General features: G+C 36.0%; 1 protein-coding gene across 1 annotated transcript; it reads right to left on the reverse strand.

Moving 5' to 3' along the window:
- Window positions 1–4,089: 4,089 nt before the first annotated feature.
- On the reverse strand, window positions 4,090–45,529 carry LOC142352930 (cathepsin G-like). Its single transcript, XM_075405087.1, has 3 exons — window positions 45,127–45,529; window positions 12,442–12,538; window positions 4,090–4,390 (listed from the first exon to the last, which is right to left on the reverse strand). The coding sequence occupies exons 1-3, from the start codon at window positions 45,398–45,400 to the stop codon at window positions 4,090–4,092; spliced, it is 672 nt and encodes a 223-aa protein (XP_075261202.1). The 5' UTR covers window positions 45,401–45,529.
- Between the last annotated feature and the right edge of the window lie 26,560 nt (window positions 45,530–72,089).

The following is a 72,089-nucleotide window of genomic DNA, read 5'->3' on the forward strand; positions in this document are numbered from 1 at the left end:
GTTGTGGTTTGGTTGACTTCATATAGTTTTTTTTGATTATTTGTTATTGTTCTTGTTAAATCCATTTGTCAACTAATGTTTTGAATGGCTTTTCTGGTTCTCTTGGCGTTTGTTTATGATTTGCATGTTTTTTCAAGGATGCTGTTTTTAATTCGTTATCCAAACATCTAATGAATGTTTGATTCATTACGCTGTTTCTATAATCTTCTGTATATAGTGAATATGCTGTTTTTACAAGTGTCTCTATTCTCAGTGCGAGTGATCGTAATGAATCATTTGTGTGTTTTTGTAGTTGTTGTAACACTATTTTTGCTTGTTGTTTTGATTCCTCTGAATTGAACATGTCTGAGATTTCTTTACAGAATGTTTCCCAATCCAATTTGGTTTCAATTGGAAGAGTCGAATACCACTTTTGAGCTGGTCCTTGTAGTGTATGTAATATTAAAGCTGCTCTTTTTACTTTCCATTGATGATATCGTGGTTTGTTTAATGGTTCTATGCCGCTACTGAAAATCATTGCTGCAACTATACTGTTTAAATATTCTTCAACAGCATATGCTGAATCTGTACCGTCAAATGGTCGTATTGTTGTTGGTACTGAACCACTACTAATGTTTTGTTCTATTTGTGGCTCTTCGTATATACTCATTGATGTTAATAGTTTATAAAATGGTAAGGGAGGTTCTGTTACTGTTGTTTCTCTTTCTTCTGTTGTGATTGAACTTGATCTTCTAGTACGAATTTCTTGTTGTCTATAGTGTTTTGTATATTATTATTATTTGATTTTCTGTCATTGTTTGAGTTTCCGTTTTCTGATCTAAGACTGTTTTGTCTATTAATGTTATCTAACGTTCTTTCAAGTTTGCCGAATACCATTTCGAGTGCTTCTTCTTGTTTTCTTTCTATGTTATCGTTAATTTGTCTAAATTTGTTTTCTAAATTATCAATAAGCTTATTCGTATGATTTGTTAATTTTTCTGTTATTTTCTCTTTGAGATCTTGATAATTGTACATTTGTTATTCCCAGAATAGTTCATTTTGTGCACGATTATCGTTCAATGAACTAATATATGTGTTATTTCTGTTATAATAATATTGTGTTGGGTTCTGATATTTTCGTCTAACTTTTTGATTTATTGACGGTGGTAGCAAGTTTCCGTTTCTTCCATCTCTGTCTTCTGAATCAGATATATCTGTTTTGTCTATTATATTCTGTTGATTTCCAAATAAATCTGATGTTAACTGTTTATTTGGTTTTCTTAATGATTTTTGTTTTGATTGTAAATCTGTATTCATTTGAACATCTTTTGGTGTCGATGTTGATGTTAGACTTCTCGACAAGTTAAATGATGAAGAACCTGCTTGTCCTTGGTCTTCAATTTTTACATAGTTTTCTAATCCTTCTATGTAGTTGATGCTATCTGAGCATACTTTTAATGTGCTCTCAAAGTGTTTTGAATAGTATTCACTGTTCCAAATGTTTTTAAGTTCGTCACATAATTTTTCAATTTGTTCGTGAAATGTTTTTCCAAACTGTATTTGTTTTTCATTGATGTGTTCAAAATTATCTAACCAAAATAGGAATGTGATTTCTGAGATAATTTTTATCATGTCTGATGTTGCTGTTTTTAGTTCTTGTATTAGTTCCATGATTTTTGTTAACCAATTGTTCTAATTCAATATGTCATTTCTTAGTTTGTCGTTTACTGATTGTATTGGTTTCTTTTGATCGTTTAAGTATACGGTTGTTTTTCGTAGTATTTCGTAAGTTGTAGATGGTATTGCTGTTACTTTTGTTCTATCTTGCGAATCTTCATATCGTTTTAAGAATGTTTTGAACATATTAGGCAGTGTTGTTTCATTTTGGAAATTATAGAATGTTTTTCTATTTCCTGTTTCATCTGTTAAGATAAATGTATAATGTTTATTAAGTTGATCTCTATCCAGTAGCATTACTGGTAGATAGTGTGCCAAGTGATTTCTATGGATGTTAATTTGTTGCATATGTTTTTTTTCTTTGAAGAGGTTATTCTTCAAATTTATTATTATTCTGTAAATAATTTCGCGGTTTTCTTGCGGGCAATCGCTAGCAAATGTAAATGGTGTTAAGAAATGGTTTGTTGTTGATTGTGGTTGATGGTTGGTATCCATCTTTTGTTTTTATTGTTTACTAAATATTATTGTTAATTTTATTACGTTATGGAGATTTGAAGTTATTTTCTTTGGTTTAGTTCGGAACTGGTCGCACCAGATAAGACGTGTTATGTGCTTACCTTTTTATAAGCTACTTCTGGAACTGTCTTCTGGTTGTCTCAAGAATATAGGATACTCTTAAGGCTTACCTGACTAACTAAAGTTCTAGATCTCTAGTCTGCTACTCTTCTATCTGAGCTTCAGTAGACAGTGCACAGGCTGAAATGCTAAAGTCTAACGTATATCTCAATACTAAACAAGAGCGGAGTAGAGAGAGAAAAAAATTCTTCATTATTATATCAGGTCTGTGACTGGTACCGACTAACGGGGGTAAGTGAAAAGGGATAAAGGGAAAAGAGATAAACATTTAAGGAAAGGTATTTTCCCTTTTTCAACCAATCAGGGTTGAGTATTTCAGTCTTTATTTTATTTAAATAAATAAAGTCTTCAAGTCTTTTGTTGGAAGTCAATATTGACTCCAAAATGAGATTTATGCTGCTTTCCTTCCGAAATCCATCTCACCGTGCAATTGCCGGGATCGTGAAGCTCTACCCTACCATTTAAAAAAACATCTTCAACATTTCCGGCTTATTCTGTCCGGCTTTTTAAGTAATTGCGAAAGCAGAATACAAATATTTGTGTGAACATTTGTTTTCTCATTTGATAGTTAACTATTAAGAGACAAAACTCGCGAGAAACAAGTTTCAAGCTGATCGAACTTGTTTTTATAGGAAGTACAAACAACGAAGTAAAGATTAAACTACACCCAATGAAATCACGAAAATACTTGCAATGGCCTGAGATTATGGAGGCCTAATTGTTCTTGGTATTTTTGCATTAAATGCAAAAATTGTAGCCAAGGACGCTAGTTGAGATTTATTCTAGTTGCGAAAAATTTTCAACTGAAATTGTCCGATACTCGCCGATTTCCTAATTTGATTAGGTGCTCAATCTATCAAACGTGATGCGCGGCAAACTGCGACAAATGCGAGCGAGTACATACATCAGCCGAACATATTTTTAGTAAGTAAGGCTTTACGATGTTGCTGATAATTCTTGAACGTTTTTTGACACATTTTTAGGTGTTTGTTGATCTCGGAACAGCAGCTGCCACCTTTTTCTCGCGTTTATATTACTGATTTACTTAAATTTAATACATTCGTCCTGGATAGAGCAACGGAAAAGTGGTCAACGAGGAGAACACAAAAAAATCCGAATAGGAAAACTTTTATGGTCAGATTTTTAATCGCCAGTTTTCCATTAGTTTAAAACATGTTTTGGTTTTTGCTGAAAAAATTTTTGGTTGTACAGGCGGCAAAAAATATCCTTGAGCTTCAGAGACTTCTGACAAAAGCTTCTATATTTTTTGCATCAGATGTGATCCTTAAAATTAATTTACGTGCTTTTCGATATAGGTTTAGTAATCGTTCTCTGATCCTAGGAATTTCTGCAAAATTTTTTGTAAAAAAGGTGGTAACTAGCGATGACAAACTTAATATTTCAATAAAAATTCTCGCAAAATTTTGCGTTGAGTGCGTTTCGAAGCGTAGATCTAACATAATTTTGTTTTTCTAAGCGTAGATTTCATATAGATTTTTGTTTCTATATCCAAGATCTTGCATAAATTCAATGCTGACACCTCTGTCTGTTATAATCGAATCTCCTTAATGGATGGCACCGCATCTACCAATGTGCCACTGTTCCTTAATTTGCTTATGAACCGCATTCTTTATAAATAGGACTGTATTATAATCAAATATAATTATGTAAGATCAAAGCTCTGCCTACGTAGATCTTACTTAAAATCACTGCATTCAAAGCCAATTTTTGCGTTTCATGGCTTTGACAAGTAGGGCCGGATTTTTATTCTACCAAATAACTAATATCTTAAAGCTGTTAATTTTTTGTGCGCTGGAAACTTTCAATTTGTTTTGGAAGAATTCCACAGTTTGATTTGTCGGTCTTCTCCTTGAGAATGGTCTCTTGTAAGGTTTTTGCCCTTTCACCTGACTTCGTAACTCCCATTCCAATGAAAGTGTATTTTCCATCAACAGCCAAGTTATTTTTCGTGCACATTTCGAGAGCAGTCGCTTCCATATTTGTCGTCTCTCTTTCTAATTTGACAAGAGAAATGTCGTTACGAAAAACGAATTTCTCATCCTTCTCAAATCTCCCAGAGAACTTTTTACTTTTGAAACTGAAAAAAATGAGTAAGTGTAAGAGTTAAGTTCAAAATTTTAAAGATTCGAAAGAATTTGAGATAGGAGAATGAGTTTGCCACAAAATTACGACATTTCTTCAATTGCAGTGTTAACTATCATAGTAAAGTTTGGCAACAATTTAATTTCATGAAAAGTATTTTTTGAGAGAGAGAGCATCTTGTTTTTCTAATTCATAGCGCTATTGTAGCTCAGAATATAAATACAAAAACTATTATGCCCTAAACACTGTTCATTAGAATTTCTTCATTTCTTCCTTTTATCTAAATGGGGATTCTAAAAATAAACCGATTACATTTGGAGAAATAATGAATTCAATTTTTAAGGAACTATAGGTATTGCAATTATTTTCTGAGCTTCAACAACGCAATGCCATTATAAACATGTCGTTCTCAAGAGAAATTAAACAAAGTTTAATAACCCACCTCAAGTTTTTGGTAACTTTTAATTCCATTTTTGCTTTTAAATCTTTACTCAAATAATCAAATCAATATTTAGACACCCAGGTATCTCATTGAAATAAACCAATTACAAGAAATGTTAATCTTCCTTGCTCATAACTGAAAATGCCATTATTTATACATAAGTTGTAACATAAGTCCAATCCCAAATTGACCAGAAGAAAAACAAATTTAATACCATATAACACTATATATGGTTTTTACGCACACTTGCTAAGCATAGAATGACAAAAAAAAAATCTGACAAAGATTCCACAAGACCACCTAAAGTTCCAAAGCAACTTTTCGGTGCACGAATAGTCAAAATTCAATAGTTGACTTTTATGGTACCTTTCTTCTCATAAAAAGCAATTCATGGTTACAAATTTTCCATAAAAATTGCTCTTATTAAAATTACCCATACATTATGGTACCTAAAATTTTGACTTATTTGAACAAGGCAAGGCATCGTTCGCCTCATAATTTTTCCCACTATGATATTTAAGAATTCTGATAAGTTTTTTACAATTTACAAATTTTTTATCAGAGTTAGAAGTTCTTACAAGCTAACCACCCGACTTAAAATGCCTTATCAGTAAATCATTTGAATTACAAGAAACCTATACGACATATCTCATCATCCCATAAGAGTTTATTTTTCGACAGAAAGATTCTTCTAATTGAAATTTCAAAATTTGAGAGGATGAACCTTCTGCAAAAATTGAAATATTATATAAGAAAAGTAAGGTTATGTTTGAAAGCGCAACAGGAATTCGCCATGTGATTAAGCAAAATGGATAATTATATCTAGTATCTGCGGTTAAGAAAATCAATAGATGAACCTAAAAAATAGGCAGCTGGTGCCAAAGTGAAAAACAATTGAATAAAAAGAGAAGATGAAACGGTATTTCAATTTGATTTGATTACTAAGTTAATTGCATTATGGTAAGAGACAAAGAACACTTTTGGTTTAGCTGAATTAATTGAAAAATGAAATTTAAAGTTCAAGTTTCCCTTTAAAATGTTGCGTGAAACTATATTTATGTATAGACAAGAAACAGTCGCGTCAACACCCGCGACTATTTCTTGTCTACATTGAGCCTTAAACAAAAAGCATGCTCTAGCAAAAAACAGCCAAGTCTTTTAACCATCAAGATGTAAGTTCTTAAAAGTAAACCAACGTTTGTACAAAGTTTTATTAAATAAAATTTTATAAAATAACCATCCCTTCTCGACCCGGGAGATCAAAAAAGAGCAGAAAAATCGGATACTTTTTGCATAACCAGAGATTGAAAATTGGATTGAGTTTAAATGCAAGATATTGTCTTCAAGATAGAGCTTTTTTATGATTCTTTTTTATGATGGCGATGCGAAAGCGGACTTAATTGTTTCAAGAATTTTTTTTTCAGCTTTAGGGTCTTCACTAGACACGAAGGGTCGATCACACTTACAACCAGTATAGTGTTGTCTCCCCTGCTCTCTACTTTCAATATACCGTGTGTCACAAAACGTTGCCTTGCTTAGTCGAGATCAAAATTAACTCTCCCGAAACTGGAAGGCAATCACTTCAAGAACAAAATTCTTGTTTTCATGTCAATACTCCTACATTATTTGCACTCTCTTCTCCTTCGGAGTTCAAATTGAAAATTGAATTTAAAATATTTTCTAATTCAAAGTTGAGTTTGCGCTGCCATCTGATGAGTCAGACTACACAAAAAGCCCAGGTCTAGAGCTCCACTTATGAAAAGACTTTAAAAGTCTAGTGGGGAGGGGATTCATTTTTAATATTCACAGGTTCAATATTGACTATTGGAAATTAAAACTGCAAAATGTACAGTATTTGTAGTGTAGATAGACTCACGTTAATCTTTTTTTTTGGACTAAAAATTTGTTAGCGATAAGAGAGTTTCACTACAACTGTCCCAATAAAAGAAAATTGATATTAACAAAATTACCAGAATCACTTTTTTGAAAGAGAACTTCAAGCGGTGGACATAACGCCGCACAGGATTACCCCAACCGTCACTGGAAAATCGGTTCTACCTGTATATATCTTATTCGTTTTTCTTATTTTTGTACATTGAAAAAAAATCAATATTGCGAAAAATAGATTCTTTCAACAAACCGGCCAAAATTTCAGGAAATTGAGCCAGCCGCATCCGCAAAAGTCTCCGAGATATAACCGCGGAATTGACATACAAGATGTGTACCGTATTTTTCGCGCTATGTAACACAATTGTGCTCAATTCAGGGTTACATTTTTTGCACTCAACGTATCAGGTTCAGCGATGAGTTAACCAAATTTTTGCACAGAATTTATATATCAGCAGTTGTGTCTAATTTTAAAAGTGGTTTGAAGCTTTTTAATTGATAGCAGGTAAAAAGAACAAAAATGCTTTAAAGCCTAAAAATATACCATAGGTCCCAAATTTACCGCAATGTTTTCATTTGATTTGAATTGAAGATCTGCAAATGGGATTGATATCATCAATCTCTTCCGAAGCTTTTTTGTCTATTCTGTGCGTTTTTCAGAAAAAATTCAGATATACTGGATAAGATTTGCTATTATTTTGATACGGTAAAAAAAATAATTTTGTGTTGAAACGGCGTGAAGGATCTTCTGGAGATTCGAATAAATAAAAGAAGAAAAGAGAGCACTAAATTGAATGCTAAAAAAATTTTACGGGTGTCTTCCATTTTTCTGAAAATACCTCTATTCTTTTTGCGTCTTCTTACAGGTGTCTATCATTTCAATCCCTCCGTTCTGTGTCTGTTTACGAATGTTGCGCTTTATTTCCCAAACAATCCCTTCGTTCTGCTTCTTTACTATTCTCCATCAATTCTTCTCTGAAAAATTCATCCATTCAGCGTCATTTTGCAGGTGTCTATCTATATGTGAAAAGGTATCTATCTGAAAATACCTATCTTTTTGGTCTTTTTGAAGGTGTCTATCAGTTCTCTCTGAAAAATCTCTCTCTTCTGCATCTTTTAACAGGTGTTTGTTCGTATATTCATTTCTTTCACACTGACATTTACAATTCTGCGTCTTTCTGGTACACTTAAAGGAACTCAAAAATTTTAAAGAGGAAATAAACGGCAAAAAAAATTAAGGAGAAAAATTTTGTTAATAATGGCTCTTGGCGTTCCAGGGAATCCGATAGCAAATAGTCTCGTCCTCTTCTTTTTCCTTGTCTGGTTTTCCTTATCTCCCAGTTTTTTTCTCCGGGAAATGCAACAGACTACTCTAAATATATTTTACAATTCTCGAAAACAAATTCCTTGGAGATTGGTCCCGTAAGTTTTCCAGGTCTACGTGGCAGAAGGCCCAGGATCCAAGCAAGATTTCAAAAAACAATTTCATTGGTTCTTAGTCGAGGAACATCATTTTTATCGAATAATATCACATTCGCAATATTTCGAAAATCAATTTTAATTTTTCCCCCGAAAAATATATCCATTCAGCTTCTTTTTTGGTGTGTCTTGTTATGTGTCTGTTGATAATCGTGGATTGCAATATATCTGTTTTTTTCTGAGAACATCCCTCGATTGTTCCTAAATGAATATTGAGACGTTTAAACTGTTCAAAATTCTTAAAGAACAAAATTGTATAAAGGACAAGCTGATGAAAGTGTTTTTGTAATCATTTCATAGACACTAGGTTCAAAAACTTAAAAGACGGGTTTGATTTCTAATTGAGATTTTATGCTTAATATGAGTTGTTTGGCTTTTTTATCTCGCTGAATGTTCCTTTGGGATGTTCCCAGGTGATGTCATTTGTTTGCTTTGGATTGTCAATTGGGTCTGTGTTGATTCCTTTTTGGTAGTGTTTTGCCGATTGCCGAACCACAAAACAAACATCTTTTGTATCAATTCATCCGCATTGGTGATCAAATTGGTATATTTATCTCAGCCCTTTTTAGTATTGTAAAAATCACTTTCTCATGTCCAATTTCTAAAGCTTTAAATCACTTTTTTATGCTAAAAAGTGCGCACTAAATCAGGCTTGATTGCAGTTTAGAGATATATTCAATAGGAAAAAAAGATAGTTTTACTGAGAAAAATTGTACCACTAGACTTGTCACCTAATTTCAAAATTAAAAGTATATCAATTTCGCAAAAACTTGTGTCCTATTATTGCTGATTTTCTGCTTCTATTTTTTGCACGAATTTTACTGCGGCGGAATTTTTGGGGTACTTTTGCATCGTAATATTCGGCCTGTTACTGCGAGCTGAAATCAAGGTTGAAATTCAAGCGTTTTTATCACCCTTGTACAAGGTAAAAGTAGCTATCAAAAGTCCCCAAAAAATACCAAATTTTTTGTTTATCAAAAAACTTTGAGGCGCTATTCATCCACGCTGCTTCGTCGGGGGTGGAGTTTACATCGACTGTCGATCTGATACCCCAATTGACAGTCGACACAAACTCCACCTTTAAGAAACATTTTAACTTCCACACCGTTCCAGAGGAAGAGCACGTATGTCCAGACTTTCGTGCTTGCATTTTTTCCACACCGTGTAATTTTGAGCATACAAAACCCCTGGTGCGTTCATTTTGATCACGACATAGACTTCCGGCCTGGGGAGTCAACGTTTAAACATGCTTTTCTCATCCCGGGCCGACCTGTCAAGGCTAATAAACGCAAAATAGTGTAAGATTGGCAGTGAAGGCGTTGAAATTATGGAAGATCTACGCTTGAGCTTAGATCTTGCACAATTTCGCGTTTCTAAGCGTAGATCTTAAATAACTTTGCGTTGATTTTAGCATAGATCTTACATATTTTTGTGTTGAATTTAGCCTATATATTTTCTTAACAAAAATTTTACTTAAAATCTTCGCTTGAAAACGCAAATATATGAGCAAATCACGCTTAGCAACGTGATGATACAGTCGGGTTTATGAGGATAGTGGTACCTTAGGAAACTAAGGTACTGTGGCACTGTGGTAGAATAAGCGCCAAGTACGGGGTTCGAGTCTCACAGGCAAAGTCTAGGGGTCCAATTCATACAAAATCAATCCTAAATCCCACGCAAAAATACCTAAGATCTACGTATGCTTAAACACGCGAAACTATGTAAGATAAACCGTTACTAGCGTTGACATTGTAGAAAACTCGACGAGTTTTCTTTTCTTATTTTTGCGTTGAATGCGTTTAGTTTTGAGTCGAAAGTTCAAAGTTTTCGGCGCAAAATTGTGTAAAAAGGAGCGGTTGAATTCCAATTATCTTACATTGTATTTCAAATTATTTTTGCATCTGTTTAATTTTTAGAACTAAGAGTTCCAATCCCCATTGTATTTTCAGAATAATTGCTCTTGTCGAATGTACACTATCTCGAAGTGGGGGTAATTTCCCGGTCTGAAATTTCAAGCATAACAGGGAGCATAAGCCCAGCTTCATTGTTCAAACTGTAACAGTCAGGAGAAATTTTTGCCGGTTTTTCTGCTAACTCAAAACAATTATAAGATTTTATAGCAAACATTCCAACATTACAAGACGCCAAGATTTTCAAAAAAATATTAACTGCTATTGGCAAACTTTTCTTGCAATTAGCTACCAAAAATTCAAGCAAAAATTGTAATCATTTTTGAGGCAAAACCGTAAATTTAATAATCATGAACTGTTGTCTTTTTATAACCAAATTACGATTGACCCAAAGTCTGGTCATACCAAAAACGTGGTCGACCCTGACTCTTTTCATAAGTCAACCCATTTCCAATTCAGAGCTAGCTTGGTCGACAAAGTTTTTTCAAATGTCTCTTTCACAAAATAAATGGTGCATTACTTAGAGTCATATAAATCAATGACCACCACAAGGAGTAAAACAAAAACTGATTTGCTTGGACCTTCAACCCCGATACATTTTAGTCAACAAATAATCGACCACGACACTTATCGTTCAACGCATGGTCAACCAACTTTTGTCTAACCCATGTTCAACCCCTACCCCCTACCCATAAGACCGACCGCAAGTTTTTTCACGTCCAATATCGGTTAACTTCCATCTTCTCTTAAATCGACACCTCGACAAGGTTATGACCCGTGTTAATATTTACCCCAAAAAATATATATAATTAGGGGGCTAATTGGGGGATTTTAAGCCAATTCCCATCAAAACCCTAACATAATTTTGGGGGGTAAGAGGGTTAAATCGATGCAAGAATGGGTGTAATGGGGGTATTGGAGGGAAAGATGCAAGGTTAGGGGGCAATGGAGGTTGAACGATGCAAGAGCAGGGGGCAGGAGATTCATTACACTCTCACTCTTGCGTCGGCTTCGTTTTAACCCCACCCATTACCCCCATTCTTGCGTCGTTTTACCCCCATAATCCCTCCATCCACAGTTGTATCGGTTTACCAATCATTACATCCTACTTTTGCATCATTTTACCCCCTTGGCAACCCTCTCTTATGTTGTTTTACCTCCATGATCGCAGAGTGGCAGCCTTGTACCCACAACTTCTGTCTAATAGTTCCCACTTACTCCCCATTAGCCGCTAACCTTACATCGTTCCCCCCCCACCTAAATTCAACCCCCTAATCTTGCAGTTTTTTTGGGGGGGAGGGCAATTTTTAGGGGGATAAAAACTAAAAATTCCTCCATTACCCCGCATTACGCCCATTTTCACCCAATACCCTCCTAACCTTACATCGTTTTACACCCCTAAATTACCCTCTAATCTTACATAATTTTGAGGGTAATTTTTTGGGGATAAAATTTTAAATTTCCCTTCATTACAATCCACTAGCCCCCTAATCTTTATTCGTTTTACCCCCTAAAATTACCCAGCTACTCTTAGATCTTGTTGGGGTAATTTTTTGTTGGGGGGGGGGGGTAAAATCTTACGATCCCCCCTACCCTACTCCCCATTACCCCTATACTCACAATGTTTTACCCCGCTAAATTTATCCCCTAATCTCACAAATTTTTTGAGGGAGAGGGGAATGTTTCGGGGGATCTAATTACCCCCCGCTATCCCCATTACCCTCCAATACCCCTTTAATCGTTTTACACCTCATAGACAATTATGCCCTTCCCGGGTTGAGGTCGTGGAAGTATGAACCAGACGATCCAGACACAAAACACCCATGACTCGACAGTCCAGACAATAATTGGAGTATGAATCGAAACTCCGGGAAATTGTGCGAAATTGTGCGAAATAGCGCGAACAATCAGAAATTGTTCGACAGTGGTTCGACAAACCAGACAGTGCGAAACTGCGCGACAGTCAGTCAATAGACCAGACACTAAGAGAATTATTAACACACTTGGACACGCAGACACGCATGACACACCACACACACATAAACAATTCACCCACACACACACACACACGCACACAAGACCGGGTCATTGTTCTGAAATACCAGATATATGATTCGACTTACCGGGTCATTAACTTCTTCCGGGTCCGTGTATTTAACGACCCGGAATGACACCCCCCCCCCAGACGACGTTTTGTCGAGTCATAATTCTACCACCTCGCCCCGGGTTACATTTACATCAGTTTGGGATAATCATGGTGCGGTAATTTCGACACGGGTTATAGAGATAAATTTCACAGAATAATTTATCAATAGTCAAAGCAGTTACCCGTGTGCGTCCGTGTGTCTATAAACCCGGATAGCCGTCTTTGACCGAAGTCCAGGATCCTCTTGACGGAAGTCACCGAAATAGGCCGTGAGAACCCCTAAATCCAAAATTCACATATAGATAACATTTCGTCAAAGTGGACAGATTCATTTGGCTGGTTATGATCAAAAATGAAAGCTGCGGTGCTCAGATTAGCCATACTGAAACATTTGCGAACATATGACCAAAAAAAAAACAAGCAGAAAACATAAGACATATAACCATAATTAAGCCAGAGCGATCAAAAATTTGGATGATACATCGATAGCAGTTGTCATTTATTCTAGTTTTGGCCCGTACTTAACGCTAATTCAATATAAGTACTGGGCAAGTCTAATTTCAAGGCTAGCTATCAGTACTGATTCAGAGCTATGATCATAACACATTTAAGACTCGTCAGACTTGGCAAAGACTTGGCAAGTCTGTGGTATGGGTGTACAACTGAGGGAATCAATTGTGGCGCTAAATCCATTAATTTTATTTTGGACTAAATTTAGTTCAATTTCAGTCAATTCGTTGTTAATTTTATTCAATCCTAATTTTGAAGATCAAACCTTCCTGTTCATACTTCAAAATTATTTACTCAAGAGTTATGATTTAATGTCTGTTCATGTCGTCTACTATTCTATGTTGCTTGATCAAATTGATGATCAAATTTAAGTAAAATTTCGGTATTCATTCTCGCTAATCTCAATTCAGTTGAACCTCCTTCATTCGAATTTCGCTCTACGGAACGCTCAATTCTAGATAGCTGTATTAGGTAATAGTTCGCTAAGCGAAATATTAGTTAAAAAGCAAACGCTGCATTCGCAAGGAGATTACCATTGAAAAGTGGTGTTCAAATAGAATTAATTTCAAAAGTAAAATTTGTTGGTGTAATCGCACCGCGAAAGCATTCAAAATTCAGACCCATCTATTTAGGTAATTCGCCTAGCAAAACACTCTCAATTACGGAAATCATTTTCTGTGTGACATGGCGCAGTCAGTCCGCGAATCTCGCAAGACACCACTTTCAATCGAATTCTTTTGGGGAGCGTGCTACATCAGAACCCCCAATACGATGGGAGAAGTGGCAAATCCAGGTAAAGTTAGCAATTCTCGCACGAGAGAACATAACGATGGAGATGGATTCCCAACTACAAATGAAGCCGACCCACGTTCGACCGCCACCAGAATCAAAATACGAAATGGCTATTGAGGACGCCATCAAACAAACCGAACAGTCAAATTCGTAATAATCAGTTGAAACTCCAATGGGAATTGAAATGTCAAAAACTTACAGAAGCAGGCATATTGTGTGGTGACAGGCCGTGGAAACTATGTGACCAGAAGTGTGGCTATATTCTTCAACTCAGCATTGGAACAGATGGACGACGTCTCTTGACGCAGAAATTTCGTCATGACAATATTTACGATCTCTCAACTACAAAACTCTTGGAAATGATGGAAATAGCCTTCATTCAACCCCGGAATATCACTTTTGATTGCTATGTCTTCTTTTCGAAAAAACAAAAGAAGTGTGAGACGGTGAAGCAATTCCACAGTGTCCTCAATGAGTTGACAGAAAACTGTGACTTCGAAAACCGCGAGGAAGTGATCATTGGAGACATCTTCATCACCAATATGCTTGACGATGATATACAACGAGAAATCCTTCGAGATACAGTGGAACGTGAAAAAGCTCTACGTATTGCAGTCAACATGGAGATGGTTCATCAAAACCCGCAACGAATATCTTACAACAACAACAACTTCAACAGCAGCAGCGCAATTAATGCAATACAACAATTCAGTAGATATCGCGGAGATAAATTCAATAGTGCTGGTTTATGTAGAGGCTGTGGCCAGCATTGGACATCAACACATCGTCAGGTTTCCCCTGCTTTGGGTAAGAAGTGTAATCATTATGGTTTGCTCAATCATTTTGCAAAGGTATGTCGGAAAAATTTGAATAATCCAAAAAATTGTCGACAAGATACTCGCATCAATAACGCAGAAAATTCTGAAACTACGGAACAATCAGAGAGTAAAAATGTAAATTTTGTAAACCATATGAGCAGTATAATTCTGAAAACGATTTGTCAAACGATAACTATGTTGCAATGGTGGAACCTCTTAATGCGTCCCCAATCGTTCTGCAAAGTATAACAATAACGATTGGTAATACCGACTGTCATTTGCTTCTTGATTTTGGTAGTGGGTGCACTATTACAAATATGTCACTTGAAAAACAAATAATGTTCAATTGTATACAAGCAAAAAAACCAGAGAAAAAACCAATCGAACTGAAATCTTTCTCTAACGATATAGTTGAAACTTTAGGATCTGCGAAAACAGTAGTTAGTCGTAATGATTGGAAAATTCCTAAAACGAAAGTAACAGTGGTTGCAGAGGGTTTTTGACCTATCCTGGGACGTAATTTTTTTCGTCGGAATAACAATTTCACAAAAGCTTTGTCCAAAAAACGAAGAAAATACAATTGAAACACTTTGTGCAATAAAACAATCACTAGCGAAAGAATTTCCAGAATTAATTTCGAGAATTGAAAAGTGAAAAAATCATACGATCAACTCCAAATTTTATAGAAACTATCATGTCACCCATCAAAATGGAGAAAAGTACCAATTCACCTTCAGCCGAGAGTAAAAATCGAACTCGAAAAATTGTTAATTAGAAAATTATTAAATTGTTCCGACCAGTTTTTCATTTTGCCAGTTGATATTACGGTCAAAAAGAGCCAATCAATCAAAATAGTTTTGGACTCAAAAAATCTGAATAAAGCAATTCACAAGAATAAGTACCAAATGCCAAATATCGATTCCGTAATACAAACTTTCTCTCAAACACTGTCAAACGCGCCGCAAGAGACGGCCTATTTTACAACATAAGATTTGCAGTACGCATACAGTCAACTTAATGTTCATACTGATAGGGCCCGCCATGATAATTTTAATATTTTCAGCGTTGATATGACATGCACTTATAGCTTCAAAACATGCTTCTCTGGGCTAACGGTTATGCCGGCAGAATTTCAGAAAGTTATAGTGATTAGAGGTAGAATCGAAAATCATCTCGACCTTGTGAGAAAAAGTTTAGTGAAACTCCATCAGAAAAATCTTCGCATTAAATTAGCTAAATGTCATTTCGTAACCGATCAAAATGAATGGTTCGGTCATCGTATTACACAGCCTTGGATCTGTACATCGTTTAGGTGAATTCATACCAAATTTTGTGTAACAACTGTGTTACCCTCACCAACCTCTAAAAAGGAAAAAACTAAATTTGTTTGGACTGATGTGCATGAACAACACTTTAAAATAATTAAATCAAAAATTGCTGAAGCAACAGAAAACAAACATCTCAGTCCGGATCATGAAACAAGTTTAAATTGCAACGCATCTCGGAAAGGCTTAGGTTGTGCGTTAGAACAACGAACTCCGGACGGCTGGCATACAGTCGCTTTGGCCTCACGTTTCTTAAATTCTGTTGAAGAAGGACATAGAATTAACGAACTTGAACTATTGGGTGTAGTTTGGTCAATAGAACATTTTAAATACTATCTTGACGGTAAACTTTTTACTGTTATAATGGATCACAGAGCCTTGTTGTCGACTTACACTATTGTTTGACCGGCTTTTACCTTTTGATTTTTTGATATATCATCTTCTTGTTTCGAAAATGGGCTTAGTAGATTACCTTTTACGTAAACCCCGGCAAAAAACTGTTATTATCTCCACTTATGAAAAATGTATAGTTGCCAAATTAGACGCTATTAAATGCAGTGCAAAACGTTTTCTATTGAATGCGGAAAATTATAATGATTTTTCGGCAATAAATCCGGGTATGAAAATGGCCGCAAAAATTCCACATTCCATCGACAATTTATGCAGTGAATTCGCACCGAAAAATTGCAAATATTCCAAAACTACGAAAAATGATAACACAATTCGCGAATTAACACAAAATAACTCTCATTCTTCTAACATAATTGAGACTACAAACATTACTTATTCGCTTTTTGCCTTGAATCGCCCCAGCAATCAGTTGAAACAACTTTTCTCAATTTTTAAACAATTTGCTAATACTTTTCAAACCGTATTAATGATGTCTCAATCCGAAGAAGAAACGCTTTCAAAAAAAACCGGAAAACACCATCGAAAATTCGCTTTGCAGATGAAGCAGGCCCTTCCACAGCCCCATCAGCGCCAGCAGACCCTCAACACCAGGTACAGACACAAAAACCGTGACAACAACATCCAGCGACGACTTATATACAGATGCTTTTAACTTTGCCCTATCAACAATTTTTTCAAGTACACTCATGGCCAGCCTGACATCAAAATATGAAATATTCAAAAAAGTGCGAGACTGTGTAATCACAGAAAATGAAGATCGTTGCCGCCAGATTAACCCATAAAGACACAGTTTTTGGAAGGATCCTCATGCGAAGAATGGCTGTGTATGTGTTGACGATCAAATCGCCATCCCCAACATAATCAAAGATGCGTATGTAGAAGCAATTCACGCCATACATCCAGGGAGTTGGGAGTTGACAGACATGGCTGTGCACGCATGGTGGCCGTTCATGCATCAAAATCTTCCTTCCAAAACGGCTAAATGTAACCCCTAAGACAAAATTGGTAAAAATTTAAAGTCTAGTTTACCTTCTAGCAAATGCGCAACACTAAAATTGTGCAAAGTACCAAATGAAAAAATTCAAATTGGTTCAGGCGGACCAATCTATATTGAAAAAAAAATCAAGAAGTTTATTTTCTGGCATGTATAGACCGTTTCTCTAAATTCCCTACAGCAGAGGTTTTTGACAGGACAAATGCACAAAATATATTGAAATTTTTTTAGGAATTTTTATTATTACATGGAATCTCTCCTACGATTAGATTAGATCAAGCACAATGCCAAATCGGTCAGCAAATTAAATCTTTTTGTAATCAAAATAATATTCAGTTTTATGAAGCCCCAACACATGATCACAGAGCAATTGGTTCAGTTGAGAGGTTAATACAAACAATCAAGAATCCATTAGCTTGTATTAAAACGGCGGCGCAAAACTGCTTTAAATTAAAAGCGTCAATAAATTCAATTTTTTTTCGACTCCGTATAGGCCGTCAAAAGACAATTAATCTTTAGCCTTTTGAAGCGCATTTTGGAAGAAAAGCTAACACACCTCTAAGCAATATTTCAACAGAACCCAGTCCTAAAACTTTTTCATTTCAACCAATTTTGAAAAAATATTTAGATAGGAGACAGTACGCTGGGACGAGCTCATACCAGATGAACAATGGGATAACGAGGCACGAAGTGACATTGAATTCGAAAAAGTAGAGATCAACTCAGTGAAGACGCGAGAAAACGCTGCAATGAGGACCCAGACATAGAATCCCGCATGATCCCTCATGCAGAAGTTGGTCTACATGTGCCAAGAAGAGAGGCTTCACTGACACTAAAGTTAGCAAAAAATGAAACCCAAATCAAAGCAATCAAAAAAGAGTTTGGACGAGTCACATGAGGTCTTGGCGCCGGGCTCGTCTGTCATAAAATCTATTGAACACTCTTCTATTATAGAAGAGCCAGGCAGAAGAGAAGTAGCTGTTAGAAACTCAGATCTTGCCAAATTCAGCACTAAAGCTGAAAGACAGACTTAAAATTTTATGCCGAACGAAGACCAAAAATTTCTTTGCAATCAAGACGCAATAGAATCAAATTTTTCAGTAGGCCCATGTTCACCCATTCAGGCGTACCCGATACAGTTTTATGTCTCCCCAAACTATGAAGGTCCAGAAATTATCAGGATACTCGGCGAGGCGGAATGTGTTTCTGAAAGTGTTTCAGATGAAAAATAAAACTAACTACAAACATTATTTTAGTATTATAGTAACTAGTAAATGTTTTGCTAATCTTTTGTTATAAACATACTTTTGATGTTTATTTTGCTGAGGAAGAAATGTGGTATAGATGTACAGTTGAGGGAATCAATTGTTGCGATAAATCCATTATTTTTACTTTAAACTTAATTTAGTTCAATTTCAGCCATTTCATTGTTAATTTTAATCATTCCTAATTTTGAAGATCAAATCTTCTTGTTCATACTTCTGAATATGTTAACTGAGGAGTTATGATTTAAAGTCTGTTCATGTCCTCTACTATTTTGTTTTGCCGCAACTTTCCTTTTGCAGTTGTAATGTGGCGTTATCACATTGATGATCAATTTTAAATAAAACTTAGATATTCGTTCTCTTTAATTTCAAATCAGTTGAATCTCTTTCATTCGAATTTCGCTTTTCGGAACGCTCAATTCTAGATAGCTAAATTAAGTAATAATTCACTAGGTGAAATATCAGTAAGCATTCGAAATTCAGACCAATTTATTTTGGAAATTCGCCAATCAAAACACTCTCTATCATGGAAATCGATTTCTGTATGACAAAGTGGAAGCCAAGTGCGAAAATAAAGTTCCGTGCGGTGATCGAACCACCGATCTCCATCTTCCTAGATGACTGTTGAAAATTTATATTTTGCGCCGTTAAAATATGCTTGAAAGAGGCAAATTTCAAGTGCGAAAGCGGGCAACTTATATTACATGAGATGATTTACAATTTCCCAGTACTGATTTACACTTGGAGTTCGGTACGGGGGTACATCAACCTGGAGTAAGGACGAGAATACATGATTCGATCTATTAATTGCTTGGAGGAATTACCCTCTCATATGTTAACTGAGCAGTGGGCATTTTAATTTAGTCACGCTCTTTTGAATACACGGGTCGAATGCCCTGCCATTTCGTTGTGGGAGCGGAGGGGGTTATTTTTTTGTCTATGGGGCTGCAATTGGAGCACTTTTGAGGAATTACCCCCTGAAACACATTTCGACGTAAGGGTGGGCTGCAATGGGCTGCAATGGGCCGCAATGGGAGAACTTTTGAGGAATTACCCACTGAAAAAAATTGCGATGTAAGAGTGGACTACAATGAACTGCAAGGGGAGGACGAATGTGGAACGAACCTAGCCCCTGAAAAAATTTGGGATGTAACAGTGGGCTGCAATGGGCTGCAATGGGTGGACTTTTGAGGAATTAGCCCCTGACATAAATTGCGATGCAAGACTGACCTGCAGTGGGCTGCAAGGGGAAGACTTTTGAAGAATAACCCTAGCCCCATCACAAAAAGTTTCGATGTAAGTGTGGGCTGCAAAGGGCTTCAATGAGATGACTTTTGAGTAATCACCCCAACGAAAATTTTGGTGTTAGAGTGGGCTTCATTAGGAAGACTTTTGAGGAGTTACCCCCCCCCCCCACGACCAAAAGTGCATTGTAAAAGTGGGCTGCAACGGGCTGCAATAGGAGGACTTCTGAGGAAATTACCCCAGACAAAAAGTGCGTTGCTAAAGTGGGCTGCAATGGTCTGCAATGGGAGGACTTTGAAGAACGAATCCCCGACAAAAAAGTCGTTGTAGGCGTGGGCTTTAATGGGTTGAAATGCAAGGGCTTTCGAGGATTGAGGAATTACCCTCGACCAAAAGCTGGTTGAAAAAGTGGGCTGCAATGTCAGGAATTTTTGAGGAATTACCCCCGACAGAAAGTGCGTTGCAGAAGTGGGCTGCATTGGTTTGCAATGGGAGGATTTTTGAGGAATTATCCCCTGACCAAAATTTCTTTACAAAAGAGCTGTCTGCAATGGGCTGCAATAGGAGAACTTTTAAGGATTCATCCCCGACAAAAAGTGCGTTGTGAGAGTTGACTGTTTTTGGCTGCAATGGCTGTGTCATTGAAGAAATTACTAACCCCTGCCGAAAATTGCAATTTAAGATTGGGCTGCAATGGGCTGCATTGGGCAGACTTTTGACAACTAATCTCGGAAAAAAAATGCGATGTAAATGTGGGCTGCAATGGGCTGCAATGGGATTATTTGAGGAATAACCCTCCTGAAGAGAACTGCGATGTAAAAGAGGGCTGCAATGGGCCGCAATGAGAAGACTTTTGAGGGAATAACCACCTGACCAAAATTGCTATTAAAGACTGGGCTGCATGATGGCTGAAATGGGAGAACTTTTGAGGAATTACCCCCCGACCAAAAGTGCGTTGTAAAAGTGGGCTGCAATGGGCTGCAACGTGAAGATTTTTGAGGATTTACCCCTGGCCAAAACTGCGATGTAATAATAGGCTACATTGGGCTGCATTGGGAGAACTTTCGTGCATTGACCCCCGTCAAAAAGTGTGTTGCAAAAGTGGGCTGCAATGGTCAGCAATGGGAGATTTTTTGAGGAGTACACCCTGACCAAAATTACGATGTAACAGTGCGCTGCAATGGGCTGCAACGGGAGGTTCTTTTGAGGAGTACTCCGTGAACAAAATTGCGATGTAAGAGTGCATTATTGCATCATTTCACTCCCATTAGCAGCTCATTCTGAGCTGCTTTTTCCTAAAAAAATATTCTCATTGCACTCTCACTCATACATTTTTTAGGTGGAAAAAATCGGCCCGCGTAATTCTAGGGTTTCATCGCATGTTGGTCCGATATACAAGTCCTTGTCTTGTACTTCCAATTGTATATCTTATAAACAGATACAAAATTTCATTATTTGTGTTCATTGCGTTCTTAATTTTAGGGCGAATATGTAAATAATTTAAATAGTAGAAGGAGTTTCCTATTATTACAAGCAGGAAAACAGTTTCAGTGTTGTAAAAAGAAGTACCCATATTTATAGCGAGAGAAGGAAAAATCAAATTTTCTAAATTTTTAAACTTTTTTTAATTAGACTATAAGGATACTGCTAGAAACGATACAAACAGAACGCATGATAAAAATTTGTGGAAACAAAGCTTTTTTTTGGTGATTATAGTGTTGCCGATTATTTTCATGGCAGCTTTTGCGTTTTAGTTCCAAAAGTTTGCATTGTTGTGTTGTCGAAACCTAGTCCGAATAAACCGAGACTTATACGACAGGTGTACTGGTGCATCTCCAGTATAATAGGACGGTAGCCTACCACTGCCAAGTCAATAAGTCAATGTTGGCCTAAACTGCGAAAGAACTTGCTGATTCTTTTGTGCTCAAAATTAGTTACCCCTAGTCCAGAAGACCGAACAAAAACGATGCAAGAAAAACTCGGTTTTCTACGTAAGAAAATGTCGATATCTTCGGTTTGATCGGTACGCTCGGTTTCAAGTGTACGAATTTGTCGCTATGTGTTCATTTTTCAAACAACTTCATATTCCGACAGTACTTTAGATACATTATGTAGTTAGGTTTTACTTGGGGAGAGTCTTGGCGTTTGCTGGGACTCAATTCTCCTATAGTTGCTTGTTTGTAGCTCCACCCGGATGACAAAGGATGAGGTAAACACCACCAGAAAAAATAGGAAAATTTTAAAAGATGGTTTTTCAAATCATAATGAAACATTTTTCCGACAATATTTCTTATCATCATCATTATTCAAAAAAATAACGATGCCAAATATCTCTTGCGTTTAAAAACGACGATACCGAATCTCTCTTACGTTCAAAACGACGATACCGAATATTTCCTAAGTATAAAGACGATAATACCGATTCCTTCTTATGTTTGAAAAACATTGATACCGGATCTTAATTATGTAAAATACCGAACAAAAAACCGACAATACGGACGATTTCTTAGGTTTAAAAACCGACAACTTCTCAACTAGGGACAAGCTGACAATAGTATGAATATGACTGACTGAAAACGGTCATTATCATGGTCATTATCAACGGTCAATAAAAATTTAAAAAAATACCCAAGAAATTGTCATGTACAAAATAGATGAAAAATTATTATTTCAATGTTTCCGAGAATATTATCTGACGGAAAAGCTGTACAAGAGATGTCTGTGAGTCGTTTCTGAAATGTCATGGTTTGAATGCACCTTCAGCTTTTGTGAACTTTTTTCAAATTTCTGCACTTTTCCAACTCAATTTTCATCTCAGGGCCTATAAATTCTTCTTCGTGATAATGCGTTCAAAACTAATTTACGATCATGCAGCATTAACTGAGAGCATCAAAGTGTTATATGGTTTTCAACTTTTTATACTTACATTCTTTCTGACCTGCCTTCAAATGCTTCGTCTGGATATCTATCTAGATTGATGTAGATAGAGATTGAAAAGATTTGAACAGTTGAAGTTTACTTTGAAGCATCCAGCTAATTAACACTAGTGTTTCAGACACCTTGGAGTGATTGGTCAAATCAATCAACCAATCACAACGTAGGGACTCCTTTAAAAAACTACTTGAACTCGATTCGGAAACGGTCCGAACTTTTGAACGTTGCTTTCATCCTAGTTAAAGCGGTATGAGGGTAAAGAAGAAAAATAGGTATTTAAAAATTATTTTTATTATAAACTACTGCCGACTAACCGTACCATTTAGTTGTTTTTTTGGTGATAAAATAATTGGTGTTTTCAGATCATAAAGAATAAAGAAAGTTTAGCAATCTTTAGTGTCTAAGCAATTGAAACCAATGGGTATCAACTGAAGTCGTTAAAAAAAGTTTTTAATAACTTTTGATGTTTATTTCAGCAGGCAGTTGAACACTGTTATTAAAAAACTTTTTGGGAGGCAATTCAGACGAATCTTTATCTAGATTATGTCTTGCAAAAAAAGAAGATTGAAAAAAATTGATTGGCTCAACTGCCTAAATTTTCAACGTCAAACGCAGCTCCTCATTAGATTGTTGTTCTGGCAAGGAAACAAACAGTAACCTCAAAAAACTCGCATGTACCCTGAGTAGCAGTTTTAAAAATGAAAATGCAAAAACCAAAACCAAGAAATCATTAGTCGAAAACAAAACAGTTATAAAAAAACTATTTTGGCTCGCTTGAAAAAAATACGGCCTGCTTTTACTGAGATTTAGTTACCTCTTGACATAGAGAAGATAAAAGCGACGAAGCTCATAAAACCATTGATTTAAGTTAAAACAATTAGTTTCAAAATTCATAAAAAGCATAAGTTTTGAACTAATACAAAAATAACTATTTTGCAACTTCCTAGGAATACAATTGGGCTGGATATTAGGGATACCAGGTCAGAAGACCACGACAAACAATAAGCATGGAGAGAACTCAAAAATTAGCAAACTATTTTTTTTCAGAACAGACAGTATTTAAGCAATTAAAACTAAGATGTTTTTTTTAAAAAACACTTAAAATTATGATCAATTGAAGATTTTAAATCGTCAGCTGGTTCTCTTTGACTATAAATAGGTCTTCCTACTAAAGTGTCTAATTGTACAAAGTAAAAAAAAATAAAACATTGACCAGTATAGAAAACCCAGGAAATTTTTTTGAAAACGAACTGTCTAAACCATAAAGACATCCGTCGAAAATCATAGCCAACAGAAAATGAATATTTGGTTATTCAAATAAACTGTGGACCACAATCATTAGTAATACTAGGTTAGATGATCTCAAAATCAATAACAAAAAAGGGGGAAGATTCGAAAGTCTTGTTGTTTCTTGAAATTATCTTATCCGTAATTCGTTAAAATTGTTAGCTATAAAATGAAACTAGAGAATCGGATCGTTGGAGAATTCAACAGAGGTCCTCGGTTTCTTTCTCAATCTAGGAGTTTTTCAGCGACTACAAAAAGAGCAACAGAAAACAGGATTAAAATAAAATTTCTAAAAAAAACTTTGCTAGAGAATTGTTTCGGAGGAGTCAGAACCATAAGATATTGACCAAAAAGTTTAATTATGTTTCGTTTAAATTGTATCCAGCAGTTACTGACCGCAAACATTGAATTGATTAATTTTATCAGGTATTTATCTCTCAAAAGAGAAAAAGAGAAAGTCATGAATTGCGGAGTGATATCCTGATCAGTTAAAAGTAAGCCGTAAATTTCCATGTGTCGATAAAATCAGTCGTAAAATAGCGCTGCGAAAACCAATGTCAGTCGCTAAATAGCCAACAGAAACTAAAATGAGCCTCTCAAAACGTTAAGATAATGTGAAAAACAAGAAGGCTCGATAATGTGCGTTCGCTCATAATGTTCCGACCCCGCTAATCCGCGTTTCTAAATTAATGGTCTACCAAATGAGAGGAGAAAACTTCCAAAGAACACAAACAAAAAACATATACGCATTAGAAAGTTGATAAAAACTGTCAAACAGGAGACTACGAGACAATATAAAGCTGAAAGACCAATAAAAACAAACATTAGTTACACTCAAAACTCGATGTCTATGTTTAGAAGAAAACAAAATAACAAAATCAATATGACATTAGATCATACCAAAACTACACAAATTAAACTGTACATTATTAAAAACGATAGGGAACCTGTCCTCAATGAGTCTGCGTATCAGTGAAAAAAAAACTACAGAACAAAAAAAGTTCAAAAATAATTTTCGATTTTTACAAAACCATTTGTTTCTAAGCGATTAAAACCAATAGTTATCAATTGAAGCCGTTAAAAAAGTTTTTTATACCTCACGATGTATAATTCAGCAGGCAGTTGAACACTGTCATCAAAAAACTTTTTGAGGAAGCACTTCAAACGTATCTTTATCTAGATTATGTCTTGAAAAAAGATCGCAAAAAGATTGATAGGTTCAATTGCGTAAATTTTCAACGTCAAAAATAGCTACTCATTAAAAAAGTTGCAGGTACCCTATGTAGCATTTTTTAAAATGAAAATGCGTTAAACCAAACCAAGAAACCATTAGTTGAGAAAAAGTTCCAAAAATTTTGGCTCTCTAGAAAATGGAAACGGCCTGCTTTTACTGGGATTTAGCGACCTATCACCACAAAGAAGATAAAAAATAATTTTTTTTCGACGAAGCTCATAAATTCATTGATTTAAGTTAAAACAATTAGTTTCAAAAGTCATTTAAAGCATAAGCTTTGAAGTAATACAAAAATGCGTAAATTGTTACTACCAAGGAATCCAATTGATCTGATATCAGTTATACCAGGTCAGAAGACCACGGCGAACAATAAGCACCGACAGAATTCAAAATTTAACAAACTAGTTTTTTTAAGAAATGACAATATTGAAGCGATTATGACTACAATATTATAAAAACGTTTCAATTTATGATCAAGTTAATTTTTTAAATTTCCATTGGTTCTCTTTGACTATCAATGGGTCTTTTTATTTATATGTCTAATTGAATAAAACATAAAGCATTAAACATTGACCAGTATAGAAAAACCACAAAAATTTTTTTGAAAACAAACTGTCTATGCCAGAAGACATCTGTCGAAAGTCATAGCCAACAAAAAAAGAACATTTGGTTAATAAAAAAAATTGTGGGCACCAATCAAAATTAAGAGTAGGTTGGATGGTCTCGAAATCAATAGCAAATGGGGAAGATTCAAAAATCTTTTTTGTTTCTTGAAAAAGTTTAAACTGAAATTCGTTAAAACTATTAGCTATAATATGAAACAAGCGCATCGTATCGTTGGAAAATTCAACAGACGTCCTCGTTTTCTTTCTTAATCTAGGGTTTTTTGAGCGACTACAAAAAGAGCAACAGAAAACAGGATAAAACTAAAATTTCTAAAAAAAACTTTGGTATTGAAGTTTTTCGGAGCAGTGAGAACCATAAGATGTTGACCAAAAACTTTAAATACGTTTCGTTGCGCATACATTGTTTCCTTAGACGTCAGTGGGACATGTCGTTAGTTTAGTAATTTGCCAAGCGAACAAAAATTAATCTCAAAAATGGGCAAACAAAAAAAAATGAAAACCTTTTTTGAGGAATTTCAAGGAACCAAAGCCAAGAAGCGGTTAGTTAAAGTTAAAAGCATTAGGAAAAATTTTCAACAAAGGAAAATTGAGCTGTTTTTACAAAGACTAAGGTGCAGGTCGGCAAAGTATGTTTTTGTAGATGCGTAGTTCAAAAGTGCACTAATATTTTTTTAAAACAGATATATACAATCATAAGAGCCATTAGATATCAACCGCAAACACGGTACCCTTTTTTGTTTGTATTCAATTTGAGAATGATTGGGTTATTTATCAGTCAGATCGAGCCATGAGGCTGCAAAAAGAACAAAAAACGCAGGCAAAACGAAGAACTCATTTTTTTTTTATAAAACAGTGACTTTTCACAACCAAGCCTTAAAAAACTTTAGCTCATCCTTAAAAGATATTATGTTATTTTCATTTCAAGTGAACTTTTGCTATTTGAGTTTTTATTCGAAATCAGTTACGTCAGTGATTAACAAAAATGTAAAAATGACTGGGAAAAAAAGAAAACATTGTAGTCCAATACAACTGGGACAGTCTTTGATTATAAGAACCCACGACGAGAACAAAACTAGCGCTGATACAGCTGAGCGCCAATGCAAATACCTAATTGAATGACATGTTTGCGAAGTAGATAGATTGACAAATGAAACATCTGAATACATCAAAAAAAATCAAGCGTTTTAGATACAAATCGGTTGAAAATAGCAAAAAAAGGAAAATATTTTATTTCAAGAGGACTCTGATTAGAAGCGGAAACAAAGCTTTTTTTCGAGTTTTAGGATTGTGATAGTAATTCTCAGGTCTCTACTTCTGGCTAATTTAAACGAAATGGGCTAAAAGAAATCAAATTTTGCAAAATTTTTGAAGAGAAAATCTGAAATTCAAAATAATTAGTAACATTTTAAGAAGAAACTCTAATCAGACCATTTAGCCATCCTCTTCTATTTTAAGAGGTAAAAGCACCAATACACTAAAAACAGCCTAAATTTTTAGCAAAATTGTAGGAAAATTTGCGAAAAATTAAGGAAAATTTGAAGAAGAACAACGCAAACTGGTCTATTGTTCATAATAATTCAAACCTCTGAAAATGCCCGTTGAAATTGAAATTCAAAAAATCTTTCACTTTTATATTCTACACTGGACGGTTTTCTAGAGATACGACTCAAAACTCTACAGTATTCAGTGCCTCCCTTCCACAAAAGTGGACCGCAACAAAAACACAAGACATGCTTGAATGAGACATCATATTGAGAAATTTAAAACAATTCACGTGGATTTAGGTCTTGGAAAAACTATAAATCTAAAAACACCAACATTTTTGTGCACAATCTAAAAAAATTTTACAAAATTAAAGGAAAATCTGGCAAAATTCACGGAAAATTTGAATAAGAGCAACGCAAATCGGTCTATTATTGACAATAAATTTCACCTTTATAAGTGCCCGTTGTAAAAGAAATTCAAAAAAAATTTTTCATTTATATTCTACGCTGGATGGTTGTCTAAAGGATTCCATTTAAAACCTTGTACGATGAATATATCGGTCGTCAAAAAACGAATAAATTCCATTTGAGTATTTAATTCCTCCCTCTCAGTAAAGTGGGACCGGTGCATAATCTCAAGAAATGCTTATACGATTCATCATAATAAAAAATTTAAAAAATTTCACGTGAATTTAGAACCTGGAAAAAACTGTAAAATCAAAAATACTAACATTTTTGTACACATTCTATAAAATTTAGCAAAATTAAAGGAAAATTCGGCAACATTTACGGAAAATTTGAATAAGAACAACGCAAATTGTTCTATTAATGACAATAAATTAAAACTCTATAAATGTCCATTAAAAACGAAATTCAAAAAAACGTTTTTTCATTTATATTCTACGCTGGACGGTTTTCTAAAAGATACCACTTAAAACTCTGTACGATTAATATATCGATTGGTGAAAACTGACTGAAGGAACAAAACTCCATTTGAGTATATAGTTCCTCCATCCCACTAATGTGGGAACGGAACAAAAACTCAAGACATGCTTTAATGAGGCATCATTTTCGGAAATTTAAAAAATTGCAAGCAGATTTAGGGCCTCGGAAAAAATCATGGTGAAATTTTTCACAGATTCCCTCTGCAATCAAACTCCGATAAGATATTAAACGTTTTTAGCGTCGCCTATTTTTTTTAAAAAAAATAAACTTAGTTGAAAACACCTGTTATCAACCCCGTTGAAAACATTGTTATCAAATGGCAGAAATTGATTAGTTAAGTTTTTCTTTAAAAAAACCAAGTTTTGTAGTGTATTTTTCTTTAAATTATCTCTTTCTTAAAACACACGCAACTATATCTCTGGACAATTCTTTGCAAAATGATATATAATGCGTATGTAACAACCAATGAGAGCAGGGCTCTTTTGAAGCAAAATTGCAAAAGTCTTTCAAATAGCCACTTATCTAACCAGCGCTTCCAAAATAGACATGGTCTCCCGAAAATTTTGCAAGATAACTATCGTACTGCAGAATCTTACAAGATAATCATTTTTGTGCAATAATCGTGCAAGATCTCGTTTTATGACCATCTGGAACCGACGAGGAGAAGCTAGTAATGGGATTTCATAAAAGATAGCGAGCTCATATTTGACAATATGAAAAGCATTTTTGAGAACTTAAAGTTTTATCAAGAGCACAAAATGAATAAGTAATTTTGCAATAATTTACCAAGAAAAAAGTGTTTTTGATTAAAAAAGTTCAAACAAACTTTGTTGCTTCTATCATAATTGGGGCTGTATCCAGAATATATCCGAATTGTCCACAACCTCGAAAATGATAAAGTAAACCAATCGCTGTGTTATCGCTCTTGGTTTACCGATTAGTGCGTATAAGTCTCCGTTAAATTACTAATGTGGTTAAATAAGTTATTAATTCACCAAGTTATGTATACAGTTAGAAAACCCGTTCCAATCTAATAATACTTAAAATATAAAGCTACAATATTGAACATCTATAAAAGGCTCTTCGTTCTCAAATCAGCGGGGATAGCTGGAACTTATGAGCTATACTAAGTTTGGCTTACCAGTTTAGTTTCAGGACGGTCGGATTAGATTTTAGAAAAAAAAACTAAAGTTTAGTCTGAGAGTTTGTTTGTGAGGAGAATGTGCGGAAGTAAGTAGAGTTTTACAAGTCAAAAATTTGGCTATTTTTTAACAGTTTTTCTGCCAACTGATTTTCAGGATTCTCGGTGTGTTCTGTTTTTTCACTTCAGAGATTTCTCTCTCTCCACTTCGTTTCGAGAGAGAACCATCTGCGCCACGTCAGATGGTTGACGACATCTGACGTTGCGGGATGAAAATAACACACCATTTGGTGATTCAGTATTTATTCACCAAGTTTGCTGTTTGTTTTAAGTGGCAGTTGGTTCTCCAGTAGCTGCTTCTTTTATGTTTGTGGTAGAAAGTACCATATGGTGCAAGAACCACCGAGCCAAAGTTTTCAAGTGTGACTCAACTCTAACTCAACTTTTTGTGACCTTGGAAGGTTTTAAAAGTGAACTAGAAAGGTGTTTCTACGGTTACAGCTCACCCCGATTTTAAGAACGAAGAAAGATTTACTACATCAGTTGTACATGATCGGTATTAAAAAGTATTAGTGAACATTTAAAATATAAACCATCACCTTGAGTATACCAAATTTTTAGTTTTCGCTCTGAGCCATTTTTCGTTTAAGTTTTTTGGACTTGTTCTTTGCTTCTTCGAGTTTTTGTTCTAGCTGACGATTTTTCTTCTCTAATACTGCTATCTGCTGCTCAGCTTTTCTTGCTTTTGCAGATAGTTCGAGATTTGTTGTGGCGTACGACCTTGCAAGCTTGACCGTGTTATCTTCGCCCTGGCATTTGAGGCGATTCGATATCAAATATTGACGGCGCCAATAATCGTTGCTTGCCGCGCCGGTCGTTTTCCTTTCCAATTTCAGCTGTTCTAATTAGAGTTGCAAATCTTCTACCTCTAGTTCTCGTTGGAAAAGTTGTTGCCGGAATGTAGAGTTTTCTGTTATGAGGGCTGCATTTGTTAACTCATATTGCCCGTTCTCTTCATCAGGGAAGGCTGTTATTGCTTCATAAGGAGCTTTTATGTACGTGCATAGATTTTTGTTGTACAGAATGTAGCTCCTATTTTTCACATCGCGATCTTTTATCCTCTACACGTTCTTTGAGCTTGGGAGGGGGAATACGTTAATTACTGGAACCTCTGAAACAGGAACTTCATGCACGGTTTTTAGACATTTGTTGGTTATTGTTGTCTTCCCTTCTACTCTAAAACTGTTAAATTCCGGTTTGAGGCTGTACTTTAAATTATTCACGAATCTGGGGTTTTCGGTATTCAGCTGATCCTCTCTAACTTTTTGTGTTTCCAAACATAATTTTATGTTTCTGTGATCTTGTTCGGTTAGGAGGTCGTCAATATTGGAGAGTCGGATTGCTCTTCCACTGTGGTCTGGCATTGTTGCCGTTGCAGACTCGTGGTGACTATTCCAATTTGTTATTGGGTCGTATCCTTCGGGTTGACAGTTGGACATCTTCTTTGCTGGGTGTTGGACTAACTCGTTTGGTGCTGAAGTTGAGGGACTAGAGAAGAGTTTAACGCTGAAAGTTAATTTTTAGCTAAATGCTTTTTGTTATTATAAACTAGCTGGTGGTCTTATTATTTGCTAAATGCAATCCCACCACGGTAAAAGAAAGAATTAGAAGGAACCAAAGACTATTACCCAAAGAATGAGCTCTAATTCTTCCGCAAAGAAAAATAGGAAGGCATGAATCAGAGCGTGCAAAATGAGGAGTATTAGGGGTAGAATCATGATGAAAGAAAGAAATGAAACCAGAGCGGTATAAGCGGACATTTTTATTTTTTTAAGCCGTAGTGGTGTTGCGGGCATAAGGAATAATCGTTAACACCAATTTTCCGTTGTTTTGTATTGTTCCGAGAGGAAAAAAAAATTATCGCTAAACCTGCTATTCTTAGGAATTTTGCTCAAGCTAAATAGTTTTGTTGCATACAGGACATGACGGACTATTTGAAATGCAAATATTACAGAAACTATAGTTAGGGTGCGATAAAAGATGAGTTGAATGATTTAAAGATAACTGGGTTTTGATCCTATAGCATAAGTCACATTGATAATAAAAAACAATGGGAAAGGGGTACATTTTTGTTTTACACAGTGGGCAATGTGTATTTCTTTTATTTGCTATCAATTCTCGATAACAGCTAAAACATACAAAATGGTCTTGATCACCGTTTGTGGGGTGAAGTTTTTCAAAACGCTTACAAATCTTAAAACAAATTGGACATACGATTCCAGTGGGTGTATTGATCAAAGGTTGGAAAGGGGTTGTGTTTTTATTTCCCATCTTAAATGGCTTGAATGTTTTACTTATTAGGTTGGGTTTAACTCCAAGGATTGTCGGGGGTAATCGGGTAGTTACACACAGGACAGGATTTGAGGGTCTTGATACATTCTGTGCAAAAAACGTGGTCTTTGTGGGTCTTGAAATGGCTAAGGTAAGTTTCGGCTACCTCCTTCTTGGTTTGTCCACAAAGATCGCATCGGAAATAGTAACTATAACTGGATGTGTATATTGGCTGGTTGCAAACGGGGCAATTGGGGTGGTCCCAATATTCAAATAACTGTTGTCGACAAGGGATGCAAGCAAAATGAGGGGGCTGATTTTTGGAATTTGCGTGCATTTTCTTAAATTTCTTGCAGGATGTGTAACAAATGGGGCATTCAACAAAATCTCTCTTCGTCAGTAAGAGAGGATTTGGGAAAGAACCAATTATTTACATAACTTAGAATAGCAGACATAATTTTAAAGTGTTATTTAAAAAAGGCTGTGGATAGTAATTGGAAAAGTGTCCTTCAAATCGACAAGGCACAGGAAGAATTTCCACTGCGTGTCGTTGGGGCGTACTTTAAGGTTTCCCTTTTGGCTTGTTTCCTGATCTTCGTAATAAACAATGATACATGGTTCTACATCTTGAAGGCCAGGGCAAATAAGATCGAAGGATTTCTGGAGATACGTGATTCTAACTAAACGTTCTTTATTAAAAAAATACATTTTTGCGTTCAAAAGGAGAAAAAAGGAATCGAAGTAAACAGAGGGTCAGATTTTATCAAGATTAAATGGAAGTGTGGTGGAGACAGATGTTGACAAGGTAAGAAAAAAGTACCAAAAGGGGGAAGTTGGCAGGGCTGTAACGTATCCGTCTTCCCAGGAGTCTAAATATTCAAAATGGATTATCAACGTAGGTACTAGTGTGTTATTGTCTACTTTTGTGAAAGATCTCTGAAAAAATTGTATCTGTACTAACTTATTCTGATACGGTAGTATCATTTCTTATCAACAATCTTTAATTTAGGATTAAGGATTCTGAGTCTAGCGATTTTGGAACACATGGGGCGTTCTCCATAATGAAGAAGAAGTAATTTAAATATGGTGATGTTGGATAAACTGACATTTGCCAAGAATCATTGGAGTCAATTTCTTGAACGTCGATTATTATGAAGGGAGTTAGGAGGGGGTATGATTCAAAAGTGCGCTGGAAGCGTACAATCTCCACTAATTTTCCGTTCAGAAGGAACATTTTTGGGAATTAGTTACCTATTATAAGTCATCAAGGTTGTCCGGCCAAAAAGTGGGATTTAGATTAGCGAGAAATACAAAGAAATGCCAGTGATTAGAGTTTGGTGTCAGGGTTATAAATCCTGTCTCGCAAGTGTCCCAGTAGTCGAACTCGACTATTAGTTGAGGGGTCAATATATTTTTTTCTGAAGAAAATGTTCTGGAAAAGCCGACTATTGACACCAATTGACCCTTATAAAGGAAGTGCATTAGTTGAGCTTAATTTTTTTACAAAAAATATTTGGTATGAAGCAATCTTGTATAAAACTGGAGAGACTATCACTATTGAGACGCAATCAAGTATACTATGATATGATTCCGGAAAAAAATTGGTTTTAAATGTCAGTGTTATGATTAATAAAATTATAAAAACAAAATCTAAAAAGGAAGTATAAACGCACACAAATTCGATATCGTAGAATACGAAATTAATAACTATAACAGTTGTTACAATGGCTATAGTCATATACATGTAAAATTGAAATAGGCTTAAATTGTCATATAAAAACATTCTAAAGATAAATTTTTATAAATATCCGTAAATCGGATTGATCTTGTCAGCGTAGTAGTCAAAGTCTACTCCGATGTCAATGAATGTTATGCTAAAGTCAATAAACGCTCTTAAAAGCTTAAAATAATTAGGGTTACTGGGATAAACAATTATATCTAAAAGATCTTTGAAATGAAATGAAGCTACTCTAATATGAATAATACTGTGAAGCAAAGGCAGGTGAGAAAATATTATCTGTCCTGTATATCCTTCAAAACGAATGAACAATTGATTTGGTTGTCGAATAAACAATGGTTTCATAATTGAAGGGAAGTCATCACCTAAACAAAGATATAAGTGTTTTTTTTTATTTATTTATTATTTTTTTTTATTAAGTTATGGAGGGGCAATAACGTTTCCCGTTATTTGCGGAACAGGAGGGTAAAGTTTTTTGTTTTCATCTATTTTGGTTTCAATTAGAGCGTAATTTTGTTGGGTTGAACTATACTCATGATAGTTTTCTTCATCGATATTATAGTTTGAGCTTACTCTTCTTTGTCGTGATGGTGCGGATGGTGTAGGTTTTCCTTCGGAAAAGATTGAAGTGAAAACAGAAAGTACAAATAAGTTGTATGTTGCTCCTAAGAGAATTTTCCAAAACCCTATGGTTCTGTTTGACATTTTGTGAATTTCGAAAGCTCTTAGCATTGTGGTAATCACGTCAAGTATGAACTTTATGCATAGGAAAACTGCAAAATAAATACCAAGTTTTTCCAAATAATACGTTATTATACCAAATGTTCCCGTAAATTGTGTCACAAAGTAGTTCGGGGACAGTAGGGAATCGAGATAAATTTGACGATTTATTCCCATTGCTGAGGAATAGATATCTTTCTCACTGTAGTCAATTTCCCTCGAACTTAGAACTTCATGTGAAATTTTTTGAAGTACTGATTTGGAAGCGGAACTGTGCAGAAGGTTGTCCCAAAAATCTTTTAATTGGTTAGGAGTATAGATACCTGCGCGTTGGGATTCATAGCCAACTGAATTTATGATATGGCCAATTGAAAGCGGTGAGAACAAGAAAGGAGTTTTGAATGGAACAGGGGCAGGCATCAAATGGTACCAAGATTTTTCATTATCTAGGTCAAGTTGGTAGGCATTTTTATAACCTCCAACGCATTTTACTTCATTGGCAAAAGGAAATGTTTGCCTAGTAACAGGATCGACGAACATTGTTCGATCATTATAATGAATAGGAATACGATCGTAGCAGCGTTCGAGAACTTTTAATGGCGAGTTTTTCTTTGGGCAGTGGTATAGCCAACCGATGCTACCGTCCGTGTCCAGAAACATAGACCGGTTGCCTGTTAGCATATAACCAGCTAGCCTATTGTTTTGAAGGGCTAACATTAAAATCGTTTGTTTTTGAGTTCTATCAAGTTCGCACTGATTCATAATAACATTATGCCAGGATTGCTTGATCCTCAAATAGTTGTGATAAATAATGTAATCCAGCTTAGTGGCTAAGTGAACCTCATAATCTAGCTCGTCTTCACCTACATGGGCCCAGGGTGTACGTGAATGAGAGTGATGAGGGTCATCTTTTACCTTTCTAGTGTACCCGTTCCAACTCAGTTCTGTACCGGATGCTACCGTAACTTTGTGATAACTATGTTCACTTTTTAAATCATTAGGTTTGCCAGTCCTCATATTAAAGCCACCTGAATAAGAAACAAAAAGAGACTCCAAATTAATTTTGTATAAAGGTTCTGGTTTACCGCACAATGTTTCAGATTGGTCTAAGACTCGCAACTTAATATCCATTTGGGCAGGTTTATGGGTTCCTGGACCTGTATACGGAACTTCTGATTTTTCGTCGCTAACAATAAAGTACTTAGGATTTCCGGCTTAAATGTCATGTTTTATCATTTTGGCATCTTGGGTAAATTTTTTGAAAACAAGACAATTCTCGGGAATGTCCCAAGAGTATGCAAATGGATCTAAAGATGTGGAATCACATCCTCCTTCGTGCAATGCACACGGCAGTTTCTGCCCTTGGGTGTTGTAGACTGACTTGTCTTGAACATTAACTTCTAACGAAATTTCCTGCATTAGAGTTTCAAAAGAGTAATGGCTTATATCGCCACTATCGTCGCATGAGGTCGATGAATCGTCCTCGAGGTCGGCTCCATAGTTTTTGTATGAAATTTTCCTATTGTTTAGTTCAATTTCAATGTCAAATTTATCTTGAAAGTCGTTAACCGTAAGTTTTCCCGTTCTGTTCGCTTGTTTGCATTGTTCTGGTGAGACAATTAGATGATAGGTAATTAAGGGTGCGTCATGGACAATTGATGAATGAGAAAACATACCGCAGTGATATTTTAAAACATTCACACTAACGGAACACATAACAGCTTTTACGAATGTGCGATAAGACCGTTGATAAATAGTTACTCTAACGTTGCGCATGTCAATGTTTTCAGGGCTGATACTACATGGCGCTACCTGGTTTAAAGAGTACATTTTGTTTTCTTTCATTTGAGAGCAATCATAATGTATAACTCGCAACTTGTGCGACACATCATTGAGCTCGTCTATTTTTTGGTCAAACTGTGAGGGAAGGCAGGAAATAAAAGAAATAAATTTTAAGATAAGTATAAAATTTTTAGGAATTTTAAGCATTTTAAGTTTGCTTACTTTATTTTAGAATTTATTTATTTATTTAAAATTTTTTTTTTTGCGTAGAGATGTCTGATTATCTCTAACTTTGGCTAATGTGAATTATAAAAGAAGTAAAAAAAAATAGGTAAAAATAAATGTTTGTGACTTGGTCCAGTAATGTTGGACTTGTCTGTCCGTTACCTGAAACATATAAAACTAAGTGAAGCCAGCCTGATATCGGCTAGTCTGTTGTTTTCTTCTGTTTGACACTCTTCGATTTTCCGCATTGTTACTTGGATTAGGCATAGTATTATTATGAGGGTTACTGGAACGCAATGGACTAAATTCTGGGTTAGTTTGGCGTATGATTTGCCCATGTGAATGTGGTGTTGAACTCCTTGTTCTTTCCCTAATCACTTCAATATTCCTATTAGTGAGATGTTCATTTACTGCGCCAGAGGAGCTTCCTTCTATGAAGCCTGAGTCAAAATTTGTTGGTGTTTTATCTAAATCAACAGGGGTTCGATCAAAGTCGGTGATAGGCCAGAATTCTGTTTGCATAGGAATTTGAAAGGAATATCTGTTGACAGGTGTGTTTAGTTTTTTTAGTTGGGAACTCCTCAAGTTTTCGTAGAAGGTTTCTAAGGAATCGTTATTGATACCATATTCAACTGTTAGATCTGGAAGTGTCTCTTCTGCCGGGTAGTATTCAACAAGATGATTTCTATGTGCAACCTTTCTAACCCTTTTGTCGTTATCAAGCTCTATTTCGTAATTCACGTTTGTAATTTTCTTTACTACCGTATATGGGCCTGACCTGAGCTCTTGGAGTTTTTTTGATTTGCCTATTTCTATGCTGTGGTTTTCCATCAGAACCTTTTGTCCAATCTCTAGTTGTTTACCCAATTTGTGTTTATTTCGATGTTTATGTGCCTTTGCGTTGTGAGCTAGGCTGTGTTTATAAGTGCTATTGTAAATTTGTTTAAATTGGTTTTCACGGCTTAGTATTGAAGATTCTATTTTTGGCTTCAACAATTTGTCAATTTCTTTGTTGTCAGATTTTTGCAGTGTGTGTCTATGTAATGGTAGATCTTTACAGAAGTCAGAATTGCTTGTGAGGTTTGAATTTCTTAATAATCCTAATTATAGTGAGAGTGGAATTTGAGGTTTTTGACCAAAGATAATTTCATACGGTGAAATTCCTGTACTTGAGTTAGGTACTGTGTTGTGAGCAAAAGCAAACTTCGGGGCAAGTTCATCCCATTTTCCTCCGGCTTGTTCTAAAAACATCCTAAAATGTGCTCCTAAGTGTATGTTTTGTATTTCAACTTTTCCATTCGTCCATGGTGAGAAGGCGGTTCCTGGGGCTGGAGTGATTCCTAGTTCGTGTATCCAACTAGTGAAGTTTTGATTCATAAACGCTGAACCTTTATCATAGACTAATTTTTGAGGTATCCCAAAAGACAGGATGAATTTTTCAAACGCTTTAATGGTGTCAAATGCGTCCGTAGACCTGACGGGGTAAACTTGAATAAATCTCGAAAATGAATCTACAATCACCAGACAATGGTGTTTTCCATTTGACGGTGGGTTCAAAGGTCCTTTATGATCAATGTGTACCGTGTGAAAAGGAAATGGTATTGTGTCGGTCCATTTTTCTAAAGGTGCTTCGTATATATCTTTCCGTTTTTGTTTATTTTTTTGACAGTCAAGACAGCTGGCTATGAGGTGCTTAACCCATTTGTACATTCCGGGCCAGTGAAAAAAACGTCTTATGTTTGCAAGAGTTTTATCTAAACCAATGTGTCCTGCTAACACATCGTCGTGGGCCAAATTAAATGTTTTGATGAATAGGGAGATTGGTACACAAACTTTGATTAGTTCAGTGTTAGGATCGTCTGTCTGTTCTTTGATGCAGAGTAGGTTTCCAATTATGCATAAATTTTCAAAGTTATTGAGATAGTTTGTTATAGCTTTCGATTGGCGATTTTCAATGGTTTTCAGATCTTTGTTTTGACTTAGAAAAAACTTGCGTATTTGTTGTAATACTGGGTCTTTCAATTGTTCTTCACATAGGACTTCAGTGTTTAGATCAACATTTTTTGCAAAAGAAGTTAGTTTCAAGATCAATTCTTTAGCATCCATTTTTTCGTCAAGTTTTTCAGGGAATGGTGATTGTTTTGTTAAGGAGGTTTTACTTTGTTCCTCTTCTGCATTTTGTGCTGCAAAGATTTCAGCAAAAGTAAGAATTTTATGGTCTGGATCATCAATTACTTGGCAAAAATTTTCATTATTTGCTTCAATAATTGTATTTGAAGGAGAGTTTTTTTCGCTATTAGCCTCTCCTGAGTTTAAAAAGGAATTGTTAGAAGTTTTTTCCAATTCATTGGTCCCAATTTGAGTCGCTGTTTGTTTTTGATCGTTTAATTTTTTAAAATGATTAATTGCAGAACCTTGTGAGAAGTAGTCGACAAGATTTGTTACTCCACAAATTGTTGCTTTGCTTGGTTTATAACGTTCTTGTGTCAATTGGTCGTTTTTGAATGTATACTTTGCTAGACCTGTTTTGGTTTCTTTAAGTATTGGGTAAAAATCGTCGGCATTGCCTTTTTCGTTGTCATGGAGAACGAAGTATTTTTCCTCGTTTCCATTCTGGTCGTAGAACGAAATGTCTTTTGGTATTTTTTTGTGTTTTAGTTGATGTTTGTCAAGATCTTTCAGTTTTACGTTTCTACTTAGAATGTCGGGAAAAGCTAGATTCTTTCCTTCAGTCCAAATGATTTTTAGGTTTTGGAACTGTGAAATCACTAATTGGTATCTAAAAAAACGATGGGAGAGTTTCCCTCGTCTTCCCCATAAGTACATTAGTGGTTTGTGGTCCGTGTAAACATAAACAGGAAATGGCGAGCCAATTATGTAGTGCTCGTATGTTTGAAGTGCTGAAATTACACCACATAGTTCACGTGCGGTGGTACTCATTTTCTGCTCTTCTTTAGTGTAAATTCTGGAATTAAATGACACTATTCTCTTCCCTTCAGGAAATTCCTGTACTAGGATAGAGCCAACGCCAATTGAGGAGGCGTCTACGTGAACGTGAAAAGGATGTTTTGTGTCTGGTATAGCTAGTATGGTGTCCTCACTAATGCGGTCTTTTATACTTAGGAAAAGTTTTTCATGTTCCGCTGTCCATTCGAACTTAGTTTCGGTTTTGGTTAAGTCGTAGAATGGTTTACAGTCTACATGCAAGTTTTTTATGTACATGCTGTAGAACCCTAAGCATCCTAGAACTCTCATTACATCACGTTTGTTTTCTGGAGATTTCAAGGCTTTGAGATCTGCTACCCTTTTCTTGACTGGTTGAATTCCTTCTTTGCCTACAATGTGGCCAAGGAACTGAACTTTTCTAAGAAAAAACTTAGTTTTTTCGGGTTGCGCTTTTAAACCTGCTTTTCTTAATAATAAATGGTAGTTTTCAATAATTTCAAACATTTCGTTTTCAGTTTGAGCTTGCATGATAGTGTCGTCAATGTAAGTTATGGCTTGTTTTCGTTTTATTAGTGGTGCAAAATGAATAGTCATTATTCGGCTAAAGAAGTTAGGAAGACCACAAAGGCCGTAAAAACCTCTTTCAAATGTGTACTGTTTTGAACCAATTACAAAACTTACTAACTGTTTTGTCTCCTCGGTGAGGGGGACTTGATTGTAAGCTGAACACAAATCACTAGTAGTGAAGTAGTTCCCTTTGAGCTTAGTCAATAGGCTTCCTATTGGTTCTAGGGGCCATGAATATCTGCTGAGGTCAGTAATTGAATTTAGATAGCGTGCGTCAATTACGAGTTTTATGGTATTTCCTTTAGGGAGGATTATTATCGGGTTAATGAACTCGGAACCCATTTCGTTTTCGTTTCCCATTTCACGGATAATACCTGTTTTGCACAACTGATCCAAAAGAATTTCTAGTTTTTCTTGATAATGAAGGGGTACTTTGGATGGTCTTTGTTTTGACAACGTGACGTTGGGCAATAGTTTTACGTTGAATTTTTGTTTAATTTTTCCAACATCATATTTATGTTGTGAGTATACGTCTTTGTTATGAACTAGTGTTTCCAATAACTGTAACAGTTTTTGGTCAGAGATGTCTGATTGGCTAAAATCAAATTTTTTAAGGAAAGTTTGGTCCGTATGTGAAAATCGGCCAATTATTTCTGGTTTAACCTCAATGGGTCGCAAACTATGCTCTCTTTCACTGTGGGGTTTTAAATTTTTTAGATCGTCACTGAAATCAGTTTCTAATTCGTAATTGTCAGTAAAGTCTTGTTCACGCTTACGTTTTTCAGTTTTTTTCTGTTTATTAGTTTTGTGATTTGAAATAGTTTTTTCGGAGTTAGGTTTTATTATTGGAGAAACACAATTTTCACTTACATGAAAAACTTGATTCCAATCGGTCTCACTAGTCAAAAGATGGTCTATAAAAGCAAGATTGTCTACAACTGTAAAGTTTTTCATTGGCTCAATCTGAATGTCCTCTAAGGTGTGACCTATTGGGCCTTTAGCAATGACAACCTTATTATTTTGCGGATTGTTTAACATTATAGGTAACTCCTTTTCCTTTTGGAAACATCTTACATTATAGGTATAAATACCTTTTTTCTGTAGCTCTGATCCAATAATAAAGGATGTTCCTTTTCGGAAAAATTCGTTAGTGGGCTTTATGGTGATGACACGAGTTGTTTGGGGAGCTAGATGAAGTTGGATGTCCATAAAAACCGTTTTGTAGAGACTAACATAGGGGTAACTTTTAGTTTGATATCTGCTAAGTGAAATGAAAATGCCGGGATAAATTTTTAGTTCAATTTTTGGTGTTGAAATATCAATTGATTTTGTAGAGCTATCAAGAAAGTCCATTCCCAAAATGTTTGGCTTACATCCGTCTTTGGCTGAAACCCATGTTTTTATTTTCACGTTGTATTTTCCTTCTATGTCGAATGATGAAATGAAAGTAATATATCCCAAGAGCTTTAGTTTTTCTCCGTTAACGGCTACAGTGTTAGTTTTTATTTTGACAAGATCTAATTTTTGTGTTTTGCATATTTCACTGTATGTATAGTAGTTAATAATAGAACTGGTTGCACCTGTATCAAGAAGGAACTGGGTTTCTAGACCGTTATTTTTATTCTTGTCTCCTACGGGTTGGTATAAGTTAATATAAATATGTTTGTTGATGATTTTATTAGTGTTATTAGTTTCAGAGGGTGACGGAGACTGGTCTAGTTTAAATTAGCATGATTGTTTTCATCATCGCTGAAATAGGAACTAGAGCTATTGTTCATGAAGTGCACTTTAGGACTTCGCTCTCGGCTATTATCTCGTGAGTTATAGCCACTGTTAGGTCTGTTACCTTGTCTATTTGAATCATTGCTTCGTTCGTTTGAATAATTTCTGTATCTCTGCTCACTGTTTGGTCTATCTCTGCTACTATTTCTATCAGACCTGTATGAATCTCTCTGGTTTTGTCTATCTCGAGAGTCGTAACTACCTGACCGATGTCGGTTTGATGAAGTGTAATTGGATGGATGAGGAGAGTTATTCCTATAATTAGGAGTGTGTTGTCTGTTGTTTTCACTTGAATAATTATCTCTTCTTCGATCGTTATTGTTCGGGTAATGACTTTGCTGTCCTGGTGATCTACCTCGGTTTCGACGATAATTATCTGTAAACTTATCTCTGGTTTGCGGAGGCTGTTTGTTTTGTTCTTTATTTTCTTTGCGTTTGTAGCAGTATGCAATTGTGTGACCAGACTTTCGACAATATTTGCAAAATCTGGTTTGATTTTGGTTCATTCGGGGGTTGTTGCTATTATATGTTGCGTTGATTTTGTGGTCTTTCATTAAACTTGTTAGTTCCCTGATCTGATTTTTTAGACCTTCAATCTCTAATTTGTTATCCATGCTGTTGGATGATGTACCAGTAAATTCACTGCTCACTGCAAAACTCAAATCTTTAGTCGATACATGATCTCTAAGTTGTTGCCAAGTGGCACCTACATTTTCGATTAGAAATTGATGTGCTTTCTGTTTTAGAGCGGGTGGTGTTAGTCCTCTAACAAAATATTCCATACTTTTTCCCTCTCTGAAGGCTTCATTGAAATCGGGATCCGGCCAACCTTTTTCTATTGTTTTGGTTAATCTGTGTATGTAACTTTTGATTAGCTCTTCTGGTTGTCTCCTTAAGTTTTCTACTTCAATCCGTTTTCTGTACTTATCCTTTTCATCTGTAAACCTGGCTATGAATTGCGCTCGGATGTCATTCCACGCTAATGCTGGATTCAATGATTCAAACCACTGCGCGGCGGGTCCTCGCAAAACCGAACCGAAAAGTGCTCTCTGCCTAGCATCATAAACTGCGGCTTGGTCAGGGTCAGCTGCTGGTCTAGTTCCGAGAGAGAATTGTATTTTTCTTATTATAAGGTTGATAAAGTCTTGTGCGTCCTCTGATGGGTCTAAACCGGTAAATTTTTCAAGTGCTATGTCGGGATATGCTACTACGTTTGCCATTTTTGATTAAAGTTAAGACCGTAAATTTTGTTTTAAAATTTTGTTTGTGTAATAATTTTTTTTTAATTTTTTTTTTGGTTTATGTGTATTGGGTTATATTGTTATAGCTGAATTAGAACGCGCTATTTTCTATGAGAGATCAGGCTTTTGTTACCTATATATGTTCGACTATCCCCGTCTTCGGCCTATGCGTTGGTTCAAAAGAGAACCCGCAGCCTCACCCACTCAGGCCCCAGCTAAACTTACTAACAAAAGTGGGACCTCTAGCCTATAGGACTAGAGAACTGCATTGAGTGGATCGCATCATAATGTTCGGTGTGCAATGAACAATGCGTGAGGACAATTATCGAACTTGTGACTTACTTAGAAAGCCTGAAGACCTATAAATTTGAAGTGCTAACAGTACAAGGTGAAAAAAATTGTAGCACGTTTTAATTCAGCTAACTAGTAAAAGTTTTCTATATATAAATATATATATATATATATATATATATTTATTAATTAATTATAAATTAATTTATTAATTATAATTCAGAAGTGTTTTGGTTAATATTTGTAATATCTATTGTGTTGTATGAGGGTATTTCAATATTACTATTTGGAATCTTTAGTAAGTTTAGTATATTGAAGAATTCAGGGTTATTCCAAATGTACGTGATAAAAAAATTCGCAAAGGAAGTTGGCTCAAATTTGTGGAAAATTGCTAGGAAAGTGCTATTGTTTGTTATGAATCGTGTCACTTTGCCCGTTTTATTATTTGTTGTAACTGTGATATTCAGATGTTCAACGATTATGGTTTGCACATTGTCCATTAATTCATTTGTTAAAACCTAAGTTATCAAAAGATGAGAGGTGCTAGAATAGTAAACTTAAAATGAAAAAGCGACAAGGTTTATAAATCTAGAAGAGAGTTAACAATATCTAAGTTTGGTTAGAATCGATTAAAACAACTAACTTCTCTATTAGAAATATCCCACCTGGGTAAAAATAGTGTTAACAGAGTAAAGAAACTTTTGCCTGATTGGGTTGGACTGATAATTTATTCTTTTCGTTTCTGCTAGCAGTTGATTTCAATAAAAGCGGTGCAATTACGGTATACGCGCGTGCTATTTGTTAAAACCGAATTATCAGATAATTAAAAACAAAATATCAGGCGTGATTCTTTCCTCTGGTCGCACCAGTTATCATAATCGGGGCTGTATCCAGAATATATCCGAATTGTCCACAACCTCGAAAATGATAAAGTAAACCAATCGCTGTGTTATCGCTCTTGGTTTACCGATTAGTGCGTATAAGTCTCAGTTAAATTACTAATGTGGTTAAATAAGTTATTAATTCACCAAGTTATGTATACAGTTAGAAAACCCGTTCCAATCTAATAATACTTAAAATATAAAGCTACAATATTGAACATCTATAAAAGGCTCTTCGTTCTCAAATCAGCGGGGATAGCTGGAACTTATGAGCTATACTAAGTTTGGCTTACCAGTTTAGTTTCAGGACGGTCGGATTAGATTTTAGAAAAAAAAACTAAAGTTTAGTCTGAGAGTTTGTTTGTGAGGAGAATGTGCGGAAGTAAGTAGAGTTTTACAAGTCAAAAATTTGGCTATTTTTTAACAGTTTTTCTGCCAACTGATTTTCAGGATTCTCGGTGTGTTCTGTTTTTTCACTTCAGAGATTTCTCTCTCTCCACTTCGTTTCGAGAGAGAACCATCTGCGCCACGTCAGATGGTTGACGACATCTGACGTTGCGGGATGAAAATAACACACCATTTGGTGATTCAGTATTTATTCACCAAGTTAGCTGTTTGTTTTAAGTGGCAGTTGGTTCTCCAGTAGCTGCTTCTTTTATGTTTGTGGTAGAAAGTACCATATGGTGCAAGAACCACCGAGCCAAAGTTTTCAAGTGTGACTCAACTCTAACTCAACTTTTTGTGACCTTGGAAGGTTTTAAAAGTGAACTAGAAAGGTGTTTCTACGGTTACACTTCTCTCATTTAGCACTGGTTTTAGTGAATAAAACTACCGCAGGATTGCTTCTGATTTATTTATCTGCCGTTCTGTCGTGCTTAAATGTCTACAAAATATGAGCCGTTTGACCATATTCGATTGTACTGTTTGACCGTTGTACTGTTATACAAATTTGCATCTGTTTTATACACTGGAGTTAGTTGCAACTTGCCAATTTTTGTTTCGTTTGAAACTCTTGTTAAGATTACTCGATATTTCTTTCACCGTTGGTTTTTTCAAAAAAGATATTCAAAAAACAAAAAAAGTCATATGCTTCTACCAAAGTTTTTGTTATAAGCCTTTTTGAATTTCAAAATGGGCTAATAGACTCATCGTGTAGAACAGAGTCTTTCGGTGGCTTTTAAATCCTCCATGACAATTTTGGCGCGAAGTTTAACCTGAGACTTTTCATACTTATAAAAATATGAAAGTTTTATCCGCTTAAAATATTTTTCTAGCATCTGTCCGCACATTCGTTACATTAGCTTTGTAAAAAATAAAGCTCAACTCAAGAAAAATGAAAATAATCAGCTTACCCTCAATACCTACGAAACAATGAGCCGCTGTCAAAAGAAATTGGGGGCGGATCAACGTCGCACCACAAAAATTTCCTTTTTCATCTCGGATTAGAACATAAAATTTCCGATCACCTTTAGCGTTTTCTCCGTTAATGATTCTCTTGCTCAAAGAATCGGAAATGTTTGTCTCTCTGGGACTCGAACCGTCTCCCGAAAGCTCAGAATTGACAAATCCTTTGATAGTGATAACTGTAAGGAAGCAAAATGAAAATTTCATTAAATGAACCACCATCTATGATTCTTTTTTTTTCTCGAAATTGAGAACAATTAGTGCAGCTAATGAAAACTCAATCAACTAGTCTATTGTCGTTGTAGTGTTTTTAAGTTTGGGTTTAATTTTCTCAGTTAGTGTATGTGTAAATTTGGCTCTCCTTTACAGATGGGTAACTCGGTTTTATCTCTACATGCAGCTGAGATATTATTTTAAGCCGATCATATATAAGGAAAACGCAAAAAGTAATTGAAAACTTTTTAAAATAATTGGTATGAGTATTTGCTTGGAGGCTACTTCAAAAATTAACACCAGATTACAGCAGAAACCCAAAAATATATAATTGCCTTCTTTAAGGATGAGGTTTGGGATAATGAATGGACAAATAAAACGCAAGGGTGTGTGTGTGTGTGTGTGTGTGTGTGTGTATGTGTGTGTCTGTGTGTGTGTGTGTGTGGGGGGGGGGGGGGGGGCTTTTAATTACGTAGTCACTGGTCAAAAACTGGACGAGGTCTGATCGAAAACGTGCTAAATTATATCATAGCTGATAATTGTGTGGATGCACCTAAACTTTAATGAGGAAAATCTGATCATAATTGAGGTGAAATTTTTCTGAAAGCGATCCAAAGTTAGCATAAACCGAACGAAAATCTGATCATTAACGAGGACTGCCATAGAAATTACAGAAAAGAACCACAGCGAAAGACTAAAATTACAAAACGACAGAAGTGGCATCATAGAGCGAGAGAAGCAGCAGCGAAAGTGATAATGCAAAGCATAAAAAATCATGTTCTTACACTCAGATTAATTGTTTTGAAATAATGTACTTTCATCTTTCATTGTTCGCTCGGGTGTCCTCTCCTGGGCACTGATTTTTGTCTGCTGGTCGCTCTGTCCTTTAATCACTAGTTTTGTCTCATTTAGATTTTAGCGCAATTTTTTTTCAAAATATACCATCTTACTCTATTGACAGAATTAACAAACAGATAAACTGGGGAATAAAAGTTTGCTTTATGAAAACCAAATACGATACTGCCAGAGATCTACTTCTGGAGACTAAAATTCTTCCAGCAGAGCTCCAAATAACACGGGTGTCTTTAAATAGGTTTTTCAATATTCTCCAACAAACAAGAAATCGCTCTAATAAACATTTCAGATTTTTAGAAAACGTGCCTATTATTGTAAACAAACGAACCCATAACCTTTTCTTAGAACAAAAATGTAAGTCAAAATGGAGTAATGGTTCAATTGTTCGTAACTTTATTCGAAAATGGAACACACTTCCAATTACAATTAGAAAAGAAACGTAGAAGACCAAATTTAAACAAAAAGTTACAGCGGAAATGCTTAAACGACACGAAAGAGTTCCAATAGACAGAAGGGTTGCAGGATTTAAACATATTTTTTATTAAATTATTTTACGAAAACCGAAACTTAGTTTGTTATAAATTAGTTAAAAATAATGTTTGATTAATAAATTTCTAACATGTAACATTAACCAAGTGGTTAGTTTAATTTACATGTTTGCAGATTAAAAAAAATTATAACAAGAAGGTGTATGATTTCACAAAAAAGCTATCGCCAAAGCACACTTTCCTGGGCACCCATTAACCCAAATCGGAAGAGCAAAATCCAAACCCATATCTGCTTAGGACAAATAGATCGAAAACAGAGCAACAATTAAAGCCTTTGCTGGTCACTTGTCGTTTGCCTAGACTTAATTTTAATTCTTTAGCACTTTTTTGTATTACTCGAATGTATTACTAGAATATTGGCAATTATAAAGAGAACTTGTTTTTTGTTTTTTTTTCAGCACTACCAGCGTCTATCGGTACCATTTTCCTGAGTAATTTCACTCACTTTTTTATCCAGTTTTCTCTTCGTATCTGAATTTATTGTACGTGTGAAACGTACTTAAAAGTTTTGCAGATGGCGGAAATTTCAGTGCCCTCTGTGGAACTTTCGATAACGGAAGCTGATAAGTGCAATCTAATTTCCTCAGTAAATACTTTTTGAGGAAGCGCTTTCCTCAAAATTGACCCAATTAAAGTTCTTTTTATGGCATTATAATCCCTCTTTTTAATAATCAGTGTCGATAAAAGTGTATAAGTGATATCTGTCGGTACAATAGACTTCGATTCACTTCGGTATCCCCTCACTTCTGAAAGGATAAAAATTACTTTTTGTTTTGTACCCCCTGCCAAATTCACCTGCTAATCATATTTCTTTCAAAGTATATTCTATTTTAGGTTATTTAATTGCCCTGTAAAAACTATACTTACAAAAAATTTAATCTTTTCCTCATTGGGCGTCAAACGACGCCCAAAATGTAAGCGAGAAATATGAACGAGTTTAAATTTAAAGTGTATGCGTAACTAAACAAGTAACCATAGCGCAGTTAGTATAGTACTGTACTCTCAATCTAAAGACCGGTGGTTCGCGCCCCAACCATGTCGAACCTTACGAAGCAAGATCCATATTCTAATACATGTGCCTTCAGCAACGAACCATTTGAGAGCGGTTATAAGCTAAACTAGCCCGATTTAGACTAAGATGACTTAGATATACTTCTTAGACTAACAAAACGCATTGAATGGTTTAACTTTAAGGCCAAAGCAAGGCCAAATTACGTCACACATGAGCTGAATTGACCTTTAGTGGCTCACAAAAGGCTAACAGGTCCTGTCTAGCTTTTTTTGCCGCCAGTGTTACTTTAGTTATCTTATGTGTACGAACGAACTGAGGATTGTTATGTGTGATCGAATGAATAAGAGCATAAAGTTGAAAAATATAGCGTACTATACGCATTGTTATCTTGAATAAAGATTGTTCATTGTTCTTTTACCGTTTTCTGTAGTTCGAGTCTTAGACGTTATCTGGCTCGAATAATTTGGTCCAGCGAGTGAAAGTAATCGGGTTAAGGATTATATCGTCAACTTTACGTAAACGTCCGGCGCACAGAGGCTGGATCAGTGACTACTATTGGAAATTTTGGGGCACAGAGGCTGATTCAGTGACAACTATTGGAACTTCTGGCACACAGACGCTGGTTCAGTGACAATTATTGGAACTTCTAGCGCACAGGGCTGGGCCAGTGACTACCATTGGAACTTTTGGGGCACAGACACTGGTTCAGTGACAACTATTGGAACTTCTAGCGCACAGAGGCTGGGTCAGTGACTACTATTGGACCTTCTGGCGCACAGAGGCTGGTTCAGTGACTACTATTATTACTTCTGGTGCACAGAGAATGGGTCAGTGATTACTATTGGAAGTTCTGGCGCACAGAGGCTGGGTCAGTGACTACTATTGGTACTTCTGGTGCACAGAGGCTGGGTCAGTGACTTCTATTGGTACTTCTGGTGCACAGAGGCTGGGTCAGTGACTACTATCGGACCTTCTGGCGCACAGAGGCTGGTTCAGTGACTACTATTATTACTTCTGGTGCACAGAGGCTGGGTCATTGATTACTATTAGAAGTTCTGGGGCACAGAGGCTGGTTCAGTGACTACTATTGGACCTTCTGGCGCACAGAGGCCTGTTCAGTGACGACTGTTGGAACTTCTGGCGCACAGAGGCTGGGTCAGTGATTACTATTGGAAGTTCTGGCGCACAGAGGCTGGGTCAGTGACTACTATTGGTACTTCTGGTGCACAGAGGCTGGGTCAGTGACTTCTATTGTTACTTCTGGTGCACGGAGGCTGGGTCAGTGACTACTATCGGACCTTCTGGCGCACAGAGGCTGGTTCAGTGTCGACTGTTGGAACTTCTGGCGCACAGAGGCTGGGTCAGTGATTACTATTGGAAGTTCTGGCGCACAGAGGCTGGGTCAGTGACTACTATTGGTACTTCTGGTGCACATAGGCTGGGTCAGTGACTACTATCGGACCTTCTGGCGCACAGAGGCTGGTTCAGTGACGACTGTTGGAACTTCTGGCGCACAGAGGCTGGGTCAGTGATTACTATTGGAAGTTCTGGCGCACAGAGGCTGGGTCAGTGACTACTATTGGTACTTCTGGTGCACAGAGGCTGGGTCAGTGACTTCTATTGGTACTTCTGGTGCACATAGGCTGGGTCAGTGACTACTATCGGACCTTCTGGCGCACAGAGGCTGGTTCAGTGACTACTATTATTACTTCTGGTGCACAGAGGCTGGGTCATTGATTACTATTAGAAGTTCTGGCGCACAGAGGCTGGTTCAGTGACTACTATTGGTACTTTTGGTGCACAGAGCCCGGGTTAGTGACTGCTGTTGGTGTTGTGGCGAAAAGGGGCTAAGTCAGTGACAGTTTTTGCTCTTCTGGCACACAGTGAATTGGACATTTGTTCGGACGGTGTCATTTGCGTCAGGGAAGTGTGAGAAAAACTGTAAGACAAAACTTTAGTCTTCAACATTATAAATAAGTAAACTCTACTTCTAACTGGTGCGACTTATATCCACACTGGCGGCAGACCCCCAACTTAGACACAATTAATCGCAAAAAAATTGAGTGCTCAATTAGCCGAATCATTTGCATGCTCAATCAGCCGAACAAGTTTGAGTGCTCAATTAGCCGAATAACTTGGGTGCTCAATTATCCGAATAACTTGGGTGCTCAGTTAGCCGAATAACTTGGGTGCTCAATTAGCCGAATAACTTTCAGTGCTCAATTAGCCGAATTTTTTTGGGTGCTCAATTAGCCGAATAACTTGGGTGATCAATTAGCCGAATAAGTTTGGGTACTCAATTAGCCGAATAACTTGGGTGCTCAATTAGCCGAATAACCTCGAGTGCTCAATTAGCCGAATAACTTTAGGTGCTCATTTAGCCGAATAACTTGGGTGCTCAAGTAGCCGAAATTTTCTCAAAGGTTCAATTAGCCGAAAATTTATCGAGTGTTCCATTAGCCAAGAAATTTTCGAGTGTTCAATTAGCCGAAAAATATCCTAGTGTTCAATTAGCCGAAAAATTTCCTGGTGTTGAATTAGCCGAAAATTTTTCGGGTGTTCAATTAGCCGAAAATTTTCCTAGTGTTCAATTAGCCGAAAAATTTCCTGGTGTTCAATTAGCCGAAAAATTTTCGAGTGTTCAATTAGCCGAAAAAAATTTTGGGTGTTCAATTAGCCGAAAAATTTTCTGGTGTTCAATTAGCCGAAAAATTTTCAAGTGTTCAATTAGCCGAAAAAGTTTCGAGTGATCAATTAGCCGAAAAATTTCCTAGTGTTCAATTAGCCGAAAATTTTTCGAGTGTTCAATTAGCCGAAAAATTCTCAAGTGTTCAATTAGCCTAAACTTTTTGACTTTTCAATAAGCTGAAAATTTTTCGATTGTTCATTTAGCCGAAAAATTTCCTTGTGCTCAATTATCCGAAAATTTTTCGAGTGTTCAATTAGCCGATAGATTTCTTAGTGTGCAATTAGCCGAAAAAATTTCCGAGTGTTCAATTAGCCGAAAACTTTTCGAGTATTCAATTTGCCGAAAAATTTCCTAGTGTTCAATTAGCCGAAATTTTTTTTTCGAGTGTTCAATAGGCCAAAAATATTCCTAGGTTTCACTTAACCGAAAACAAAGTTATCATCAATAACTATTTAAGAACAGTGAAAATAAAAGCAAATGCTCTTTATTGTTGGTGCTAGCTCCCTCAGTCGAACAATAGGCAAATTGCATGAACCTCAGTACTCCCGTCACGTAAAATCTTCCATTGCCGAGCCTGGCTTGAGCTTCAAAGCTTTCAAGCAGAGGAAAACTGTGCAGTATAAGTTAAGCGTTGAGTACCCACACGCAGACAAATTTATTATTTGGCACGACGCCATAAATAATAGTTTAACACCTCATCACAATAACAATCATAACCCATTATCCGCACACGAGTTGATTAAGGAGCTTAATCTTGTTAAGAACAAAATAAGCGCACTAGTCTACTGCCCCCGGCAAAGACCTCCCGATATCTTTGCAGCACTTAAACAAACAGATTTCGTTGTAGTCCAAGTGTCGAAGGATTTGCTTTCAAAACGCAAAGCAAAAGACCCATCAGTCGTTAACGACTACACACAATTGCATCCACCTTTCTCTTGTGAGATCAAGTCCCTAACAATTGTAAGGTTCTATAGCTTCGACCTTAATCGTCTCATTAAAAAAACGCGTCCGAAGAGACTGAACCAGCGACGTCGAAAAGCTCATGCTAACAGGGTTGCTGCTCTCTTGGAGGATTCTGCTCTCGACCCGTGGCTAGATTAAGTGCAAGGCTATAGTTCGGTAGTGAATTCCTCCTGGTTAGTGGCGGTGCTGTTGAATTGAGCTCGTCGGCCTTCCCCGTTAATCTTAAAGCATTATCTCACAATCGAAACACATCGCTTATGTCCCTGATCGCTTAGAGAAACCATTAACCCTTTAATTTAATTCCCATAATTTATTAATTTAATCTAAAAATGTAGAGTGCATAAGTATTGATTCTAATTGAAGTTAAATTTTAAAACAGTTCCAAGGATGGAAGCCCAAGTAAAAAAATTGATTGAAGTAAGATCTAAAGCGGAACTAAACGTAAACGAAGTTTACAGAGGCATAGATGAAGCCTTTGAAGGCGCTGCACGAAAAGCACGAGTCGAAAACATGGTAGGCAAGGCCAAAGACTTTTTGTCTACGTCAATATCCAAAAATCACCAGTTAATAAAGTTAGCCGCCCGACACCCTAACAAAGCACAAATCACCGAGGACCTGGAACTCTGGTTGAAGGAAGCAAGCGAAACACATGATAAGTATGTGATAAGGGCGCGCCAATACATCGAGTCACTCACATAACCCCAAAGTACCAGCAGAACTCGTAGAAAGACGAATTCGATGGCATCAAGTCAAAAACGCCTAATAGCAAAACTCAAGCGAGAAGAGGTAGAAAGAGAAAACGAAAATAAGTTAAAACTGGCTCAACAAAAGCATCAACTAGAGCTGAACACAATCAGCGAAGAAAACAGAAAAAGGCTTTTTGAAGCCAAAGTGAACGAGCTCGAGGCAATGGAGTCCTCGGATGAAAGCCTGGTAACGAATTTGACGAACAACTGACGTCAAACCATATCAATACTGTTGAGCGTGTAACTGATTGGGTAAACAACACCAACCCCAATAACACATTTCCTGCCGCGATTGAAACAATGCCTTCAGAAGAACCACGAAATTTAGGAGCTGCTAATCCAGGAATTGGTGCTCCACAGATGGAGATCAATCCACTCCTTGGTAGATCAAGAGATCATGTAACAGTTGAAAGCTTGCGGCATAATGACGTGCAGATAGGTCCATCCCTAACAGACATTACTCATGTCCCGCAAGCCTCATTAGGAGGTTTCCACGATCACTCACAATTAGCTAACACTAATAGTAGCTTCATCCGAACACCCAGAGGGGTATCGTACTTCCTTTCTTTGGGAAATAATGACGCTCAGCAACCTGAGGAAAATCTGCAATCAGTCAGTCAGTCAGAACATTCAAGTAGCTGCTAATTTATCGGACGATGCCGTTAGACCTAACCATCCTTCTGCTCAGGGTGGAGCGTTGAATCTGACGTCAAATGATGCCAATAACTCTGAACAACAACAGACCCAAGCGGCGAACATAAACAACAATATAATGCTAAGTCCACGCACCAACATCCCAATTTTTGTGAATCAGAGCACAAACAGTCAAAACGTCGTTGCTAATACAAGCAACACAAATGTTGTCTTAAGCCAACCGTTCAGCACTCAGAATCAAATTGCACACGTTCAGAGTAGACATAACCCAATTCCGAACTATCGTCAAAATTAATATCCAATGGCAAGCCACCTCTTACCAAATTTAACGCTTTGGCAAATGCCAAATTTAAATACTGTAGCCCAGTCAGTTTCCCGAGTGAATGTACAACAAATGGCAAACTTAAATATGAACCAACCTGTGGTATCGTTTTCGAGTGGTGGCACAACTTTTTTATCATCAAAACCCCTTCTCAACAGCTACCGTGGTAAATCAGCCAAATAAACCAGCGTCAGCACCTCTGAAACAACATGCGGCTCCAACGCCTCTTTCTCATCAACCAACGATGCCTATTTACCCGTCAAAGGCTTTAACGGCTCTCCCCGCAGCACAAATACCTCAAACAAATCAGTCATTCAATGTGAAAGATTTGGCTGACGCGATAACTTCGAGTCATCTGAATCCTTTGCCTAAATGGAACCTTGCCAATTACAATGGAGACCCACTTCTGTGGAACTAATGTATAGGAATATTCAGAAGTGCAATAGATTCCCAGAATCTCTCAGATGCTACCAAGTTGACCTATCTGAAAGGACTTTTAACTGGAAAAGCGAAGAAGTCCATAGAACAGTTCGCGTATTCAGGAGCTCTATACAATGACGCAATGAAAGCGTTGGAAAGAAAATTCGGCCAACCACACGCCATTGTTGGTGCTAATCTGGATAAGCTGAACAACTACCCCCCACTAAAGATGCATAACTCCGAAAACATTATTGCCTATGCGTCGGTAGTTTCTAGTCTGGTTGGCGTGTTTCGTTCAATATCGTATGATGCCAGTCTTCAGAGTTCGTCTTCAGTAAATCAAGCCGTGGAGAAGCTGCCGCCAAATCTTAAAGAATCTTGGTGCTCACACATTGTGAGGAACCAATGGGACCGTCCAACGTTGCTGGATTTCAATGATCGGCTGCAGACAAAATCTGACACTCATGACCGCATGAAAACAGCCAAGTTTAAAACGAAACCTGAAGAACCGCCTTTCTCGTCAAAAAAAATTATATCAAAGGGTTTTGCATCTAGTTCAAAAATAACTGACGCAAAAATGAAAACCCAAAATCCAAGAACCAATAAGGATGAACCTTGCCCTCATAGTGAGGCTAACCATCCTTTGTGACGACGTCCAAAAATTACAAGCGAGAACCCAACACAAAGAACTAGAATCGTCGCTGAGAATAGGCTCTGCTTCTCTTGCTTGAAAGGGTCACATCAGTTTAGAAATTGCCCCAACCCCAGAAAATGTAAACATTCTGGTTGCACTAGTTCACACAATTCATTGCTACACGGAGCTGATCGTATCTTCCCTAGAAACAATCTTAAGAAAGGAAGTAAAGCTAACAATGCTCCATCTACAAAGTCCTCCTCGTCAGTACCAGTTGGTGGTAAGAATGAACTACCAAGTCATAGTAGCTCGTCCTCTTTTCCCTCAGTATCGGACGTAAAAGGTCTTCTGCAAATGAAGCAGGTTGAATTAATTAGCCCCACTGATGAGAAAACAAAAGTTTTTGCGCTATGTGATCCCGCATGTAGTCTTTCATGGATTTCAAATGCTGCAGCTAAACGTCTTAAGCTGAAGGGAAAAGTCTCAGATTAAAGGTTTGCGGGATAAACACTCAGCAAACAATTGATACACTTGTGACAGATGTCACCGTAAAACCTATTGCAGAAAACACTTGTGAAAGCGTCCAGGTTAGTCCATATATTAGGGAGAACTTAAACATTGGTTCTGATATAGTGGACGTTCCCCGTTTGCAAGAAGCCTACCCGTACTTAAGTGTTCTGGATCCCGTTCGGTATAGCTATTCGAATATCGAAATGATTCTAGGCCAGGACGTGTACCACGCCATCCGCCCGATTGAGTATTTTGAAAGTGAATCAAAATGCGCCCCCGTTGCCGTCCGTCTACCAATAGGATGGGTGTTGAGTGGTCCACTGCCTTCAAGCTCTAATTTCGTTTTGTCCTGCTCCAAAGCTATTATTGAGCCAGAACAAGATTTAGTAGAACAGTTAAGAACCTGGTACGAACTGGAGTCATACGGTGCAATGACAGAAGTTGATCCAAGGTCATCAGCAGACCGCAGAGCAGTCAAAATCTTAGAAAAAACCACGAAGCACGATGGTCAAATATATCAAGTTGGAATGCTTTGGGCTAATGACGACATCGACTTACCAAACAACTATTACTCAGCACTCGTGCAGCTAAAGTCCCTCAAGAAAAGGTTTTCTAAGGACGAAAAACTTCGGTCTAAATATTCAAAGAACATAATTGATGATGTCGAGAAGGTCTACGTTTTTCGAGTAGAAAACCCAAAAGATCCCAGTCAACGATCCAAACCTGAGTGGTACTTACCATACCACCCTGTAATAAATCCAAATAAACCTGGAAAAATTAGAAGGGTTTAAACGATGCCGCAAAATTCCTAGGAACTTCCTTAAATAGATCGTTACTGACAGGCCCTGACCTACTCCAGCGTCTTATTCATACACTCATCCGTTTTAGGCAGCATAAGTGTGCCGTCTCCGCCGATATCGAAGGTATGTTCCTTCAAGTGGGCTTCCCACTCGCCGATCAGCTCTGCCTCAGATTTTTGCGGCGGGAGGACCCATCATCAGAAGTGATGGTATACCAATACCGCCGACATATATTCGGTGCGAAGGATTCGCCAACTTGCGCAAATGTTGCTCTTCAGAAAACAGCAAAAGACAACATCCGTAGGTTCCCCGATGCTGCACAAGCGGTATTAGATGAGTTCTATATGGACGACTATTGGGATTCTCTAGAAACACCACACGAAGCACTAAGTAGAGCTAAAAACTTAGTTGAGTTATATAAATTAGTAGGATTCAGGCTAACAAAATTTATAAGTAACACACCACGCTTACTTGATGAAATTGAAAACAATGATCAAATATGCCAACCTAAAGTGATCCTAGTTTCTGATGAAGAAGCTTCTTCACATGTTCTGGGTCTAAAGTGGGACCATCGAAGGGATACCTTAGTCGTTAGCCGAGGCACGAAGTGCGACGAAAGCAACAAAGTCATGCAACGCTTAGTCCTCAGCCTACTAGAAAAATTCTTCGACCCCATTGGGTTGGTCGCGCCATTCACGGTTACTGCTCGACTGTTGTTGAAGGACATTTGGAGATTGAGCGGCCAAAACTGGGATAACACACTGCCCATTGAAATGATGAATAGGTTCAAAATCTGAAGTTCAGATCTGCCTAAACTATGCAACCTAACCATCCCCAGAAGTTTCTTCTCCGGGGCTTTCGACCAGTTGGAACTTCATGTTTTTGGAGACAGCTCTCAGGATGTCTTTAGTTCGGTTGCCCTTCTCAGGGCCAAAGTAAAATCAGGAAGTAGTGAACGCACCGAAATTGCCTTTGTTCTAGGAAAAGCAAGGGTTGCCCCCATGAAGTGTTTAACATTTCCTAAACTAGAATTACAGGCCGCCCTCTTGGCGACACGGTTGAAAGTTGACATAACTAAAGCCCTAGCAATTCCATTGAGCAGAGTCTTTATGTGGACTGATAGCACCACCGATCTACAGTGGCTGGGTTCACTTGATAAGTAACCTATTTTTGTTGCTAACAGAGTTTCTGAAATGCTAGAGTCGACAACAGTTGATCAATGGTTCCATGTGCCAACTTCAGACAACCCTGCAGATGCTGGAACTAGAGGCATGTCTGCTGAAAACTTACGAACAAGCAGTTGGTTAATAGGGCCAAGCTTTTTGTTGACTTCTCACTTCCCTTTTCAACCCAGCACAAGCATTAGAGATAGCCTTCGGACAAAACCATCCTCGTACAATTCACAAAAGGATGTAACTGAGCCAGAAGTGGCGTTTGCCGTCAATACAATGCAACCTGAAAAAATATTTGACTTCGATAGGTACAGTTCTTATAACAAGCTACTTTGAATTACAGCCTATCTCCTCCGTATACTCACTAAATATGATCATACCGTACACAAGACCGCATTATTTGCAATCCTGATGAACTTCGAGTAGCTGAGTCTAAGCTTCAGTTTCCCATGCAGTCGGAATCACTCCCAGTTGAACAAAAACTTCTTTTTGATGGTAAACAAATGAACAAGAAGAGTCGCATTGCACCATTTTCGCCCTTCATTGGCCCAAATGCCTTGATTAGATCAACCCGCCGATTGAAACGTTTAGTCGAGGTGGACTATGACCTCAAACGTCCCATTATTTTAGATAGCCGCCATCCTGCAGTAAAATTGTTTCTTTTGAAGGAACACCAGAAACATCACCACGAAGGTGTTGAATTCTTACGAGCTTCAATCCATCGCCGTTTTGCTATCATCAGGCTTCGTCCCGCTTTGAGGTCAATCAAGCACAATTGTATCTTATGTCGGAAGCGTAGTGCGGACACAGTGAAGCCAATGATGGCGGATCTACCAGTCGAGCATCTGTCCTTTGGTAATCCCCCTTTCTCCAACTCAGGGATAGACTACTTTGGACCATTCTATTTTGCCGTCAAGCGTTCAACTGAGAAGCGCTGGAGTTCCTTTTCACGTGCCTTACAACTCGAGCACTCCATATTGAAGTCGTAATTTCTATGGATACCAGCTCTTGTGTTATGGGGATAGAAAGATTCATCGCACGAAGAGGGCACCGCAAGTTCTATGGTCAGACAATGGAACAAACTTTACTGGTGCAGAGAAAGAGTTGTCAGCTTGTTTTGAAGCTTTAAACCAGCGAACAATTGCAAACAAAATGTCACAGAAAGGTATTAAGTGGCTTTTTAACCCTCCATCTTCCCCTCATCATGGTGGTTCGTGGGAACGCACGGTAAGGAGTGTCAAACGGACATTCTACGCTGTTCTCGGTAACCGCCGATTGACTGACGAGGTGCTTCAAACAACATTCTGTCTAGTTGAAATGACAATCAACAACCGGCCGCTCACCTCTGTAAGCAATGATCCATCAGAAATGGACGCAATTGCTCCAAATCACTTCCTTCTCGGGTTCCGCCCTAGTATGCTGCCTTCATTAGTTGAAAGTGAAAACTTTGATCACAGAAAGCGGTACGTTCGGGCCCAATCATATGCCGACTCAATTTGGAAACGATGGTTGAATGAGTACGTACCGGCTCTGAATCGCCGCTGTAAATGGTCAAAATCCACCTCGGATGGGCTTAAAACAGGAGCTCTCGTATTGCTCGCCGACGACTCATCTCCCCGAGGCCATTTTCACCTGGGACGTATCGAAAAACTTCGCTTTGGTGATGACGGCTTTGCCCGTTCCGCCGAAATAAGGACTAAATCCGGTAACTATGTCAGACCCGTTGTTAAATTAATTCCAGTTTTTGATACACCACTTTCGGGGCCGGAGGATGTTGTGAATACAAATGTAAGCGAGCAAGAAATGTAAGCAAGAAATGTAAGCGAGAAATATGAACGAGTTTAAATTTAAATTGTATGCGTAACTAAACAAGAAACCATAGCGCAGTTAGTATAGTACTGTACTCTCAATCTAAAGACCGGTGGTTCGAGCCCCAACCATGTCGAACCTTACGAAGCAAAATCCGTATTCTAATACATGTGCCTTGAGCAACGAACCGTTTGAGAGGGGTTATAAGCTAAACTAGCCCGATTTAGACTAAGATGACTTAGATATAAAATTATTAGACTAACAAAACGCATTGAATGGTTTAGCTTTAAGGCCAAAGCAAGGCCAAATTACGTCACACATGAGCTGAATCGACCTTTATTGGCTCACAAAAGGCTAACAGGTCCTGTCTAGCCTTTTTGCCGCCAGTGTTACTTTAGATATCTTATGTGTACCAACGAACTGAGGACTGTTATGTGTGATCGAATGAATAAGAGCATAAAGTTGAAAAAAATCGCCTACTATACGCAATGTTATCTTGAATAAAGATTGTTCTTTTACCGTTTTCTGCAGTTCGAGTCTTAAACGTTATCTGGCTCGAATACTCATATACATCCAATAAAACATTGTTGTCCGCCATTTTCTTGGATAACTGTCTTTAATGTGTTATCCGCGTCTCCTAACTTCCTTTCCAAAAAAATTTTGCAAAACATTTGAGGTGCTGATCTCATTGTTGAAAATAGAGGAGTTCGACTCTTTTTTTTGTATAGTCACAGACATCCAGGAAAAGTTATAAATTATGGTTCTTTTTATCATGAACTCCTTTCTATGTCAGACTCTGCCTAAAACGAAGCAAAAGAGAAAACGGCAGCTAAGGCCTGATTATGACTGCGGATTGTCGCCTAGATCAGCCTGCATAAAACGCATTCGAAGTAATTAAAAGTTGTAAAACAAGCTAATTATTTTTGGCTTTAGGGAGCCAGATCATTAACTCAACCTGGGTTTGACTGGCTCAGGTTTCTGACCAACGAGAATTTAATTTGTTGATTTAGAAAGCACAGTCAACGGATAGTGATGTAAGTCCGAAACGCTGGAGTCGGAATGTTCCGGATTATCAGTCTCATGTCTGGATTGAAATAACGAAGGGTCGGTAATCTTAGTTCCCTCATGATTCACGACCCACCCAACCTCTTTGCCGCAAAAAGTTTTTCAAAGTGATATGTTCTTGTATAACATAAAAAAGAAGGCAAAACCGGGATATCGTTTTCTGCCAACTATCAACAGCAAGGTTTCCAAGAGTTCTTGTAATTAAGCAACTAGATTGGTGATTCTGCAAAATGAGGCTTTATTGGATCTCGTTTTTCTTTGAAGAAACTTAACGGGGCACACTAGATACGACACCCCGGATGATGAATTTGGTGAAAGGATTATTTTTTTCTTAGCTTTAATTGGAACCTTACAAAAGACGGAAATGCCTTGCTCGGTTTCGAACCTGCTACGCGCTGCATGTCAACCAATTCTTCTGCCACTGCGCCACGTGTCACTGTATGCTTATATTTATTTTGAGATTATAATCAGATTCACCTAATTAAATCAGAAACCTCACTTAATGTAAACCGTTTGTTTTTACTACTTCGTTTATTCTACTTCGGTTTTTACTACTTCGCTAAAATTCTCCGCTACCAAAAGGAAGAGGTCAAATTAAAAATCTGCAATTCTTACTAGCATTTACCGCTTTCAAGGTAACTTTTACAATTTTAGCAATTTTAGTGTCGACAACTCGACACGGGACTGAGTGGTGCTGTCGTTGAGCCCACTTCATGCGTCTTTATATTCTCTGTGCGAAGCCTAATTTTATAACGAAAGCCATCGAAGATATTAACAATTTTTTCCATTAATTTTCTGCAACAATTAATTTAGTTGTAAGAAATTTTGCTCATTCATTGTTATAGCAAATATCAACACAAAAGGATGCTCGGTAATGTGCCAACGCACATAATGTTCTGTCCGGCTCATCCACATTCTTGACTTAATTGATTACCAATGATGAAGAGATAGAAAACTTTCAAAACAATACGTATCGTTCAGAAAAACCACTAATGGAATAAAATAATGCCGAGTTAGAAGGCAGATTGAACTTGCTGTTAATAGTACTAATAGAAAAAACAATAACTAAAGTCAATTAACACTCATTAGTTACGACCAAAACTCAATATCTATATTAAAAAAGCATAACACAATCAAACTCGCATCAGAAAAAACCTAAAAAAACAAATTGACCTATATCTCAATAGAAAAGATATGGAACCTGCCCTCAATCGATTGCGTAGCAGGCCGACAAAAAGAGCAAAATGCTGCAAAGTTCGAAAATTTGTTTCTATTAAATTTAGAATTAATACTTTTCATTAGATGTTAACTGAAATCACTAATATTTTTGTTTTATCTCCATAGGAAGAAATTGGGACCTCTCATTATCCGGTGTACGTCATACGAGTACAGGCATAACTAAATTATCAATTCAACACAAAAATGGCAGTGAACCGTTAAACCATGATTTTTTTACTAAGAGCATTAAAAATTGCTCAATTGCGCAAAATTTCAAAACCAATGGGACCTTCCATTTTTGTTTAAAAAATTTTAAAAAGAAATCAAAAGTTCCGTAAATTGTACAAGTTTATAAAAAACACATAGAAGATTTTGGAAATATTGTAGTAACAGTAGTTACAAGGCCGCGAAACAAATAGTTGAAAATTAAACCAGTATATAATAGAGTTGTGACCTGTATTTACAGACATTTTTCTAAAAATCGGTTGCCAAAAAAAAGTAAAAATGTCCTAGCTGAAAAGCCCAAATACGTTTTTGAAAACTAATGTTTTCGAAAATGACAACACACATAAGAGTCCAACAAAAAAAGAAGGATTATTAACAACAGATACAGATAGAAGCCAAATATTAACAAAATTTTACGACACCACTGTGTTCAAGGCACTACATTTATAATGTGTTATCTGCAAAAATGAAAATTATCATGTATTTCTCATCTGAACATCAACGAGTCTCCCTGATAAAAGAAATATGGAGAAATGACAACAAACAGGAAGTCAATAATTAAACAGTATAGAAATCTCCAAACATTTTTTAATGAAAATAATTGGTCGAGGCCATCAGTCAAGTCACTAAACTAACAGAGAAAATGTAGTTTGAAACAACAATCATATTTTAGACCTTTTATTATTGAGATTGAGCTAGATGGTAAAAAAGAAAGAGCAAAAAAGGAGACAAAAAGGTTTAAAAATCCTTCTTTGAAAAATTAATTTGAAAGTCATTAAAACAAATCGCTTCATGCTGAAATCTTTAAATACGTTCCGTTATACCTTCTGGGGAGACAATTGGAGCATAACATTATCAAGTATCTAGTGTGCCACAGCAAAAAAATACAAACACCGGCAAATTTTAAAAAAAAATCCACTTACTTTTGTTGGTGAACCGTGTGTCAGTCCAAAAGCAAAATTAACAATTTATTCTGCCCATTGTTTAACTCTGCTCATTTTCCCAAATAGGTTTACCTTCATTTGGGTCTATATAGTCAATAAGTTGGCAATTAGACAAGGAAACAATTTGACCCTCTAGAATGTGCAATTGTGCTCAAAAATGAATAAAAATTAACTTTGAAATCTCGTATTGTCAAAAGCAAGAAACTATTAGTAACAAATGAAATCTTTACAAACATTTAGTCATAACACACAGGAAATAGTTTCCGACTGTTTTTTTGAGACCACGCAAGAAGTTGAGAGCAATACGATAAAATTTTGGCAAAGGTCAAAAATTCATCGACTTTTACTTAAAAAAATATATTCAAAGTCATAAAAGGCGTTAGATAACAACAAAATTACTAAACAGACAGCTGTCTAGGTTCACTAATACCTCTTAAAAAACCAATTGGATCTATGATTCGGGAGACAAAGTCATTGGACTTCAAAAGTATTACAAATAAAGCAGAACATAAGAAGTCCATAAAGTTTTACGAAAACAATTGACCAGAGGACAAATAACCATGAGCTGAACTATGAAAGCATAATTTATATTTGTTTGGCCTCGTTTGATGTAAATACTATCTTACGAAATTGGAAACCGGATTCGAAAATTTTGTCAGTTACGTACACAAAAACTTTAAAAGCGGAAAAATTTTAAGAAAAAAGGCCGTGCCCCCATTAAAATCTAATTTCTTTACCGTAGGATCCCATGATGAGACCAAAATCATCACAGATATTTTGGTGCTTCTTAAAAAACACTCAATTGTTCAACTTGTTGCCAAATAGATCAGTTTTTAAACAAAATGTTTCAGTATATCAAAAATAAATTAAAAGTTTGGTCAAAATACCAAATTAAGGAAAACGTGAACTGAAAAAAAGGAGTATCGTCTCTTATTCACAAAACTTTACATCTCGATAGCTCACTCTAAGGAACGAAATTCAAAAAAAATCTTTTGAGTTCCAAATTCTGGAAGGTACGGTTTTTTTTAATGATACAACTCACAACTCTCTACGATGATTATGTCGATGGTCCAAAATTGACTGAAAAAGAATAAACTTAGTTGATACTTCCTCCCCTACTAAAGACGTCGGAAAAACTAGCAATTCGATTCACATTTTCACGTTGTACAAAATGATATGAGCATAACAAAATATTGCTCATAATTCGTCCATCTTGAAAAAAGGGGTAAATTTTGACCAAAATTCTTACAAAACAGGGCAATTAAAGAGAACATGACATAGACGCAAATTTAGTCTATTTAAGTATATTAAATTTCGAACACAAAGTATTTTGAAACGTTTACAACAAGATGATAAATGTAACAACTTTGAGTTGTTTTGGCCATGAAACCGAAAAAAAAATACTGGACCTGAAAATAGCTATAAATTTTTATCCTTGTAAGCAAATTCGGCCTCTCAAGGAGTTGCTCAAACAAGCAGTTTAAAGCGTTGGAGCTGAAATAAACTGGTTTCTATGCTAAACTATTGGCGAAAAGGATTTAAAAATTTTGAAAGATTAATAATACAACAAGCAAAAGTATGCAATAAAACAATATTTAAATTCTTGTTTATCACATCACCAGGTGACTCTATAACAAAGAATAGAAGTGAAGAGTAGTGAATTTTTTAGAGATTTTCTCTGAAAACAGGGGTCCTCAGGTAGTATTATCGGTTCTCACCGTTTGTGAAAACCGTTCTATGCTCATTAAATGAAAATTTAATTCAATTTGTGCTTTAATGAGAGTCGGGACATTTTAATACTATGTAAAGGACTAAAACTTTGATAAACATCTGATATAAAATAAACCACAGAAAATTGGAATCCAAAAGCAATTTTCAAACAAAACGAAAATTGGCTCAAGCAACACGAATAAATAAACAGGCGAGGTAAACAAAATAAATAGGCAAATTTGCCATCAAATTAAATAGTTTCAAAGTCATTGGCATTCTATCTATAGCAGCAAACCTACAAATTCTCTGCTCAACAGAAAAAAAACGTACAGGTTTTCAATAATTAAAATTTTTAATTCATAATCTGAAGGAGAAGGGAACGAGAAGCAGGAACAACAGGGGTTACCTAAATATTCAAAATCACTCAAATGATTGATATCATTAAAATCATTGGAACATCACAACCGAAAGAGGTACAGTAAAAATAATCTTAAAATGCGTACAAATCTAACATTTCTATCCAAATTCGGAATGCACTGCTCTCAAAATCATAAACTTTGTCTGTTGCACGTTACTCTCATAACAAATTACAGCATCAGATTGTGGATATTAACTTTTGCTACCAGTTAAATGTTTTTAGTGCGACTGAAATCTAAGTAGTAAAAATGAAAAACAATATTTGCTTTGAGAAGTTCAATTAAAAGTCAAAGGCACAAACATTTCTAACTGTGCTTTGAGGTTTGGAAAATAGATTAGAGTAAAGATCACTGCAGAATTTATACGATCTAACAATAAAGTCAATCAAGTACAGAGAAAATAGTATTTAATAATGTACACAAAAAGATGCTATTTTAAATACAAACTCATTTAATTATATAATTTTTAAACATCAACAAAATTCACTTCAGAAAACAGTTTTGCTTTAAAAAACTTGCTTCAATCGATAGGCAAATCACATCAGCCATTACAGGCGGAGAACGCAAAAAGACAAAATATTTTTATTCAGTTTTGACGAAATATCCCTACGTTTTTCTGAACAGTTGTTAAAATCTTAACACACACCAATCAAAGAAAGCAATTTAGTCTGTTGCTTTGATGTAAATTTAAACTTATAATAGAAAAGTATTATTAAAAATAACTGTAATAAAAAATGAAAAAAAACTATGAGCGAACTTTCAGTTTTGACAACCAACCGTGGCAGATTTTAGGTTAAGAGCTCTATCTTTGTTGCTAAAGTTCCAAGAAAGATTTCACAGGACAGTTTCTACAGAATTTTGGCGATTGAAAACATTAGAATTTTAAAGGTTGCTTAATGTAGTTGATGAGTATTTCGGAAGACTTGATGAGATTTTGGGAATAGGAAACACAATTTTTAAAAAATTTGCCAAGATAGCACAAATTAAAAAAATTCCCTTATTGGAACCAATAGCATTCAATCGCATCCATTTTTTTGTTTTTGATTGTCCTTTGTAATTTACAATGACAATTATTTTTAAACTGTTTTGACGCAATTGCGACCAACAAGGTGCGTAAATATTTTTTGAACATTGATTGCAGAGATATTTGTGGTTGTTGTAAAATAAATATTCATTTTTATGAAAATAAAATATGAATGAAAAAGTTGTAATGAATCCTTTTCGTTTGGAGTGAACGAACTGACACAAATTGGAAACTGATGAAACGTTTAATGGCTGAAAACAAAAAAAATGGAAAAAAAAACAAGTGTTACAGTTTTGCAGAAAACACAAATGAGGAAAAATATGAATCATAACGCTGAAAAAGATAATTACATGGCTCAGACAATCTATTGTAAATAAAAGATTTTTAAAAATAAAACAGCATAGCATAATATAATAAAACAGATAGCTAGGCCGTACATCATAATAAAGAAATAATTATTTGAAAAGGTAAACAAACATTAGTAAAATAATGAAATACAGAGAATGATCACATTCCGTGATTGGTGACAGCTATTTAAACTTGAAGAAATAATTATTTGAAAAGGTAAACAAACATTAGAAATATAATAAATTTCAGAAAATGATCACATTCCGTGAATGATGACAACTATTTAAACTTGAATAAAATATGTAAAACCACAAAACACACAAAAATTAGAATGGAGTAGCTAATTCTTTACGAAACAATTTCAAGACTCAACATTGATCATAACAAACTGTTTTCACTTCAACTAAAGAAAGTAATTTAGCAAAATTGTCTAATAATGTGTGATGACCAAATGATTGTCCAATCACCCGTCCCCCAATTTAAGTGGTTGGGCAGAGAAGGGAGAATTTCGGTTCGAATCAAAACACGACCAAGATTTAAAAATTGATCATTCAAACTTTATACATAATAATTAAAGTACAATGGTTAAAACAATACTAAAAATACCTGATATTCCGGTGGCTTTTTAATAGAAAAATGATATGACAATAAACATTAAAAAAGATAAAACCAACCAAAACTAGGTTTCCAACATCTTATTATCTCAATATTTGGAGAATTTTTTTAACGCAATCTTTCTAGGGAATACAATAATACAAAGAGATATAAAGATGAATGAAGATGACATAAGTGTTTGTCTGTTGCACGTAACCCTGAAAATTACCCTATGAGATGGTTGTTCGAAATTCAATCAAAAGTCAGAGGCACAAATATTTTTTGATGTCTTTTGAGTTTCTGAAAACAGATTACAAAAAAGACTGCAGACTTCGTACGATCTGACCACAAATTAGTAAAAATACAGAGAGTGTGATTAATTATGGAAACAAAAATGAGCTGCTTTACCGAAAAATAATTATAAAATTTAATTGAATATATTTTGCAAATTTCAATAAAATCTACTTCAGAATTATTTCTGTTCAAAGAATGTTGCTTTAATCGATTGCCAAGTCTTTTCACCTATTGAAGCGGCGAACAAAAAATATAAAACAATTTTATCTCTAAGTTTTTCTGAACGGTTGTTAAAATCTTAACACATACCAATCAAAAAGAAACAAATTTAGTTTGTTGCTTTGATGTAAATTTGAAATTATAATAGCAAAGGATTAACAATAAAAAGTGTAATGAGAAATGAAAAAAATGATGAGTGCTTCTCGTTACAATTTTGGACATTCGGTTTGGACAAACCAACTGTGGCAGATTTTAGGTTTAAGAGCTCTATATTTGCTGCTAGAGTCACAGGAGAGTTTTTTCACACAGTCCGCGGTTGAAGACATTGGAATTTTAAAGGTTGCTTAATATAGTTTAATGTAGTGAAAAGTTAATGTAAAGGTTAGTTAATATAGCTTAATGAGTTTTTTGGAAGACTTGATGAGATTTTGGGAATGGGAAACTCATGTCTTTAAAAAATTGCCAAGATAACGTAAATAAAAAAATCCCTTTTTGGTACCAATATCGTCCAATCGCATCCATTTTTTGTTTCTGATCGTCCTCTGTATTTTACCATGAAAATTATTTTTAAAATGTTTTGCGAACAACACAACAGATTAATCTTTTTTTGAGCAATCATCGCAGAGATAATTGTGCTAGTTTGCAAAATAAATATTTATTTTTTTTGTAAAAGTAAAACAGAAATGAAAAAAAACGTAAAGAATCCTTTTCGCTTGAAGTGAAATAAGTGAAACAAATTTATAAATTTACAAAAAGTGGAATGGCTGAAAACTGAAAGATATAGAAAAAATTGTTCCAGTTTTGCAGTGAACACAATTTAGGGAAAAACATATCAATTCTAACGCTAGATAGCAGAATTAGATGACTCACAGGCTCTATTGTAGATATAAGATTTTTTTCAATTTTTGCACATGATTATGAAAAAAGCCAGGCTGAACAGTTGAGCCACATTTTCTCATTATGGCAATGAAATAAAATAATCGAAAAAGTAAACAAACATTACAAAGATAATGAAATACAAAAAACGGTCACATTAGGTGGATGATGACAACTTGTAAAACTTGAATAACTTCTCTAAAAGTGCAAAACACAAAAAATGGAATAGAGTATAGTTATTTGTACACAAAACAAACTTATGACTCAACATTGATAATAAGAGGCTGTTTTAAGTTCAACTAAAGCAACTTTGAAAATTTGTCAAAAAGTGTGCGATGAGCAAATAGTTGCTCAACCACCCCTCCCATTTTAAGTGATTGGGTAAAGAAGGGAGAACTTCCTTCGGAATCAAAACAACGCCAGGATTGCAAAATTTATCATTCAAAATGTCTACATAATAGATAAAATACAATGGTTATAAAAAATACTAAAATAACTAATAATCCGTAGGCTTTTAATAGAAAAATGACATGATAATATTAAACATTAGAAAGATAAAACGAACCAAAGCTTCCCAGTTTTTAGTGCGCGACCCTAGACCGCCGCTCTGATCAGACCATTTCCCAGACTTTGCCCTCTTATCAGAACATCGTGCGACCCAAAGCCCTCTGATCAGACCGTAGTGCGACTCAAGAAATTGTGCGACCCAAAAGACCTCTGATCAGACTATCGTGCGGCACAAATGTTTCGTGCAACTCTGCTGCGACCCAAAATTTTGTGGGACTTTAGTGCGACCAACACTCCCTCTGATCAGACCATTCTGAATACATGTTATAATTCGTTGTTATTTGTCTAAATTATTCTATATATATATATATATATATAATATATATATATATATATATATATATATATATATATATATATATATATATATATATATATATATATATATATATATATATATATATATATTATATATATATATATATATATATATATATATATATATTCAAAACCGATGTACTTCTCAACTTAAAATCTAAAAATTTAGTATATCTTGTTAAAGTTAGGACAAAACTAATTGATAAAAATATTAACAGAAAAGTAATATTGAAGTGCCTGCAACTTTTCTTTTGAGCCATCAAAAACAGTGATAAAAAACTGCAGTCAAACAACTATTGTCAGTTAATGCTCTGTGGTCAGATTTTGGGCAACTTATGTTCAGACTTTGGTCTCTGATCAGTCCGTAGTGCTACCATTGTCCAGACTTTCGTGCGACCTATGATCAGACTAAAGTGCAACTTTGCCCTCTGATCAGACTGTACAGCGATCATTGTCCAGACCATTTCCCAGTTTTTTGCCCTCTGATCAGACCGTAGTGCGACCATTGTCCAGACAACCGTGCGCAACCGTGCGACCCAAACGTATCCCAGACCATGTATTTTGGGTCGCACCGCTCCACCAGTGTGTGACTCAAATGGTCTAATCAGAGCAGTCTAGGGTCGCGCACCTAAACCTGGGTTGGTTTCCAACATTTTCTCTTTCTCCTTATTGGGAAAATTATTTTATTGCAACCCTTCTAGGGAACACAATGAGATATAAAGATGAGCTCCTATCATTTTTGTGCCGAAAAAAACACTTTCTAACTGTCGTTTACTTGGATGTTTAATAGGAAAAAAATTCATTGTCTCGTTAGCACGAACTGTAGAATAACACTTTATAATGTCTTACAATCACTAATGCTAATTTTCCCGAGGTCATTTGAGTTCAACCCCGCTGTTGAAAACAATGGAATAAGAGAGAACCAGTTTATAATCAACTGGTAACCGGCATTAGGGATCTTTTCAGTTTGTATCCCCCCCCCCCCCCGAAGCACGTGCAATATTTTTTTTATAAGGATTTAACTTGTAATGATGACGTGTTTCGTAACTGGGGGAGCATAACGTACTTATTCGTGGGGGGGCGCAAACGGAAAAGACCCGACATTAGTTATTTAGACTTTTTGTATTCCAAAATTCAAATATGTAAAATGTCAAAAACCACAGACACAATAATTACATCATTGTTGGACTTTTCTAAGCAAAACTATCTCAAACTATTGGGATACAAATTTTTGAATCAGAATATTACAATGAAGAAAAAATATTGTAAATCTCACATTTGATCGCTCTTGACATTAGTTTTTTAGAAAGTAAAATTTGGAGGCAAAACCTTGATTACACTTTTTTGGTATTAGATCTTTGTGCTCAAAGAAGTAACTCAGTACAAGTTTGACGAAATTGTTACGCCGCTTGATTTCATTGTGTTGACTTCTGGAATTCTGGATGTTTATTTCAAAGTCGGAAAATTTAATCCTGATGAGAGTCGTTTTCAAAGCTAAAATTTGATAATAAATTCTTGAAAATTTTTTTGTGAGGAAAATTTTCGGACAAATTTGCCTAGTCCAAATTATAATGCTATTGTTAACATCAGAAAAATTTATCAGCAATAAATTTATTTTTGAGGTAAATTTGAGCCAGTTTTGGTGATTCAATTAATGGCTCTGCTCCAGAGACTGCGGTTTTTCAGAATCAAACATTTTTGTATCCACGTCGACAAGTAATAAATGTTCTTAAAAATCCAGGTAAAATTATTTTTAAAGACAGAAGAGGATAAAACAGCACAAACATGTCCTTATTGATCCCAGTAGTTCAATGCTTCCTTCATTTGAATAATTTGATACAACGCTAAATACAGTTACTTTTTGGTGCCGATCCAAATTTAAAAATCATTTCCAAGGAATAGCCAAGAAGTTAGAAAACTGGTTATGAAATTTAGTGTATCAAACGCTTTTTTTTCTATGTCAAAAAAGTTTTCTTATTCTCAACATCAGAATAGACCGTCTCAATAGGCTTGAAATTCCGTTTTTATAGATGGACCAATCCGCAACCATGTTGTTCGCCACATAATTGACGCGTGAATAGTTACTAACAAAACTCATATGACAATCTTATAATCTCAGGTGACTGTAACTGAGCATCGCAATTGCCCATAATTTTTTTATCAGGTCTGCTACCATTTTTTATAAAACCCGATTCGAAATAACATCTTTAGTTCCGAAAAACAATACCTGTTGACTTACTAGATGAAGATTCAGTTATACACAGTCTAATATGAATAGTAAGGCCAATTTTACATGATGGGAAGAGTCAACTTGGCGGTATAGAATCAAGGTCAGCTAATATAACTTTAGACAGCTTCCTAGTCACCCATTTACCTAGTAAACGTTTTATATCTAGGTAAATAAATGGTTTCTTGGTTCTTGTCATTTCATTCGGAGTATAGCTACGCAAGAAGTCATTGGATAGATTGTTGTTATGTTTTAGAAATGAATCAGTTCGAAAAAAAATTTCCGTTGGGTCAAACTTTGTTCAATATTCAGTACGCGCACGTACGTTTGTTGACATTTACTTTTTCATTGAATTCTGATGGTGATGTTGTGTTGTTTTACTCGGAAAACTTTTTTTCAAAATTTTACATTAGGCATACTTAAAAAATGTAGGTGGCATTTGGCATTAAGCACTGGTATTTTTCATTCATTTTGTTTTTTAATAAACACCCAATGAAAATAAAAAACTTTTCAAAATTTGGATTGAGTTCAATTTTTTTAGTTTTAAGTTTTACTATACTTGGCCCGCTATACTTTTTAATCCAATTTTAATGTTTACACAACCGCACGCTTGATTCTAAATAAGTTTCTCCTAAACCTGTTTTTGTCTCCCGAATTTTAACGTCTCTCAATTACAAAATATGTATTGTTATACTGCGCGTAACTATGTAAAAGCAAACACGTGCGCCTGGAGGGATCCGAAAGTTATTTGCCAACAAACAACCTGGGGGTGGGTGCTTTATAATTAAATAACTAGATATTTTTGGAGCAGCGAAAGATTACATAGATTTTCAGCATAAATTTATTTGTTACTTGCTGTAAATGTGATTAGTGCGATTTTCGTTCAAATTTTTTCCTTCACAAATAGCAGAATTTTTATTATTATTAATTATTAATTTTATTATTTCTATTCTTCAATTTTATGGAAAAATATTTTATTTGAGCCTAAATTCCAAGAAGAGGTTTCATTTCTCACTTAGGCCGCCTATATCTTATCTTTAAATTTTCATATGCAAACTTTATCAGATTGAAGGAGCAAAAAGTTTCGAGTATTTGAGATTCAGGGAACTTATTGCCGAAAAGTAACAAAACTTTTATTAACTTTCTCAACTATCGTCTGTCATCTTGTTAAAATACATGAATTTCAAACTTTCAAGAGCAAACTATCGAGAAAATTGGAGAGATGTGCGCACAAACTGCTTATATTAGCTCAAAATAATTGTAAGTTGTTAAAACTTTGCTCAACCAACCACTCCGGTTCGAAAAGACATTTACACACGCCTCAATCTGATAAAAAAAAATGTTCAAATATCTACTCTCAAAATTCTGGCGTTTGTTCTGTTTTTTTTTTACAATAACACACCCAAACTTCCGCAACTGCTAGAGCACAATGTTTTATTTTAATCAGATAGACGAAAATTTGCTCAAGGACAACTTTATGCGGTTTTTGAATACCATTTGAGGTATAATTGTCAAATTA

This window comes from Convolutriloba macropyga, chromosome 14, assembly GCF_964194025.1.
Source record: "Convolutriloba macropyga chromosome 14, txConMacr16.3, whole genome shotgun sequence".
NCBI lineage: Eukaryota > Metazoa > Xenacoelomorpha > Acoela > Convolutidae > Convolutriloba > Convolutriloba macropyga.

Coding starts and splice junctions, on each gene's coding strand:
- LOC142352930 (XM_075405087.1), bottom strand. CDS start 45,400: ATGGTGGTTCATTTAATGAAATTTTCATTTTGCTTCCTTACAGTTATC. Junction 12,539..45,126: donor TTGTTTCGTAGGTATTGAGG/GTAAGCTGATTA, acceptor TTTTGGATTTAG/GGGTTCTCACGGCCTATTTC. Junction 4,391..12,441: donor AGACACACGGACGCACACGG/GTAACTGCTTTG, acceptor CATTTTTTTCAG/TTTCAAAAGTAAAAAGTTCT.